General features: G+C 41.9%; 2 protein-coding genes across 4 annotated transcripts; both read left to right on the top strand.

Annotated features, from left to right (window-relative positions):
- The first annotated feature begins 296 nt into the window (after window positions 1–296).
- Window positions 297–41,795, top strand: ACSL3 (acyl-CoA synthetase long chain family member 3). 3 transcript variants are annotated; one of them, XM_031596386.2, is made up of 15 exons: window positions 298–456; window positions 16,684–17,105; window positions 22,604–22,781; window positions 27,325–27,434; window positions 29,129–29,267; window positions 30,896–31,046; window positions 31,592–31,715; window positions 31,950–32,021; window positions 32,843–32,982; window positions 33,118–33,290; window positions 34,322–34,396; window positions 35,338–35,529; window positions 36,813–36,927; window positions 39,458–39,615; window positions 41,448–41,795. In XM_031596386.2, the coding sequence occupies exons 2-15, from the start codon at window positions 16,755–16,757 to the stop codon at window positions 41,609–41,611; spliced, it is 2,142 nt and encodes a 713-aa protein (XP_031452246.1). In that variant the 5' UTR covers window positions 298–456; window positions 16,684–16,754; the 3' UTR covers window positions 41,612–41,795. The 3 variants fall into 3 exon arrangements, with proteins under 3 accessions (XP_090003348.1, XP_031452246.1, XP_031452247.1); XM_031596387.2 differs by lacking the exon at window positions 298–456 and adding an exon at window positions 482–577; XM_090147222.1 differs by lacking the exons at window positions 39,458–39,615; window positions 41,448–41,795 and adding an exon at window positions 39,063–39,311 and having other exon boundaries at window positions 297–456.
- A 20,999-nt stretch (window positions 41,796–62,794) lies between these two features.
- Window positions 62,795–66,063, top strand: KCNE4 (potassium voltage-gated channel subfamily E regulatory subunit 4). Its single transcript, XM_031596210.2, has 2 exons — window positions 62,795–63,153; window positions 63,548–66,063. The coding sequence occupies exon 2, from the start codon at window positions 63,574–63,576 to the stop codon at window positions 64,063–64,065; it is 492 nt and encodes a 163-aa protein (XP_031452070.2). The 5' UTR covers window positions 62,795–63,153; window positions 63,548–63,573; the 3' UTR covers window positions 64,066–66,063.
- Window positions 66,064–70,934: the final 4,871 nt, after the last annotated feature.

Here is a 70,934-nt window from a genome sequence, read left to right on the forward strand (position 1 = left end):
GTCCATACGGACAGCTCTTCAGTACCGGCCGGCAGGAGCCGAACCCTGAGCGGCGCTGCCAAAACCTGCTCTGTCAGCCACGGCTGCGGTGACAGCCGACGTCAGACCACCCGCGCCGGCCGCTAACACCGACAACCCGCGGCCCCGCAACCGCCCCGCGCCTCCCAGCCGCGGAGCCGCCGCGCAGGCGCAATGCGCAGCTCGACCCCTCCGGCTGCCCGGCCCCGCCTCCTGGCCCCGCCCAGCGCCGCGCCGCGCCTGACCTGTAGTAACCCCGCTCCGCCTCATCCCCCCCTCGCCGCCATTCCTGCGGAGCCCGGCCCCGCGCGCCACCGCCCGGCGGCCAATCGGGAGGCGCCCAGCCGCATACGGGATGAGCGCGCCCGGCGGCGGGCGGCCGAGCCGGGGCTGAGCCGAGGGGTACGCCGGGACCCTCCGCCTGCGGGCAGCGGACCGGTGAGTGCCCGGCGGCCGGGCGTCCTCGTGTGGCGCCGAGCGGAGCGGGCGGCGCGGGGCCTGTCGCAGCCCCCGGCGGCGTGGCCTCGCGGCGGCCATCCGGGCCGGAGTGGTGCTGAAGGTGCCGGGGCGGCGCGGCGGGTCGGGCCGGGCAGGGCTGGGCCGGGCAGCCCTCCTCCAGGGCGGCGTGCGCCGCGCTTTGTGCGGGGCGCCCGGAGCGGCGGCGGGGCCGGGTCGGGGCAGGTGCCGGGTCGGGGCCGGCTGCGCCAGCGTGGCGGGCGGCGGGCTCTGGCTCGGGTTCTGGCTCTGGCTGCGGCGGCCCCCGGCCCGGAGCTGCCCGCTGGGAGCGCATCGCGCGCGGGCTTCGTTGTGCGGTTCGGAGCGCGCCGCCTGCGGGAGCCCAGCGGCTGAGGGCGGTGCTGTGCGCGCTGCCGGCCCGTGCTGCCGTGCTGCCTTCGCGTTCCGAAGGGCCCCGTGCTGCTGCGGTGTGTGCCGCGGTCAGCCCGCTGGGCGCTGCCTTTGGCCGATGTGCGCGGACAGGAGCGCGTTCCGTGGCCGTGAGCGGCGCCGGGCTCCGGCCGTGTGAGCCGGGCACGGAGCTTCTACAGTCACGAGGCAGAAACCGCCGGGAAAATTAGAACCGTGGGCTGCATGAAGGCTGCTGGAAGGAAGCATTGCTGGGTTGTCTTCTGAGCTTCTTGAAGCCGTACCCTCTCCAAAAAAGCCCTTCCGCTATGTAACTTATGTATAATGGCGTGTAACAGCTAGGATGTAAAAAAAAAAAAACAAAAAACAAAACAAAACAAAAAAAACCAAAAAAAAACCCTGCAGTTTGTTTAAAAGTACTAGGTTCTCAATATATCTTCTGGCCTATAGATTGGATTTGCTAGCACCAAACACGAAGTTCTTGTGTATGGGTTGATGTGCTCTTTAACTTTCACGAAGTGTTGTTATCAATTCAGAATGCGTGCAAAAAGGACAAAAACAGTGGTGAATGTTTTTTAGATAGTTTCAAAAGTCACTGTGTCCTTTAGCACAGTTTAGGGGTGAAGAGTAGCAGTCAGAAATGGTGGGTGCCTAATCAGGTCTTGGTGTGTCCTAAAAGGAAGACAGTAACCTGGGTGAACCCATGAGACTTGATGTCCATTACTATCTGCACCACAGTGAGACCTGAACGTCGTATTTGCATGTCCTGTGTGCCCTGAGAAGTTGAAGAAAAGCATTGTTGCTCCTGGTGATTACTTCATCATGTGCATGTGTGCCTCAGAAGTGACTGAAGCTGAACGCTGCAACCCAAAGGTTTGCTTCGCTCTGTATGTTTGTGGTTGTGAGTCCCTAGAAACAAGAGGTAGGGCCAGATCTAGTGCTTTGTTTGATGTTGATGGTTGTCTGACAAACAGGAATAAATCTGGTGGCTCTGCTGTTCCCTGTGCTCAAGGTAGCTGAAAGCCATTGGGCACTGTGGTGCAGATCTGCTCCTGGTGGCTGCTCAGATTAGCTGGTTTCTTACTAGTGGAAACTGCCACTGAAAGAGAAGCAAACTTGCCACACTTGTAAAATAGCCTGTTTAATCCACAATAAGCTGTCACTCGTTTCTGAAAGTTATGCTGTCTCCAGGCATCCTATTCTGCTCAGAGTAATTGTGAAAAGGGTGAACCCTCAGCAAACAGTGACATCAGCAGATACAGGATATTTCACAGTTTTGCATCTTGCTGCTGTGATGTTTTCAGAGAGAGCTGGCTTTGGGCTGGGTCAGGATCTGTGCCTGGTGGCTGTGCACAGGCCTTGGGCTGTGGGGTGAGCTGCCAGGGCACAGGTGCTGGTTCCTCTTCTGAGAAGGGTGAGGAGTGCTTCTGTCTCCTTACTCGATCTTCCTTGCATGAAGGATCCTAATTATGTAAGGCTGCGTGAGCAGAGCATCTTGGGATGAGTGTGCTGGTACACATAAGTTCTCAATTTAGGGTGCTTTTATAAAACCATAATACTAATTTCTGTTTGAGGAACTTCTCAAATGAGGAGATCTGGCTCAACTGGAATCTTTAGAAACGCCAAAAGGGCTTTTACTGGAAAACTGATAGTCTTTGAAGAACTGTGATGTCTTTGTGTTCTCTTGTTTAAACCACAATCTCAGCCCGTGTTTACTGCTGGTCTGGGGCTTTTACTTTTCCTTTCAGCAGACCAGTGAATAGTTTGAGCTATAATCATATTAAAGACCGAATCTTTATCAAAGAATCATCGAGACATCAGGAGCAAAGCAGCGTGTGGCTTAGGACCAAATGTGAGAGAACTATGGGTGGAGCATCCATGTTCAAGGAGACCCAGGTATGGATCTCTGTGTTCCAGAGGAGAACATGAAGAATTGGGTCCTGAATTGTTTAGACATCTGCTTTTTGTTTAAAAGTACTTTATTTTTTATTTTTTTATTTTTTGCAGTGGAAGAGTAACAAAATCAAAACTTACCTTGACAAACTGCTGTTTCCTGCCACAGTGATGAGGCCAAAGGAGTAATGCAGCCTGATGTGCTGCTGGGCCTTACAGACTGGATTCAGGTGGCTGCAGTTGCACTGAATCCACTTTTCCCAGACCATGGAGAAATCCAGTTGTTTTTGGAGAGCAGTTCTGAGAATTTACGTAAGATGCTGAATGGGGAGCTGACTGAAAGCCAGCTAATAAGAAATAGGAGGCAGAAGGATTTATGTGGAATTTAGGCCATCTGAATATGGCCCTAAGATGCGACTTAGTAGTACTAAGTAAGGTGTATTAACACTAAGAAGACTTGGCTTTGATTTCTATCCATTTCGCGTGCTGCTGGTTACTAAGCAAACTCACCCTTCGCAGGGCTGTCCTGGTGGGGTGCAGCCCTTCAGCCGTGTCACTGGGTCTCGCCTGATGGCCCTGTGGCAGCAAATCGTCCCCTTCCTCTCAGGGCTCCTCCAGAGCGTTGCTGTCCCATCTCCTTCCTTGGAGTTTTTAAGATGTGATTGTGCAAAGCCTTCAGAAAGGAGGTCTCATCCCTGGGTCACCCTGCTTTGAGCTGAGGGTGGAACTGAAGATCCCTGCAGTCCCTTCCCCTCAGAGTCACCCTGTGTCTCCAGGTAGCTGCTGCCTGCATGGCAGAAGTCTCTGAGCCGGCTTATTGAGAGCTGCGTGCTGTCTGGCAGTGCAGGTTTATTTCTCGTACTTGGAGGAATTTTGCAAGCGTTTCAGGCAATCTTAAGAGGCTCTCAAATGGCAAGGCGTTGTTTGTTTAATTTTGCAGTTAGAGTTGAAAGAACTGCTCTCCATTCTGAGATCCTGATCTACATGGTGATTTGCAGTGTAGTAAGGCCTGAAGGGCCCTTGAAGATTTCAGTACTCTGCTTCAAGGTACAGTTTTGAAGATGTTGAAGGAAATGACCTGGACAGGCCGTATCCCAATCACACTTTCTGCATGACCGTTATTAAATCCAGGGCTACAGGTGAAACAAAAGTTGAAATCTCAGAAGAAAACTCAAATCTCATTCCGCATTAGCTTCTGGATCAACTAGGGAAATACTGTTTAAAACGCATTGTTTTGCAGCCTTCCCCATTGATTCTTGGGAAGGAATTGCCCTCACAATGTCTCCTTGTCCCATAAGTGAGTCCCCAGCTCATGGGCAGTCGTGCTGTTTGGTGTGTGTAATCCCACAGGAGGAGGTGGCAGTTTGTCAGCACACGTGTTTTGGGAAGTCGTGTGTCAGTGTTTGTGATGGTTGTCATTTAGCAAGCCATGCTAGCTCATTACAACATCTGATGTGAGTCAGACTGGCTTCTCAGTTTCATTAGTTTCCTGAAAAGCAGGGAAGATAATGCAAGGCTTATCAAAAGTTACTGAATTGCAGTTTTTCACAGTCAAAAGCAGTAATAACTAAGTGCAAGCCTTTCCCTATTTCACTTAAAAATTGGAAATGCGATACTCTGTTAGTGCTTTAGTACTGTGTAGGCATCATCCTTACTTGGAATGCTTATATCCACTACATGAGAGCAGTGTAAGACCAGGATGGGGAGAAGAGATGACTTTATGTTGATTAAGCAGTGAAATAGCAACAGTACTGCAAATCCCAGATCCTGACCCTCATCTGTTTGCTGCTTTACATTCCTGTCTCTGGAAAACACTTCATTCTCCTGTGATAAACCCAAAGGACACTGTAAATGGAAAGTAGAAATGCTAACTAGCAACAACTTGTCTGTATCTTCAGAGAGAAAAGTATTCTTCCTTTCTCCTTTTGCTCTCCAGAGCAGGATATAGAACTTGCTGTGTTTTGTGCAGGTTGACCATTAAGAGACATGTGGGAAACCTCTGTGTCCGTGGGGAGGTTTTACTTGGGTTCCTTGCTACTTGAGTAGGCACAGAACAGTTAGTGCAGTGAAGTGAATCTGTGTGTGATGACATAAGTTTATTGGACCAAGCCTGTGGTGTGATTTCTGAAAAGCAAAGTTAAGGCAGAGTATATTCTGTGAAACAGTGGAGCATGCTCAGCAGTTGTTAAATCAAACGTACTAAAAATCAAAATGCACAGACTAATTCTCTGAGAACTTAAAAAAAAAAAAAAAAAAAAAAAAAGTTAGAAAGTATGTATGGTGAGTTGTTAACAGTTTGGTATGTGTGTAATTTGTGTTTGATAAAGGGGCTGTCTGTTATCTGTGTTAAATATGTTAGTGTATGTGAAAGTTAGAAGGGAGCAGGGAAGGAACCAGAGGTTGAGAATGCTTTGTGGAAGGGTAAGAGTGGTGTACACAAAGATCTATAATGCTTCTGCTTTTTGTGTCTCTAGACTTCATAAGGATTTGTGGTGAGTATTGAGGATGGGGGGGATGGTAAGGCAGCAGGCATAGGAAGAAGGCAGTAGACTCTGCAGTGCTAGGGCAGGGAGCTTGCTTGCATGTGTGGAAAGATGTGAGTTGCATCTGCTCTGCTGTCATAAAGTTCACAGATGATTTTGGAAGTCCTGTCACCAGGGCTTGTCATGCATTTATAGCTGTGTGTTTAATGATTCTGTTGAACCATAGAGTCACTGAATGGCTTGGGCTGGAACAGACCTCAAGGATCATCAAGTTCCAACCTCTTGCCGCAGGCAGGGTTGCCAGCCTTGTACTAGATCAGATTGCTCAGGGCCCCATCCCTCCTGGCCTTAACTGCCTCCAAGGGAGGTGGGGCATCCACAGCTTCTCTGGGCATTGTGTTCCAGCACTGTACCATCCACCCAGTAAAGAACTTCCTCTTGACATCTAGTGTAAATCTCTCCTCCTTTAGTTTAAAACATTCCTCCTTGCCCTTTCACTATCTACCCTTGTAAAAAGTTGATTTCCCTCATGTTTATAAACTCCCTTTAAATCTTGGAAGGCCCCAATGAGATCTCTCCGTAGCCTTCTCTTTTCCAAACTGAACAAGCCCAGTTCCTTCAGCTTATCTCTATAGGAGAGATATTCCAGCACTCTGATTATCTTCATCATTCTCCTCTGGACGCTCTCCAAAAGCTCCACATCTTTCCTTTGTTGGGTACCACAAACTCAGGTACAGAAGTCCAGCTGGGCCCTCGCAAGGGCAGAGCAGAGGGGAACAGTCCCCTTCCTCGCCCTGCTGCTACTCCTCTTCTGATGCAGCCCAGGATATCTTTGGCCTTCTGGGCTGCAAGTGCATGCTACTGACTCATGTTAAGTTTCTCATCAACCAGGATGCTGAAGTCCTTCTCAGCTGGGCTGCTCTCAAGTTATTCTCCCAGAGTGTGTACATATCTGGGATTATATTGACCCAAGCACAAAACTTCGCACTTTACTTTGTTGAACCTCATAAGGTTCACAAGGGCCTCTCAAGTTTATTCAGGTCACTCTGGATGGCATCCCTTCCTTCTGCTGTATCAACTGCACCACTCAGCTTGGTGTCATCAGCAAACTTGCTGAGAGTTCACTCAATCCTATCATCTGTGTTGCTGATCAAGCTGTTAAAGAGTACCTGTCCCAAGAAAAACCCTTGGGGGATACTGCTCATTACCGGCCTTCACCTGTACACAGAGCCATTGATCACAACCCTCTGGCTGTGATCTTCCAACTAATTTCATATTCACTGAATAGTCCGCTCTTCAAATCCATATCTCTCCAATTTGGAGATAAGGATGTGGTAGGTAACCATATCAAAGGCTTTGCAGAAGTCCAGATTGATGACGTTAGTTGTTTTCCCTTTGTCCGCCAATACCATCACTCCATCACAGAAGGTCACCAGATTGGTTAGGCGCAGCCTTCCTTGGCGAAGCCGTGCTGGTTGTCTCAGATCGCCCGCTTGTCCCTCATGTGCCTTAACATGTATCCCAAGAGGATCTGTTTCACGATCTCAGGCACAGAGGTGAGGCTCCCTGGCTTGTAGTTCCCTGGGTCATCCTTCTTCCCTTTCTCCTAGATGGGAGTGATGTTTCCCTCTATCTAGTCCCTGGAGACTTTGCTTGACAGCCATGTCTTTTAAAATATAACACAGAGCAGCTCAGCATCCACATCAGCCATCTCCCTTAGGACACTGGGATGCATGTCATCTGGCCCCGTAGACTTGGACACATTCAGTCTCATGAGTGGATCTTGGACTTACTCTGCCTTTATGGTGGGGGGAAGTTTGCTTCATATTCCTGTTTTAAGGAAAGTATGAAGAGGGAAACTATTTTCCTAAGGGACAGCTCTGAGATGCTTAGAAATATATATTTTCTAGCTTTGCAGCTGTGATAACTGTAGATTTTATTTTTCTCGTATAGAAATATGCTTATGGAGATTTTTATCTGGTTTTCTTACAATCCGCGTAACTAGCTTAGCCTAATAATGTCCAGAATTTTCAAGAACAAGGTACAAATCCCAGCTGAGTGTAGCAGGGCTATGAACTGCCACGTGTGTGGCCTAGCATGGAGGTTTGGCCCAACCAAGGCTGCTGATGGGCAGTGGAACGTGGCCTTAGGGCCTTTCATCAGGAACTTAAGAGGACATTCACAGGGACACATGACAGCTTCTGTTCCTGAAAATCTGTAATTTACCAATAAAAGTTTTTTTATAAAGAAAAAAAAATCCTGTCTGCATCCTATGTTATGCGTTCACAATGTTGTAGCTGGTCTAGAGCATGATAGAGTGGAGAGAGCTTCCAGCCTGGTGTAGATGTGTCTGTATCTAAAGTACGAGTTTAAAAGTATAATGGTTGAAATTGTATTTCATGATGCTTTGGGGGATTTATTTCTTTATTGAAAGCTGTGGTTACTTTGATTTTAAATGTCTGTAGCTCATGAAATAGATAAAATTCTTGATTTCTGTTCTTAGATTCTGGAAATACTTAATCGCTTATTCTGGACTTCCAGTTGTCAACATGTATTAATCTAATTTGACCATCTGAATAACACAGGCAAAATAAATTTGGCTGAGAATATACACAAAATTCCTTCAAGTGCAGTTAGTACAGTGGCACTTCTCTTTCTTAAAAAGATCAACGTTCTTGTTTTTAAAAACTTGTGGTGCAGACTACCCAGAACAGGTACTTGAATGTTTCAATCTTGTTTATGTTCTGGGGGTCTGAGGGTGGTTTTTTTCCCTGAACAGAAAATTCCCTTCTGCCAGAGACTCTTTACCTATATGGTATTTGTGTACTGATTCTAAGGACTTGAATTTACCTCTGTGAATTGCTAATTACCTCCTCAGCTTTATCCCCTCTGGCCCCCAGCAGTGGGTACTGGATGTAGTCCTTGAACTTTCAACACTTGGGTTTGTAAATTTATTTTTAAAAGGTGATGAACAAGGAGCTGAAGCTGGGGATCATGCCCTTAGTGCTTATCAGTACTCTTAGAATAAATGACATCTAATTTAATGAGTCCTTGTTTTGCCTTTGTTTTGTATTCTGGGGTTGTTAGGCATGCTCATTGATGGTCCTGCCTGCCTTTGCTTACAAGAAAGGGAGGGGATTATAAAAAGAGAGAAAAGGGTGTTCACTCAGTTGCAGCTAAGGAAAAAGGTAGTCCTCATGTCCTCTTATGTCTAGGGTTAGAAAACAGGTTGATATTTCAAATGAGCATGTTAGGCATCCTCATACCTTACTTACATAAATCTAAAGTTCTCCCGCTTTCCCTGGAGAATCAGAGCATCCAAGGGCTGCAGCAAAGCAGCCTGTTTGTATTTTAAGCTTCCCTGCAGCAGCCCCATGTTACCTCTGCACACTTGAGTGCAAGGAGTGCTGTCTGCTATGCAGTTACCTGGACCCAGGGCATGGGGGGATGGAGGGCAGGGCAGAGCAGCTGAGGCAGCCTGCTGTGGAGCCCTGCCTGGGCTTCTGAAAGTCATTATCAGGGAGCTTTTTAGCCAGCTGAGATGTTGCAGAGAACAGGGTGGTGCATCTGTGACAAAGCCATGAGTTCCTAGCTGGAACTGGCTAGTGACTAGTGACCTAGTGTCATACATGACCTGGTGTCATGCTTCTGCGCATGGCACGCGTTCAGCCAGCGCTTGTGCAAATAACTGTGTTGTGCAGCATTCCAGGGTATTGTAAGTTACGGTTTAGCTTAGTTTGAGCCTACTTGAAAACTGAAGTTAAATAAGCCATGTGATAATTTAATATTAGGTTCTGAGGAAAAAAACAGTGTCGTTACAGTGCTGCGCAAGTGGAATATATGTTCAAATGTAACAGAGTATTTCTGTGAAAATGCAGCTTGGGAGTCAAGGGCAAGTTGTCTCTAAAGTTCTGTTTGGAGAAGGGATTTCACAGTTATTAATGTAAGCAGTCTAAAATGAACAGTCTTGGGGGAACTGGGATGTTCAGTCTCAGGGAGAGGAGGTTCAGAGGAGACCTCATAGTACTCTACAACAGCCTGGAAGGAGGCTGTGTGAGCTGGGGTTGGTGTCTGCTGCCAGGTTACAGCAATAGGATGAAAGGGAATGGCCTCAAGTTGTGCTGGGGATGTTCAGGTTGGGTATTAGGAAGAATTTCTTCTTAGGAAGAGTAGTGAATCATTGGCACAGGCTGCTCAAGGAGGTGGTGGGGTCACCATCCTTGGAGGTGGCCAAGGAAAGGGTAGATGTGCACTTGGGATGTGGCCTGGTGGTGGTAGGTGATTGGTTGGACTAGATGCTTTTAGAGATCTTTTCCAACTTTAATGATTCTGTGATTACGAAAAGTGTACTTGAATATTCCATATTCACAGAACTTAGGATATTGTCCTTTTTATTTGTGCTCAGGAAAATCTCCGCATGTTGTGCTCTGCATTTATATGGTTGCCGGAGTGAAGTACCGCTCCTTGTATGTCTTGCTTAACCCTTGTGAAAGGCTCACTTTGTGAGATACCAAGTACCCAGAGGCTTCTGTGCAAGTGTTGTTCTACAGCACTGCTTCCTGCATCGGTGACTTTCCAGTTTATGTGATAGCTCAGGAGTGTTGTGGTTGCTCTCTTGCTGAGTAGCTTGGGGGTATCCCTTCCTTACACCGAGTGACTGTTAAAAACGCAGCCTGAAACATGCAAGTGGGCTTTGGAGCGGAAATCCTTTGCTGAAATGTGATGGTTCCATCTGGGAACCTCACAGCAACTACTGCTGCAAGAGGAGGGAGCTTCCCCTGGTCTGGAGGTGCGGTCACTGCAGAACATGGGGGAAGAAGAGGTGATGTTCTTGGGGAGTTAATTTGTTACAATTTTTGGTGGGAAGTTCTTGTAGCTGGCTGGACACAATTATGTTGAAAAACAAAACAAAAAAAGAAATCAGAGCCTGAACATTTATTTATTCTTCAAAATAGAAAGTGTAGTTAAAATGTCAGCAGCTCAGCCCGTCCAGTTAAGTGGTGAAATGTGCCACTTCATCAGTCCGATGTCTCTGATTGTGCTGCAGATGTCCTTATCCCTTTAAAATGGATTCAGCTCCTCTTGAAAGCGTAGTTCATCTGGCTGGTACTTTTCTTGTGAAGAACGTCTTTAAAGATTTAGAATAAATCTTTACTTTTTCTTCAGGAGCCTATAACATCATTTTGGTCTCTAGGTATTACTTTGTTGATTGACTTAAGTGTATTTGTCTGCTGCTTGCTCTTTAAAGAGGTTCTGAATTAAAGTTATCCCTAGCAGAAGCCCACAAAGTCAAAACCAAATGTGAAGGAAGACAATGGCATAAAAATACAAGGTCTTACCTGACTTCAGAGCTGGCCATATGTGTTTTTTTTTTTTTTTTAAGGGAATATAGATTAATGAATAATGTTTACTGTCACATTATAGGAAAGCAGATCGTCTAAAAGTAAGTGAGAACATCTCTGTGCATGCTGGAAATTTCTGATATTACATTAGTTCTTATCTGACAATATGACTTATGCAGTGCACAGCCAGACTGAGCATGCAGAACACTGATTTCTATTTTGATTGTTTTTCCTTTGTTTTTCATCAAACTCCACCCTCCTCCCCCCCATCCCCCAAGCCTGTTTCAAAGCTTGACATTTCAGCTTTCCCAGAAATAAGAGAAGTGAACTCAGGCTGTGTTTTGCAGTAGAAAATGCATATCACACCACTCTGGTCCTTCCTTTCTATTCATATTGAAAGCAGAGTCTGCCTCCCAGTGGACGTACTTTGCAGGATTGTCTTAAACGATTGGACAATGGCAGTAAGTTGAAATTCGGGGAAGGATAAACTGGCAGCGATGACTGGGCCGTTACTCCCCCTCTCCTGTAGCTAGAGCTGGGGATAATGTTGAAGCTTCCATTTAATTCTTCTGTGGAGTTCTTACTGTATGTTGGTGTCCTTGTTCAACTGCTCTTTGATGTATAATTAGTAGCTGTGGTTTAAAAACCTAATAGTATACTTGGGAAATTGGTGTTTACTTCTTTTTGATGTTTACTGTGTAGATACCGAAGTTACTTGAGCTTCTTCAGTTGTAGTAAGGTACTTCGTCCATCAAATTTGCTACCTTGGACTTGATTTTAATTACTCTTATTAGTAGAAGATCGATTTGCCAATCCATTTCATTAGAATTAAATAAGTTAAAAGCTTAAGGAAAATACATTTTAAAATATTCTGAGTAGGAACATTGCCAAGATCAAAATTGCAGAGAAGGCTGTTTTTGCAACTGATGTTAGTATCTTCAAAGGATGTTTATGTGCCATAGGTGACAGTAGGTTCAGGAGTGCCTGTTTAGGTGTCTGTAGTATTGCTTTTCTGTTGACTTAGGTTCCTGCAATGATACCCTAGGCTCCAGAAAGCACCAGAGTTGATACAGAGGGAGGTCTACCCTTCTGGCCTGACAAGAAGATTTAAAGTGGATCAGTGAGCTAATCGGACTTGTTCCTAGCCACACAGGCACAAAGTAGTGGGACAATGGAAGGGAAGAGCTGGATTTTGCAAACAAACGTTCTGTTTTTATTAGCAGCCCAGCATTAAATGTGCTTGAGCCACGTGGGAACTGCTGCTGTGGCTGCCCGGCTCTGTCACACACCCGTCCCGCAGCCCTGCTGCTGCCTCTCCCCAGCAGCTGTGTGCTCAGATGTGCCCTGTGTGCAGGAAGGCCTGAGCTGCCAACAGGACTGGGATTTGGGAAGGTGTGCTGAGCACCAGCACCGCTCTCTGGATCTGTGTGTTGTCTGGGCCTGTGGAGTTCCCAGTCAGCCAGGCCCTGGGGCTCTGCGGGGTTCCTGTCAGCCGGGCTGTGGGGCTGTGCAGGGTTCCTGCCTGCTCTGTTTCTTTATAAGCAGTGTGTGAAGACTCTTGTGCGGTGGCTGTGAGGAACATCAGTTTTCAGATAAAGTTATAATAAACTTACCTTGCAGAACAGCTCTCCTACTTAGATTGGCATATATTTAGATTTCTGTTTCCAAAAGCGTTCATCGCCTCAGCCTGCAATTCACATAGTATTCAAGGGAATTTCCTCATGAAATAGAGGCTGCTAGCTATTTCTGTGTGCTTGGCTTTCTTTCCCAATTTTATGCAGATGAATACATGAACGCTTAAAAATAAGTAACAGCAACTGCTTCTAGAACTCTTCATTTTGTAAAAATAAGTAGCTCACTTGCTGAATATCAGCAAAGAAACAAAGTCCAGATGTAAACTAGCAGAGGCTAATTATGCAAAGTTTGCAAACAGTGCAAAGTTCTGTATAATGTGTTTACCTATGTTGTCTTAATTTTCTTAATCAAGATATCAGAATATTTACACATACTGTCTGATATTTTGTCCTATAAAGCCAAGCCTGTTAATAACCCTTGTTAGCTTTTCTGCGAATACTAACAAATGGATTAGTTTGCAGGATTCAGTGGTGTGAGAAATTTACGATTGAAGTCTCAGTTACACACACATCAGTGTTTTTGTGTGGGTGTTCTGAACTCCTTGGGTTTGAGTTTGGTCATGTTTAGTTGCTGTATGTGACAGAAGTTGGATGGAAGCACCTTGATTCTTAACCTCCAGCCACTGAAACGGTCTTGTGGAAGAGATAATCTGCCTGAGGAGCGAGTGGCTTTGTAAATTATAATGTTTGCAGTTGGGGAATAGGTAGGAAGTGTTACCTGTGCTGCATATTTTAAATGTGAGTTGTTGGTATGCATTTTAAGTGTGACTTGTTTCCCTAAAGTGTGATAAATAAAGCCTTTGTCTATAGTAGATTGAAGTTGATGTTTGTGATGATTACTGTTTTATGTAGTCTTTTTAATCCAGGAATGTTTATTACTCTTGCTGAAGTCTATTCCATGCATAGATAGATATACAATGCTGCATATATATTTTTTTTTCAACCCCACATGGTGGAACTGGTGGTACGAGCTGCTGAGTCTGACTGCTGCAGCACCTTGGTTGTGCTGTGCTTAGGCATGAACCAGGACCAGCCTGCTGCACATTGTAACAGGGTTTGTTTTAACTTAATATCGCGGGTCTGGACTCTCCAAGGTGGTACAGTGCAGTGGTAGGTGAGCAAAAGGATTTGTGTTTTGTAATATGCACAAATAAACAAGTGAAGGAGCAGGGAATATCTTTTGTAATTGATGTATGTAATTGGGATTTTCCACTTTTAGATCTTGCAGTTGCCTGTGACAGCTCCTGTTGAGTAAACTGAGACAGGAACATCTTGTATCAGCTGATGTACCTGTGCCTGCCATAATAAAAAGTTGCATAAGGTTTCTTTTTCTTATTAATTTATGCTTTTATTGTAGTGCAGTTGCTATAAGCAGATCAATTAGTAAACACATTCCTGCAAGGATTTTATTTCTCATTCAACAAAAGTTTGCTTCTAGACCGAAAGGGTGTGACAGCATTAGCATAAGAAGTGTATCAGGCCAAATCACTGCTTATGCACTAAGCAGATCAGTGCTGAGCACTGCCGGTGTGCTGCCCCAAACTCTGCAGTGGCTGTGCTGGTTGCCTCTTCTCGGGCTGGTTGATGAAACCCATGGTCTTAGTCTCTGCTGCTGGGTGCCTGTTTCATGAAATAGCTTTACATATAAATAGAACATATACATATAAATAGAACTGCCGTTAGGTTTGTGCAGAAATGTTTGCTTCTGCGCTTTTTCTGTATAAAAATGATTTTGCAGAAATTAAAAGCTTTCTCCTCCAGTGCTTAGTTTAATCTGCCAGCTTTCTTGCATATTTGGTCAGGGTTTGAACATCCCAACTGCATTAGAATGTGTGTGTGTTATCTGAGGGCCTGAATGCTTACAGCTAACCTGCTGTGTAGGCTGCTAACTTACAGATGTTTCACATACTTCATGTGTTTTTATTTGTCAGTGACTTACTTAAGAACAGTATGTGGGCATTGTAAGGCGGTGGGTGCTCTCTCAGGGTATTGGCTCTTACCATATTTACTAAACCTACTTAGGATCCCGTTCTTGTTTACTTTCCATTCCCTGCCCCTAAATGTTGAGTTTATTTAACCTCTTCCTGTGAGTAGTTGGATTAAGAGAGTGATGATCACGAATCATTTCAAGGACATCTTCAAACAAACCTTACAGGATTTCATTGAGAAGAAATGAGTCTCAACTGATCTGTAGGAAAGAAAATGTATTTGGAAAATCTTGTTTTTTTTTTTTTTTTAAATCTACAAAAAGTAGCATTTGAAGCAGAAAAGCTACATTTTTGTAAATGTTAATTTTTAAAAGAATCCGTTTGAAGTAGACCTTTTGTTGTAATGGAGCCTTAACACAATTAATGATTTGCAATTCAAAGAAATCAACTCCAAACGTTGGGTTTTGTGCAACGCTTTGAATAAGCCACAAAAAAAAAAAAAGAGCTTAAGATCAGACCTTGGTGCATTTATTTGTTTTTTTTTTTTTTCCCAAAGAAAGTGGAAAAGGTTCCTTTCTCATTCTGAGTTGGGAATAAAGCTGTTTGAATATCAGCAAAATCAAAGGGAAAGCTGCTGTTCTGGAAGTGCCTCTCTAAGCAAAGAGCCGTGCAACCTACAATGAATGTTTCTGGACAGCTTACTTGTTTTTCAGACAGGGACTTTCTTTGGAGAAGAATTTTCCAAAAGGTATTAAGTCAGTTGTCTTTATTTCTTGCTTGTCACAGAGTTTGGTTAAATTCCTTTTCTACTGCATAGCCGCAAATAACTTCTTCAGCTTTATAAGGAAAAAGTGTCTTCTCCCCTCTGCCCTGAGATGGGCCAGACACAATTCCCATAGCGTGTTACCTCCTGAAAAACTTCTGTCTGCTGAACTCAGAATTCAGCATGAAAACGTCACGTTCTGTGCTGCTATCAACAGCACCATAATTTTTCTGGACAACAGCAGCTTATTGTCTGGCACGTGGTTATTTCCATTTAAGTATCCTTCAGTGACAGCCTAAGAACATAAGTCTCTTCAAACGATTACTGAATTTGCCCTTTAGCCTACTTAAGATTTTTTTTTGATCATTGCTTGTTTTGCCTTTGATCTTAAAAATAATATATATACACTGTTCCATTTTAGGCTTTAAACTCCTTTTCCTTTCTGCTACTTGCTCCAGTAAGTATCTCCAAGAAAGGGCTCCTATGCTTGAGTTAATACTAGTCTCTGGGTGCTTTGCAGAAATACTTTTGCTGGGAGTTCTAAGAAAGTGAATGATTTGAAGAAAGATGGAATTAATCTCATCCCACACATTTAGGATTGTGGATCGATTACAAAAGGATGTACAAGTCTAATGCTTGTAATAGTGAAGTGTCTTTCCATTACTAGGTTTTATCTTTTATGACAAACTTTTTTTTCTACTAACGTTTCTTTTTATTAGGGTTTTTGAAGTTGGTGGGTGTTGTAAGACATCAGCAAAACTGGTATGGGATTGGCACTGTAGCCTGTGAATGGACACTTGGTTCATTTAGTAAGAACAGTCAAATCTATGCATCTTGTGCACACATCAGTATTAGTTTTCTGACTTGTTATTGCTCTTCATGTAGTTGTATCAATACAGCTGAAGAGTTAACTGAATGATGTGTAATTATAGTTGGACTGTTTTGCTTTTATGGGCAGAACTATTTTTGTAATGGGCAGCTCATTCACTTGCAGAAATTCGTCTTCAACCATTATGACAATTGTCTTTGATTTGCCACAATAATTTTAATTAATTTTGTTGATTGTGTGGATCTTTTGGATAGACAGACTAATTTATTTACTCTGCATTAGGGCACATTAGGACATTGCATCATTATATTCATTAGATATGATAAACTATGCTAAAAAAAAAAAAAAGTATATGAGTATACTGGTTTGTAAGGACATTGGAGGAAGCTGCACAATCTTCATAGTACTGCTGCTAGGATCTGGGCTGGTCAGTGGTTGGCTGACCTGCGATCAGGTTTCCCTCATACAGAATGGTTAGGTGACTTGTTTTCTTCTGTTCTGTATGGAGGTCGGACATTTACAGTCAAAGGATGTGCAGATTGCTATTCAGATATACATGCAAGTGTTCTAATGTGATCAGAGAGAATCTTTTGAAATTGTGAATGAGTTGTGTTTGTCTTGAAATGTTGTGTGCTGTATGTGTAATTTATGGAAAAGAAAAAAAAGAACTCCTGAATTCCTTAACAATTCTGTGTTTGTACTGTTTAACATCCAAAGGAATGCAAATACTAACAGCTCTGTAGCCTGTTAAATGCAGCAGGAGAGTGTTTCCTTAGTATGGGTGGCTTGTGGTGTTTGTGTTGGAGATTAAGGCTCCTGGCTGATTTCTGCATAGAGAGGCCTACTTCTGATACATATTGTAATGCATGTTTGAAAACATTCTCTCTCAAATACAGTTTCCTGTTAACTTCTTGTTTCTGTTTTTGCAGATCTTTTTGGATCCCTGTCTGATTGCTCCATGGTCTCAAACTCTCCCCTGTAACTGTCACAAGGAGCCGAGATGAAGTTGAAGCATAACATCAACCCCATTCTTCTGCAGTTTATAAACTTTATTATCTTAGTGTACACGGTTGTAACGTACATTCCTTGGTACATATTTTCAGGCTCAAGGCAGGCTATAGCAAAATCCAAGCAGGTTAAGGCTAGACCTGTGAATAACAGGCCTGGGGGTGCGTACAGGTCTGTTAACAGTCTGCACTGCTTAGCTTCAGTTCTGTATCCTGGCTGTGATACACTTGACAAAGTTTTTAAGTATGCTAAAACTAAATATAAGGACAAAAAGCTCTTAGGAACACGGGAAATCCTGAAGGAGGAAGATGAAATCCAGCCATCAGGAAAGGTTTTCAAAAAGGTAAGGGTTTTTGCAGTCTGCCTTTTGAGAACTTTTTATTCCATGTATTTACTTTCTCTTGTAACATTTCTAGCAGAGCAAGTTGGGAGGAGGGAAAGATAGGTGCTACCTTTTATTTACTTATTTACTCTAAGTATTTGGCTGGTGTAGGTGGCTTAATGTTCTTATTTTAGGCAAGCAAAAAATATTTCCCTTTGTTTTATTCTAAATTATAATTAAAGGGAGTAAAGAAAAGTAGTCGATACTTAGAAGTACCTTTTCAGTGAAGTTAACTGTAAATTAAGAGTTTACAGTTTTTACCCAGCATGCTCAGGTCTTTAATGGAATTTTTGCTTGGAAAGGGATTGCCCAGACTTTAATTGGAAAACTTTTATTCTCTCCGTCTCCTTTAAGGTGATCTTCTCTGCTAATCTGTAATCGTAGTGTGGAGAGGGAGGTTTAATTTCAGTACAAAACTGCTGTTTCAAGAGACTGATGTTTTTGTAGCCGTTAAAGTTCAGGGCTTCTGTTGTTAGTTGCTGATTTGTGTTTGATTAGAGGCATTTAAAAATGTAGTTTTGCCTAAAGAAGTGAACCAGAATACGCATATGTGCAAAGAAGGGTTTGAGTCCTTTGCTTCTATATTAGATGTTATTAATTGTGTGCACTTTTAGGACTATTTTTGGTTAAGGTTGGTTTTCCTGCAGAAGAAAAAGTTATCTCTGTGTAATAAAGGGGTCCTTAAACAGTGCTAATTTTAAATTCTGGTATAGGAATAAATCAGTTCATATCACAAGAGTTGGCAAAATCTAGTTGTGTTGAAACCTTTACAGATTTGTTAGTGAAACTTCCTCCCAGTCATTAATTTTTCACTGAGTTCAGAAACGTACTCTTTTTTTTTTTTTTTTGAGAAAATGGTATATAGAATCTTTTTTAATTCATGCTTTGATGCCCTCTAAAGAAACAGAAAGGAGTTGCTGTTGTGCAAAGTAAAGGCTTCTGGGCATAGATCAGAATTTTGTCTGCCTATGATCAGTGCTCTGTTCTTCAAATATGATTGGTAGCATAAGGCTTAAGATCTTATGAGTTTTAGCCTTTCCTATTATGCAAACAACATACTCTGAATACTGGAAGGTTGAAGAATGTTGATGTTGACCTACTTAAATTACTTATTTTTTCAGTCTTTAGACTTAGAATTACCTAGCTTAGGTAATTTTTTATCTAAGCTTGACACAACAGTTCATTGTAATGGTGATTGCCATGCTTGCCCTGAAGCTATTCTGTTCCAAGTTGTGGAATTAGCAAGTAGCTTTACTTTATTTTTTTTCTCCATTAGGAAGACAGTATTTCTTATTACCTCATAGCATGTTTTAGCAAGTGAGTAAATGTGAAAATTGCACAAGGTGTCTTTGACTCTTAATGTCAGGGTTCTTCTCCTTTGATTTTGCTCTTTCATTACCATGGATCTCTTTGCTGCCCAGATCCTCTTGGTGAAAGTTAAGGCTGAGGTTCATTTGGTACAGCTTTTTAAATAGGTTCATGGCACTTCTCAGTTCTTACGTGTTGTGCATGTAATTCATGTACCTTCTGGGAGCTGCAAAACTTGTTGATTATTTTTTTCCCTTTCAGAAATTGAATGGAGTGGTGGTGGGAATGGCTTATGTGCTTATCTGAGGGCATCTGTACGTCAGTGGCAACTCTGAATGTAGACCATGGATCTGTGTACCGAATTGCATTGCCTGTTAGAAGATGGCTTTCTGATTTGCAGATTGCATTGGGCTAAATTAGCCTAAGTAATTTATTGAGTAAAGAAATATCCCCTCAAATTAAAACAAAGCTTCTGTTTCTTAACAGAGCTAAGTGTATGTCCACTTCAAGCTAAAATTATTTAAAGCTAGATGTACATCTTTAATTTCGCGTACTTTCTCAATTTAGAAAACAGTGATATCCAAGATAATCTGTACTGTTTTTGGAACTTTATATTTTGTACTGTTGTTTGAAAGATCTATTCATGTGTAGTGGCCAAAGAAGCAGAAATTCATAGACTCAAGTAAAAACAAACAAACAAAACAAGCAGCAGAACAACGAAGATAGAAAATAGTGTGAGTTTAGATATTGGGTCATTGTGGTGGCAGGAGTTTAATGCAGAATCTGTGCTCTTCCTCACTTCATAAAAAAAAAAAAATGAGGCAAGAGAGATGAGCAGTGAGGTACAAGAAGAGCAGCAGGGGGGTGCTGCAGTGCTCAGGGTGTCTGGTGCAGAAACCTGCTGGGGGCTGCAGGAAGGTTCTGGCTGCGATGGGCAGAACAAGGGTAGCTTGTGATAATAAAAAATGTCATAGGTGCTCCTAGGTAATCAGTATTTTAGAGAGTGTCAGATTCTTCATGTTTATTGTTGTTTCCAAAAATGTTCAGCTTCAAATTGTAGTTGAGATTCTTTGAGGCTTCTGAGCTATTTGTCAGCAGACTGCAAATGGTCAGTGAGGTCGGGCAGTTCTATGACTGTGTGCTCACTGTGCTTCACGTTTAAATATACAGAATAGAGCTGCCCTACAATCCAGGTTAAAAAATGTTCACCAGGCAGCAAATACTTATTCTTTGGTAATTTGATAAATTTCCCAATATTAATTCAATAGTGGTATTAAATATTTTCCAGCATGAAAGGATAAGATTGAAGTATTTTTGCTAACTTGCAGGTGAAATCTGGTTAAAAGCTGATGCACTAGAGGGCAGTGTCTTTCTACTCACGCGCTATTCTAAGGAAACATTGAGAGGTGCTGTCTCTTCTGATTTTATGTTTGATTTTACAAGTCTGTTTAATCAGTTCTGAATAATCTTGGCTCCTTGGCCCTTCTCTTGCAAGCTCTCAGACAGTTACTTTCTTGGCATGTGTCAGTAGTGAGAGCAGGGAGAGGTTCTGAAAGCTGCAAAGTAAGTTGTGTGGGTGAATGTTCAAAAGATTGTGGCACTTACCATCGACCTTAACAGCTCTTTACAGTAGAAACTTTCCACAAAAAGGGCCAAGGAGGGAGATGTGTTTGAAGATAGGTACTCAAACATCGGGAAGGGTGTGTGAAACCATAAGCTGTGCTGCATCATGCAAAGGAAGCATGCAGGGAAGTGTAGAAGAAGGGAACGTATACAAAAGAGGTATGTTAATGGTGGAGGGAGAGGACAGGAAAGAGGCTTGGGGTGTAGGGAGGGAATGAAGATGGAATTTAAATACATAGAAGGCAGTAGCAAAAGTAAAACCTGACATAGCCTGGTTGAGAAAAGTCTCAGTGACTCACACTCACCAGTGCTCTCCAGAAATGCAGCTTCCAGTGTGTTACTCTCTTTCTGCTGGTTGTCTCCTGTTTCAGGAAGGCAAAGCACTTGTAGGGCCTTTTTTCACTGCTTTGTATCAAACTGGCTTAAACAGTGAGGATAAATTATTTAAGAAAATGAAAGGGAGAAAGAATCACAACTGTTACTCAGATCAGTTTTTTACTGTTCAGTGATTTGTTATTTCAACTTTGGCAAGTTACACCACAGATGATGAAAAAGACCAAAAGCTGTTGATTTACTAGTTGGCAAAGCTACCAGAAGTGGTAACAAGAACCTGCTGCTTTTTCCTGCTATTATTTAAGAGCAGAATTCTGATACCCTTCTGTAAGTGGAGAATGGTGGTAGAAAGGGTGTTGCTTTAAATTGCTTTGTACTGGTGAGTTTTGTTGAGACTTTCCAAGGTGTCTGGGAGGGAAAAAGACTTTCTCAAATTAAAAGTTGAAATAATTGAAGTTTTAATGGATAGGAGAACATGTGGGTTTTTTTGTTTGTTTTTGAAACATTAAAATGTTGCCATTCAAGAAGCACTTTAGTGTGTTAAAGTGGCTGGCATGCCAGGTCCCTGCCATTGACATGTTAGCAGCGAGTGGTGCCCAGGCACTGTGCCCATGGGGTTGCCACCAGCCACGCATGACCAGGCAGCATTCTGCAGTGGTTCTCTGCCAGGACAGCAGGGGAGTTGCTGGTGATCCTCCTTCAGTAAGGTTCTGGGGCAGCCTACTTGTCTGTGAGGCTGTTTCTGTAAATAAGACAGGGAATCTTGAGCAGATGTGTGAGATCTGTTTATTTTTCGGTGGTAGTGCTGTTGTTGGCAAGTATTGTTTTTTTGTTTTGATAAATGATATTTTCTAATGAAAACGCTTTTGAAGTTTCCAAGCATCTTTCTGTGTCTGTCCTGAGTTGAAGTGTTGTTTCCCTAAATGTAGGCATTAATGAGGAGTATGGATACAAGGCTGCAGTGAGTACAACTCAGTCAGCAGTAAATTTCAGCAGCTTGAAAAAGTGTGTTGATAAAAGAAATGTATTGGAATTTTGCTTTCTTTCTGTTAAAATTCAAGAGGGATTTTCAAATTCATTTTTCTAGGAAGTCTGGAAATACAGCCTTGTTAGAAATGTGGTTACATGTCCAAGTTAGGTGTTCCAATCTGTAACCTCAAAACTTAGATAAATCTGAAAAACAGAATGGGGCAATGGGGAGAAAGTTTGCTTGTCTGACTTTGTTTTGTAGTATTTGTGTGCACTTATTATTAATGCTCTCTAGCCAAAGGAAAGGTCTAAAATACTTGACCAATGAAAATGGTGGTGTTCAAAATTGGCAGGGTGCTTGTAGCTAGATAAGAAAGGTAAATAGTAGACTGAAAATGTGGTACAAAATGTCTTTGTATTGCATCTACATATGTAAATTTGTAGGATATCCTCTAAATAACCTGTTACTTGGTGAGAAAATGGCACTGCAAGGTACAAGCATACACACAGGAACCTGCTAGGTACTGAACTGTAAATTCAGATCCTTACTGTGCACCAACTTTCCATACAGAAGGAAAGTTTGATTGCTTAACTTTTTCCACATGGCTTTTCAGTGCTGAGATTTGCCAGCAGTTTCCCATCTTCTGTCCCACTTCTGTTTGGCAGTAAAACATGGCAATAAGATTGTTCCTCTTCCCCTGACGTTTGTTTCAGAACAAACAGGGAACGGAATTTCATATTGTCTGTCAGAACCCATGGATACAGTGCTTTCCAGTTTGTTAGTCTTCCATAAGATCAAATACCTATGTATCGTGCAGGAGAATCTTAGTCCAGATGTCTAAGAAAGCAAATGCACAGAAAGACTTGTATTAGCTAGAACTTGTCACACTCTATTTGAGAAAAAAGCTTTGTGAAACCAAAGGCATTTGGGTCAGATAATCACAGCCTTTCTTAGGGTTTCTGAACTGCAAAATACAGTGGGAATTGTGTGTTTTCCTATTGTGAAAACCAAAACAGAGGCGGTAATGTGCATGGAATTGTTGCAGTATTTGTGTTGGAGCTTCCACAGCTGCTGTAATTTTTGGCAAGAATATTTTCATTATTAATAAACCGGTGTTACAATTTAAACAGCTTTGGACATCTGCAGCTTATTCACATGGATAAGGTTGCAGAGGACATATGTTAAGGCTTTTTGTTTTTTAAATTGAATTTATTATTCTTGTTAGGTCATCCTTGGCAAGTACACCTGGCTTTCATATGAAGATGTATACATCAAAGCTGTTAATTTTGGAAATGGCTTAGCAGTGTTGGGTCAGCAACCGAAGACAAACATTGCTATCTTCTGTGAGACTAGAGCTGAGTGGATGATTGCAGCACAAGCCTGCTTTATGTGCAACTATCAGCGTAAGTATGAGTCTTTCCTAAAGATTTAATTTATTTTGATCTAAGAGGACAGTGTGAAAATAAACCTCTCTCTTCACTGTACACACTAAGAGAAGTTTATATAGGACACTAAGAATTTTTTTCCCCCTTTAAAAAATAATAATAATACTGTGTAAGATAGAGACTGTACTTTGTAGTTACTTTACTGAGTTGAGAAACCTGTAGCATTTGCAGCTGGGTTTTGGTTTCAGTAAATATATATTGCTCAATGAATTTCTGAGAGACGTTTATTTTCTTCTAATCTCAAATCAGTACATATTCCCAAGTTCCTGAAAACAAACAAACAAAAATCACACATGAATTCATTGACTCAATTTAAGGAGTTGACGTCAAACTTCAATCTGTGCAAGTTTTATTTTTACTGGATATTTTGTCAGTTCTTCAGTTGTGATTTTAGTTAGTTTATTGTATTATCTCTAAAAGTTGAAAATGAATGGGTGAGTCTTGAACTTATTTTGGAGAGCTCTTTCTAATTAAAAAGCTTCTTAATAACTCCTCTTCCAAGATATAAGCTACTCCTCAGTTCAAATATTAAGCTTAATAACAAGCTTAATATTTAGTATATTTTCTCATTTTGCTTTTTGTTCTCTCTCAACTTTCTCATAGTCTGTTTTGTCATTTAGTGCATTCTAATTTAACTGGAATGCTTATCTGAGACTTTGCTCAAGAACAGCCTTGTACCTTACTGTTACTGTTCTCCCATGTTTAGTTTTGGCAAACTATTTAAAGTCAGTCTCTCTCTCTCTCTCTCTCTCTCTCTCTCTCATTGATAGCATCTGCATTAATAACCCCTAGTTCCTGATCCGTTAATTCTCTGCTGTTTCATTGCTGAGACCACTAACATTGGGCAAAGCAGAGTCTGTTCAGGGAGGAAGAGGCAGAATAGGACAGACTGGCTGGAGCTGTCCTTGCACAGCTTCAACTTGCAGCACCATACAAAGTGGGATGCAAAGCCACTCTGCTCCCTTCTCCTTGCTTCAGTCACGTGAAAGGCTGCAGCAGTATCTGAGTTCCACCAGTGGCAGAAAGCTGCTGTATGCTGAAACTTGGTGTAAGCCTCAGTGCAGGGTTTTGCATGGAGCAACTAAGTTTCTTGTTAAGAAATCTATTGAGTGCTGAACTTGGTTTGGTATGGGGATTATTGGCCATTTCATCACCATGACTTAATGTGTCCTTCACCTAACAGTAAGTCTGTGCTCGGGACATCCTCAGGGGAACATTCCTTATTTTCACATAGTGCACTCTAAAAGCTGTAGTTCCTTGTGGGCCTAGGCCTCTTCTTGCCCATGCCATGTTTGTTCTTGCTTTATAAGAACCTGGTCATAAAAGCCAGATGTGCAGAAACTTCTGGTTTAGTACCTACGGTACTTATGGTAAAGGAGTGTATCACACATAGATTTCTCTCTGGTTTTGGAAGCAAACCTAACAAAATTGTATCTAAAATGATCCCTCTGTGCTATAAATATTAGTTTGTTTATTTGATTAAACCATAGAGTTATGAATACAGAGCAGTTCTCGCATGGTTCTGTGTGGTTACCTTCTGTGTTGAAATACCAAAATGAGTCCAGAGGAGGGCTGTCAAGATGATGGAGTGGTTGGAAGACGTGGCATAGGAGGAGAGGCTGATAGGAGAACATCTGTTCAGCATTTTATCCCATTTTACTGCTCAGTTCCTTTTATTACTTTTGGAATCTGCTAGATTCCTGGTGGTCATCCTGGGAATAAAACACAAAGGCTTGCATCAGTTATCTTCACATTGGAAGTGAAGTACGCTTACAAATACTAGGAGGATTTTGTTATTTGGAGAAAAGAAATCTGAGATAGTGAGTACATGGATGTCATGTGTAGAATGTTATGCATATGTTTTTGATTTGGTTGAATTAGTGTTTTAAATTCCTGTGTTGAGACATGCTTCAGCACACTGTCTGATGTGATGTTTAGCATCTGAGCTGTGTGTCATCTTACATGAACTTGGCTGACTTTTGTATTGGCAGATGATAACATCATGCAGTATTCACGTAATCTTTTGCTCAATTTGAATGAATTATAGAATTCAGTTTTTATTGAAGTTATAGTGTGGCAAGACATTACTAAATTACTTAAATTAACACTTCTTAGTTTTCAGATAACACATCAGCTAACTGCAACTGCTCTCTTCGCATGGCATTCTTTGAGTGTGAAATGTGTTAAATCTGATGGTAGGTGCTCAGCATTCACGCCAACAGACCAGGTTCACGTGCCTTGTATGTGGTTTTAGAGAGGAGCCTTTTATACTTCGGAATTAGAGAGATTCATTCTTATGAATTGCACATACAAGTGGCTTGATGATAAGAAATACTGTATGTTCTTGATTGTCATATTTACGTCTTTTTGAAACTATGTAAGTCTTGTATTTGCCAGAGTACAGGACTATGTAAGTCTTGTATTTCCCACTCTGGCAAACACAGTCTTGTATTTGCCAGAGTGGAATTGGTAGTTGAAAAATAAGGTGGGTGGGGAAATAAATGGTTTTCTACCATGTATCCTCTCTTCATCTGCAAGGAGTTGTTCAGTGGTGTGAGAAGATGCAACACCTGGGTGTGTATAATCAAATAAAGAAGTAAATAGGAAAGGTTATGGTTTTGTTTTTCAGTCATACTTTCCTGAAACTTGAGCAGAAGTGTTTTTGTCAGAATTGATTTGCTGAAGCCTGTAAAGGTATACTTTACCTTTTCTTTCTGAGGTATGATGGGTTCAGCAGGCTAGTTATGTTGAAATAAATGGCGAAAAAAATCCTATTGCTTTAGGACCAGGTTCTGTATAATGAACTGGCAAATGTAGTGTTATTGCTGTATTTTTTTTCCTTTTTCAGATTAGATCAGTTTCTGTAGCAGAAATTGTAAGATCCCCTTTGCATTTAATACTCAGTTTTATTATTGTATGTGTAAAGATGAACACAAAAGATAATCCCATCTTGGTCTGTCTTCAAGGGAAAAAAGGGAGGGATGGGAAGGGAATACTGGAACCACTTTCAGATGTGCCTGAAAATGTTTTAGGTGCCAGTGTGGAGAAGTGACTCAGTCACCACTTGGTTTGTTTCTCCTCATGACATCAGTACTCCATCTTATAAGTGGTGTATCTCCATTTTTTTTCCCGTGATGCATTTATTTTGTGGATGAGTAATTATGTAAATGGTTATTCCAGAGATTATACTTTTCCTTCCAAGCGGCACGGCATCTCAGTTGTGCTTGTTGGCCTGGGGAGGCTGAATTTCTGTGAGATGTTTATATAACAGGGGTCACTGAAGTAAGGAGGGAGAGCTCGTGGGAACTAGTGGAGGCACTCTTCTGGACTTTGCTCCCACCAAATTAAAGAAAACACAGTGCGTGTGCGTTTGCCCTGCAACAGTTCTGAACTATGATAGACTGTTTGAACAAGGAAAAAATAAATAGAGGTCAACTATTTACTTCTCAGTATAAGAAATGCCTGATTTTGAGTTCTTCCTTGCTGTGCTGTACTGAGTGAGTAACTCCATACAAAAGAAATACAAAAGAAAGTCAGATACTTCATGTTATAAAATGTAGAGCACTGATGTTGCTGTTATTAATAATCGTGATATCTGATCCTATAACATTTTTGAAATGTGAGCTATACTAAATTGTTATACCTCTGTTTAGTGTTATGCTTGGGGAAAAAAGACATTACCTTGTTTGTTTGTTTTCTTGAGAGCAATTCCTCTCTTCCTTTCAGAGCTGCCTTTCCTCCCAGATCTCTTCCTTCCTTGTCTCGTGCAGTTCCCATAAAAGTAGCAGGAAATGAAATTGGGTTTTTTAAGTCAGTGTGAAATAACTGTAGATTAATGCTCTATTACTGATCAGCTGCCCTTACATACAGGAAACAGTTTTTCCAATAGTCAATTTCCAAAGTATTTAATTTTCTTGCTATTCTGTGTTGTCATGATGTCAGTTCAGTGTCTAGTGATTGTGGTGGTTATTAAATTATTATTTATTTATATTTATTAAATTGATGGGGGAATCTGATAATCTCAGACATAATACTGAATGTAGGTATTAATCTGCTGATAATTTCTTATTAGCAGTCGGTCTGGGCTAGTGACAACACTTCTGAAAAGAGGAGTCAAGTAAATATTTGTTGTTTCTTTCCTGTGTGCAACACAACTGTTTAAACAATGGATTTATTGAGTACAGATGCATGATTAAAAACCATGAAGATGCAATAGTAGATCTAGAATAGGATAATATGGTTTTAATACGTGTAACTAGAGCGTAAGTAGTAAAATCACATATGCATTACTTATTCCTTATTCCCACTCTAACTGAAAATTATGCTGTATTTAAATCATGTAATATGTATTTTTAAAGCACAAAACTATACCATCTTTGTAATAGCTGACAAATATTTTGACTGTTTGCCTAACTGGGAGCAGGTTAATCTCAGCCCTTTTTTGTAAACTGTACTTGAAAGTGTAAAGTAAGATTCACCAGTTTCTTTTTTTTTGTTTCAGTTGTTACTCTGTACGCTACCCTAGGAGGTGCAGCAATAGTACATGGGCTGAATGAAACAGAGGTGACCACCATCATTACTAGTAAAGAGCTGATGCAAACAAAATTGAAGGTCAGAAAGTATTATTTGTATCTTTTTCCAGTTTATCTGTTCGTTATTGTTAAAAGGTTTGGTGGCTGTATGAAATGGTGAATTGCTGTTCTGTAGTGCAAAGACTTCTTATAGAATGAGGTCTTTGTATCTGTTTTCATAAGCATAAAAAATGATAGCTGTTGGATTTAGGCTCCAGGATGATTTCTGAGAGCAGGATGAACCATTTTGTGCTATTGAAGAGCTGCAGTCCTGTCAGAAACAGCACCTCCACAAGAACTGCTGTGGTTTCTGGGTGAATTTAGAGCCTATAAATTTAACTGTTGAAGGAAGTGCGAGGAACAGAAAAATGTATAAACTGTATATGAATAACAGTGATATATGAATAATGTGATTATACTCCTGGTTTATTCTTGGATGTTTTCCCAGCAGAGAATTAATGACTTACATCTCTAGATCAGTGTTTGAAGAGTCAGAGCTGTTTTCTAGTGCAAAGAAAGCTTATGAAACATTAGTATAGCTTTAAAAAAAAAAAAAAAAAAAAAAAAAATCCCTCAAAATGTATTTGTATTTAACTTTGATTTCATTTAAGCCAGTAAATCCTTGCAATCCATTAAGAATAGTTCAGAGTTTTAATGTCATGCCTTAACCAGCAGGGGTTCTAGGTGCCTTGTTTCAAACTCCAATGTGCTGGAACTGATCTATTTTCATAAGGAGGACTTCTAAGATTTGATTGCTCCTTTCTCTGTAAGCTTTGATTTTGAGGGTACAACTGGGTTGGTGTCAGCTACTTCTGTGGCACATCAGTTGGCCAACTGCTGTGGAATCTACAGGCTGGCAGGACTCACAGCTTAGGTAACTTATCCCTGTGTTGTGACTGCCAGGCCAAGAGGTATATGAAACAAATGTCACACGGTAACTTGTGATGGCTTATTTGGCAAAGCCCTGAGTTCAGGATACCTGCTGTTTTCTGAGACCTTGCTGATGCAGGTAGAGCAGGTGGAGCTATGATTTTGTCTGAGTTAAGCTACAGTGTATGTGAGGAAGTAGATCATTCACATAGGGGAGTTGTTTAATTAAAAAATTGTGCATTATTGCTGCATTTTGAAAGAGATTTTTCCAAACTTCATATTTCTTTCTCTTAAATTACTGGAACGATACTGTATATAGTGCAAGCTGGCATAAATAATTATTGTGAGAAAATGAATTTCTTCTGCTAGAGAATTCTGTCTTCTTTCTTTAGAACTTTGGTAGCATTTTAGAACTCATAGTTTGCTTGAATTACTTAATCAGTACTTAAACATTTTCTATATTTTTTGCTTGGTGTTGGTTAGATAGCATGGTAATCAAGTGGTGACCTAAGTATTATTGTGAGCTCCATGATGCCCAGGACCTCTTCTTCTTGGTGTTCTGTGAGAGTGGATAGTCAATCTCTGCTAATCTTCATAGTCTTAAGTGTGTGCTTCTCTTGAAATAAGACCCTGATTAATAAATAGTTGGAGAAATGTTTAGACTTACAAATGGAAAGTTCAATTAGTCCTACAAATCTAAATGTGGAAAGCTTCAAGCTTTGCAGTCACGTAAGCTAGACAGGTGTATGCTTTGTATCTTAAATCCTCAGATATTTTATGCCTCTTTTTTTTTTTAATGTATGCAGTAGATAACTTTTTCTCTTGTTTGCTCAAACCTCACAATTGACGTTTGAATTTCTACAGGAAATTGTTTCTCAAATTCCACGGCTGCGACATATTATTACAGTGGATGGCAAACCAACAACATGGTCAGAATTTCCCAAGGGTGTCATTGTTCACACTATGGCTTCTGTGCAAGCTATGGGAGCCAAGGCAGACAGTGGTAAGTTACCTTTTCTTTCTGTTTGGTAGGATCTGTCCTAATTTGATCCTACTTGATTTACTGTTATGTAAACCTGGAGAAATTGCAGGTCTCAGAAAACTATGCAGTTAATAAAATGCATTTAATAAAAATGGTCTTTTCCACAAGCAAGCACCACACGTGCTGAAGAAATACGTTCAGGAGAAGCATTTAGGCCAGGGCAGAAACTTAAAACACATTCGTATGATCAGCTGTATTTGAGAACAGGTTATTTGAACCACACAGAGAAAATTATTCTGCATTTTATACCAGAAGGCATTAGTAAATCACTACCATGAAACTGTTAGATTGAGAAATATAATAAAGTGACCAAGTTCTATCAGATTTAGGTAACTATTGTACATTTTCTTATTTGTCAATCTATGATCTTGATTTCTTGAGATCTATTTCTAACCTTTGCAACATTTTTAAAATTAGAAGATGGAACTTTAGGTGTTTTAACTAACTTGTCATAGCAAAATTTTTATTCAGCTCTGAAGAGTAGTAGTATCTTAAGGTGTATCTCAAGATTTCATTGTATTCAATACTTTTTGTTCTTGTTTGCTGTGTTTTCAGAGTATTTTAACCACTGAAAGCACGTGAATGTTGGGATTAATTGTGTTTTAGGAGCATTATGGGCAGTTAGTCCATCTGCTGCTGAAGTTTAGGGGAATGTCAGGTTTGTTGCTGACATGGTGGCCTCTCGATTTTTGTAAAAAGGTGTCTAATCCTTCTTTCTCCAGTCTTTCAAACATTGTATGCTGTAAATTATAATAAAAGGACATTGTCTTTGTTGAGTTAGCCGCTCATAAATTACGGAATACTACAAGTAATTATTTATGCTCAAGAATGTTCTACTCGCATATTAAGTAAATGAGCTTATTATTATGTTGTTTCCTCTGTGTTGGTCACTGTGCAGGATGGACAGGGTTCAGTGAGTGTACACTTTAAAAAAAAAAATTTCACTGTTCTCATAGAGTGTACATGTTGTGCTGCATGTACTGCACATTATGCAGTGTTTCCTTTGAGTACACAGTTGTTTTCATATTTTCTTGTTTTCAGTGCAAGTTTTTGAAAACACTTTAATCCTATTAAAGCTGTTGAATTTAAATGTTTATGGAAATTGGAGCTCATGTTGGCCCAGCAGAACCATGTCCTGACTGCGACAGATAAAGCAGTGTGTTGTTCCTCTTCTGGGAACTGCATTGCAAAGTAGATTTGTAAATGGGGATTTACCTTGTACCAGTTTGGAACCAGTGAAGCATACTTTTTTATAAGCATATGAAGCTGGGAGGCATTTTGGAGAAGTGAAGATCTGCCCATTTCTCTGTCCTCAACAGGAATACAGGAAATGGAAGATAAAACATTGTTTCAGTAGGCTAGAGCAATCACTGGAAGTATTACTCAGCTCATACGAAGTTGTTCCTTCTCTTTATGAAGGCCTTTAACCATGACCACAGTCTTTTGAGATGAAAACAAAATGTAGTAGCAATAGTAACAAATATTATATTAGAGCAATTGCTATAGTATGTTAGCTTGTAAGATTCTCCCAGTCTGGTAGGCCTTCCATGCATTATATGTTTGTTTTTTTTTTTTAATGAAAATTGCAGGAAACAAACAGCAAGCCAGGCCTGTACCCTCTGATATTGCAGTGATCATGTACACAAGTGGATCCACAGGAATTCCCAAAGGAGTTATGATCTCCCACTGCAACATAATTGCTGGTATAACTGGAATGGCTGAAAGGATTCCAAATCTGGGGTATGTGCCAACTCTTACCCAAGGATTCATGTGGGTAGCTGCATATAATGATTGTGTAAATTATGAAGTGTTACATTGCTCTGTCTTTGACCCGTCAGATTATGCACTGATGTCTGAGCATCTACCAGTACTGTGCTAAATGCTATGAGTGTTGTGTGTGCTATCTTTCTCATCTGTACACTGGCAAGATGGGACGCAGAGCCTGTGAAGCTACCTTGCAATAGAGTAGTTGAAATCTGCCTTCAGCAGTACTAATTTAGCTAGTGCCACATCATGTGGTTTGTTTCTGCTTGGTGCAGATTTTAATATCATCTGCAGAGTTGCCTGTGCAGCTTTAGCAGTTTAATGGTCTTGGGATGTGTAAACATCACACTTCATTCATGCTGTAAACCTACAGTACTTCTTAGGCAATTTTTGAGACAAAGCCCATCATATTTGAAGTATGTTCCTAAGCTCATAGGCATTCTTCCACTTACAGTTCTTCTGAACTGTTCTGAGTATTGTAATGGTATGGTATAAACCTCTCTCTTAAAAATTCTTTTCAGGGAAAAAGACATTTATATTGGCTATTTGCCTCTTGCCCATGTTCTGGAGCTGAGTGCTGAACTTGTGTGCCTGTCTCATGGATGCCGCATTGGTTACTCTTCACCTCAGACATTGGCTGACCAGGTATGTTCTTGATGTAAACCCATACGGAGAGGGGGGGAAAAAAAATTAGTCGTGTCAGTTCTTGGTTATAGATCCCAAGAAACAGGATATTGGCAGTTATGACTGATATACTGAGGTAGTTTAATTGTTGACAAGAAAATTAAAACGATCATTTGGAAGATGTGCTATGTCATTTTGTTTCTTAAGTTAAAAGTCTTGAAATGTGTCTGCTGATGAATTTGTTCTTCGTTTTAGTCCTCTAAAATCAAGAAAGGAAGCAAAGGTGATGTTACTACACTTAAACCAACTCTAATGGCAGCTGTGCCGGTAAGTTGCTGAAGGATATAACAATGTTAAAAATGTAATTCATAATTTAAACTTTATCATCAAAATAAATGCATAGATTGTTAAAAAATAAAAAGTAGAATCTTGGGTGTGAAGGTAACATAAAATAATGTTATTGGTATTTATTTATATATGCTGATGTTTATTCTCAATGTAAGTGTCATAAGCGTGGAAAAAGTTTAAATAGCTTTGGGGATTACACTGCCATTTTAGTTCTCTGTTCATCACAATATGCTTGCATGTATGCACATACTATGTATTTACATGTCTGTATACTTTCTTCACAAAGGCTATTTATAAATCATACATATATGATATCTAAAAACAGAGAACTGCACATATAATACATGCATGATTTGGAAACAGCCACCATGTGAAGAAAATAGCCCTTGACAGTGACTTCCTTTTGTGTCATTAAACCTTTTCTGGGAAGAGAGATTGTTTCCATTTTGTGACCTGTTAAGGAAAGTATTTTCTTCTTTAGCAATGTGCTAGATTTCCCACTAGTTTGTGATGTGAGTGCAAGATGGTAGTGAAGAGAGAAATGGACTCTGTCTTGTGTAATACTTAATAGAAGGTGGGTAGTTGACAGCAGACAGACTAGGATTGAACAGTGATCCTGTTCAGATTTTTGCTCTCCTCATTTAATTTTACTGTTTTGTTATGTTTTACTAATGGAAGAAGAAGTGGGAAGTGGAAGCTGGGAGTGGTTGGCTGTCTGAACTGTATTATAACGTCTAGATCATTTTCTTTTTATTGTATTGGTTGCGTGATTTCTTTTGAGTTGGTGTTTCTTTAACTAGGAAATTATGGATCGAATCTACAAAAATGTCATGAATAAGGTAAATGAAATGACGAGTTTCCAGCGAAATCTATTTATATTGGCCTACAATTACAAAATGGAACAGATTTCCAAAGGTTACACGACCCCGCTCTGCGATAGGTAATTTTAAATTTATTTTTAATGGCATCAAAAAGTATGTCTCAAGTCTTACCATGTGAAATAATCTCAAATACAAAATTAGATATTCTGTTGTTTTGTTTTTAAGCAATAAATATTCTTATCTTTGTATTTTAGCCTTATTTTCCGGAAAGTACGAATGCTGCTAGGTGGAAAAATTCGCATCCTGCTTTGTGGAGGAGCTCCGCTCTCTGCAGCGACTCAGCGATTTATGAACATTTGTTTCTGTTGCCCTGTAGGGCAGGGCTATGGGCTCACTGAATCAGCTGGAGCTGGAACAATCACAGAAGGTTGGTGTTGGTGGGTCCCGCGGGGTGCTGTGATCCATGCTGCATGCTTTGCACTGATAATCTTTGACAGTGCATTCATTTGGTTTATGCCTTAAAATATAATTGGGAAATCCTGGGAATTTCTCTTCATCAAAAAATTAATGAAACATTTTAATTTTGACGCATTGTGATGGCCTACGTACAGAATCAGTGTTCTTACTTGTGATAGCGTGAATGGGATCTTGGCAGCATTGTGTTTACTGGCTGAAGTGAATGAATTTTGATTATGGTGAGTGTGTAGAAACATTAGGAGGATAATAGTAATAAAAAAAAGAGTGCAAAAAACCTGTGCCAGACTTCAACTTCATGTAACTTCATGATTCCATTTGCCCCTTAGTCCTAAAACTTTACTCGTTCTGTGGTGGCAAAACCACTCAGAGCTCCTGGTTTTTTTTTTGGCAGTGGTGTAATGTATCTAGGAGTCAGATAAGGATATCTGATGCTCATTGCTAGATTATGCTGGATTGTAGAACATGTATTATGTTCCTTGATGACCACAGATTACTGGTATGTGGTTTTTGGTAATAGTTTCTTCAGAAGTTTAGGGAAAGTAATACCTTCTCCATTACCTTCACCATCTCCATTCCTGTCTGTGAAGGTGCTCAGGTGCAGAAGCGTTGGGGACTGAAAGCAGGAAAGTGGATCAAAACATAGAATCTTCAAGTTTTAATGAAATGTTATTTGTTGTCATTTTGAAGTCATCCAAGTACTATTAAAAGTTGTGATAGTTTCTGCAGTGTGATCCATGTGGGCAGCTTATCAGAGCTTTGTTGTTGTGGCTGGAGCTACCTCTAAATAAAGACATCTGGATAAGAGTTTTATGCATATTATTTTGATATATCCTTTGCTTGTTTGTTGTGTTCTATTGTATACATTAAACTTCAGGAATAAAATATGTGAATAAAGTAAACAAAGTACATGACAACATACATTTTTTTTCTACTCTTTTTTTTTTAATCTGCAAATTCCATTTTTTTTTTTAAATATTGTAGTTTGGGACTACACTACAGGGAGAGTGGGAGCACCTTTGGTTTGCTGTGAAATCAAGTTAATGAACTGGGAAGAAGGTGAGAAGTTTTATATGTGATTAAGTGATTGTGTGTTTGCAAGAACTTTAAGCTAGTTTCTGTTGGGCTTTGCTTGGTAGTACTTACTAGAAGACTATTTTTCTTCTTATCCTACTTTTGCCAATACAGACATGATCAGGGAGAGCAGTTTCTATGTTTGAAACCATTTTTTATATTTAAAAAAACATTAGACAGAAGCTATCAATACAAGAATAGTGTTACATTTTGGCTTTTATTCCAGTCACTGTAATGCAATTTGGAGTAGCCATCTGTACAGGAGAGGGTGCAAGTCTTGTGTTGTGTCATGGAGTAGTTGGATTCAGTAGGCTTTAACTAAAGCACATGCATAATATCTTCTGTTGCCATTAATAAGTTTTAAAATAGTCTTCCTAATATTATTAATAAAGACAAAACAGTGATGTATAGAAAGGAAGTTTAGTGGAAGCTGTATAAAGTACATTTAATGAAATTTGAATTATGTTTAGACCATTTCCTGTGAGGTAAGCTCTTATGTATTACAATACATAAGAGTACCCCTGCATAATACTTAGAGGAATTTAGGGAAAATGTGAAACCTCAGATTTTGGTGGATTTTGTTTCTAAAATATAAACTGAAAATTTTCCTTTCTTTGATGTGAGCCTGTAGGAGGCTGACAGTGTGTGTCAATCCTGGCAAAAAATAAAAAAAATTGTGCAGACATGGCTTTTTTCCTCCACATATATTTGAGTTTCACTGTTTGTAAGCGTGCCTGTTAAATAGCTGTTTATATGCTGGAAGGAATTGAAACAAAGTGTTGTCTTACTGAACTACTTCGACTGAGTTTTCAAGTGCTAACTTTGGCTAAGGGCTTACTAAATTTGTTGGTATTTGAATACAAAAGTAATAGGGATTCTTGCTTTGGTATGTATTTTTAATTCTTGGTAACTGGAACAATTCTCAGGTGGATATTACAACACTGATAAACCATATCCTAGAGGTGAGATCCTTATTGGAGGGCAAAATGTGACTGTAGGCTACTATAAAAATGAAGGACGAACCAGAAAAGATTTCACTATTGATGAGAATGGGCAGAGGTGGCTCCATACTGGAGATATTGGAGAGTTTCATCAAGACGGATGTCTAAAAATTATTGGTGAGTTCTTAAATTCAGATAAACATATATATATGTATATGCACATCTATTTTTCAGGGCTGCTTGTTGCTACAGTTAACAAAAAATCTGTATCTCCTGCCATACAGGTTAAAATCTTACGATACATCCAAGAAAATTCTGATACTGTAACAAACTCAATTGTGTGCTTTAAAGATCATTTTTAAGATAATTGTTTCCTATTAAAATCTTAACAGTGATTTCACTCTGTTAGTTTGACTGAGTAGTAAGTAGCTAAATATAAGCTTATTTGACTCAAATAAGCCTTCTTAGATCTTATGATTTTTTTTTAAGTGTGGAGTCTGATTCAGTGAAAAGATTTCTCTGGTGATATGTTCTCAGGAATTAAATAAGTGTGTGTGTGTTTGTTTGTTTGTTTTTAAGATTTACCATTCTTTAGAATAAGAATATTCCTTTAGAATAAAGGAACTAGTGGAAGAATATACGAAGATAAAGGTGATACACATAAGCCTGTGATAGGCTTCTAATTTTTTAATGTCTACGGGTGTCAAAATAGTGCTCTATAAACTACCAGTTGTCTCTCTTGAAGTCAGAGAGTGATTCAGGCTGCTCTTTAGTCCTGGAAACTAAGCTTATGTGTTTTATCATATGAGTGAAAGCTTAGGTCCCATTGCAGCTGCCCTTCATTGGCCAAACAGGTAAAAGCTACAGAACTTTGCCTGGCTATACAAAAAAGCATACAGATGCAACAAATAAGAGGTAGTCTTGGCTGCCATCATAGCCAGGTGGGTCTGGCCCTCCACCTTTGGCCTTCTTTGGGCTGCATACAATAAGCTCAAGTAATTTGGGCTTAATTTTCAGTTTCACTTGTTGTCGTGTTTCAAATAACAGGTAGTCGCTATTTAAATATGGATTTAGTCTAAGAATAAATAGCCAAATGTCACCAAATGCTGCATCCCTCCTGCCTTAGACATCTGGTTGAGAGAGCACAGTGTGTGTTTCTAAGCCAGACACTGGCTTTTCTGTAATTCTAATTGTCTTCCATTCGTGTACCCGTGCTGTGATATAGGAGGTGTGATTTATAGGCAGAAAATCTGTACAGATGAAATGTGGTTCATGTTTTAGTGAGGGATAGGTTAATAAAATTGAAGTCTGTAAATGTGATGCTAAATGCTTCCAGAACTTACTCCAAACATGAGTCAGCTTGCTTTCTGACGTGTATACGTACATCTCAGAGAAGTATAAAATCAATGTCAAAATTCTGTGTTGCATAACTAACATTAGATTTTGTTCTTCGTCAATAGATCGTAAAAAAGACCTTGTAAAACTCCAAGCAGGAGAATATGTTTCTCTTGGCAAAGTAGAAGCAGCTCTGAAGAATCTTCCGCTGGTAGATAACATTTGTGCATACGCAAGCAGGTGAGAGGCAGCTGGTGTTTTGATATTGCTGTATTCTTTTTCTGTCTTCCTGAAGCTCTAAGCAAAATGTTTTGCCCCTCAAAGTGTGGATATTTTCAACTCTTATTTAAAATACAGTGGGATTGTGTTCTTTGTGAAAACTAAAACATCTGAATGATATCTTTTTATTTTTCTTTTCCCATCGTTTGTTGGAAAATGCCAAAAATGAGTCTTTAATTTCCCTCTTTCCTAGTCTGGAAAGCAACTGAACTCTAACTGCTTTCATAACAGATGTTAATCAAGCGCTTTAGAGTTAGTACTTATACAAGCCCTAGCACATCTTATTCTTTGCTGTATTTAGCTGTGATCTGTTCTTCAGAGGAAGAGGGGAGTGAAAATAAAACCAATAGCCCACAAGCTGACTTACACCCATGCAGATCACCTGAAGCTTGAAAGCACTGTAAATACTATGCACACTCACAACTAACAAATAGTGATAAATGTGCATTAAATTTACTTTCTAACTGTACTACTAAATTAGACATATAAGGGCTCAAACATATCTTAATTTTGTATTTCTAGAATTTCCTGTCTATACATAGTATAGGCTTAAATGTTTAAACATACTTCAGATGGTCTTGCTTTCCTGTTGTCATTTTGGCGCTTCTCAGTGATCCAAAATATTCTGTTCAGTATGGCCTCTATAATTCCACCTAACTTAGAAGGAAACTGGAGCAGACAGCAGGGAATTGCTCAGTAGTGGTGGATAAAAAATAAACTTCTGGTTTGTTCACCTGGTTCTGTGTTATTTTGTAACTAACAGTCATCGTATGACATCATTGTTGACAGTTTTGGAAAAATAGGCATTGGAGACAACACTGCTGAGAAACTTTCATGATATTAAGTTTTCATCATGGTTTTCACCCAATGAGCACATCTCAGATTTGACTGCATGAAGTTACATGCGTGCTCTGAGTGCTCTCTGTAATTGATGGACATAGTCTTCTACAGGTGGTGATTTGTGCAATGCTAGGATTGGAGTTCATTATTAGAAGTGCACTGTCAATGTTTTTGCTGATTTTCTAAGGTAAAGATGACGTCTGCAGTGTACTAGAATACTTCTGAAAGGCCTTTAAATTTCAGTAATTCTACTGCAATTGACACATCTACTATGTATTAACTTCACATGCATTCACAGATGTTTTGTGAAGTAATAGTAACTAAATTTTGAAATAGCCAAATATAAGAATATCTAGAACAGATTTGTCTAGACAGTCTGAAGCATTCTATAAGTAGAAGAGCCATCTGTTCTACCGCTCAATCTAGCGAAGCATATTTATTCATTTTGTTGATAATTTCTTCTTCACTGACCTACTTTTTATTATGTTGTAAGATCACTATAGTCAGAGTACTGTTATCTTTTTTTGTATGCATGTAAAGAAACACCAGCTGGTAGTATTTCAGTAGGAATTTATATTGATCACCAAATGTCATGCTGTTGCACCCAGGTAAATACATGGCACAGTGAAATGTGTAACCAACCAGATGCACAGTGATCTTTTTGCTTTACTAAGTGTTAAACAATTTCAGTTCTGGACAAAACGCTTCAGAAAAGGTGGACCACCTAAAAAGAGTCCAGAAGAAAACTGGGATCTACAGCTGATTGGAGCTCAGTGAGGCATAACCAATGAGGAAGGGACGTTGCTTAAACTTCTAAAGAAGTTTAAGAGGGGAAAAGGGACAAGAAAGTTGAGAAGTAAAAACAGAACAAAACTACCAACCAAAAACAGTTGCAGTTTGTGATAAATGACTTTTGTGGAGAGGAGAGAAATGAGTTACATAGCAATTCTATACGTAAGGTTCTGTTCACGTTTTCCTTAAGCTTTACACCATCTGAAAAATCTCAATTACTTGTTTCAGGGACAGTTGTTTCATTGTTTTCCAAGGACTTTGAGATAATGGCTTTGAATGTTCTAGAAGCATCAGAAGTAGACAAAGATTGCCAGCAGTAGAGAGCGTGTGGAGAACCACTTGAAAGAGAAAGAGAAGTTACTTCCCATACAGAAGCAGGCGTTCTTTGAGATGTGTTGTGCATATGCTTATTCCACAATCTGCTCTCCAACCCCTCTTCACTGCAGTCCTCTGCTCCTCTACAGTAACTGGATTTCTGCAGTTGAGAGGAAACTGAGGTAGGGAAGCTGCACACCTGTCTTCATACCAAGATGCAAAACATGAGGAGAGGCAGGGCGCATTGACATCGTATGGGTACTGCTTCCCCAAAGCTTTGAGCATGAGGCACAGTGGAATATGCATATGGACAGCACACCTTGAAGCAATCCAGTTGCTGTAAGGTAAGTAGCTTCTCTTTCTACTTACTTTTAAGTAGGCAGAGGTGATCTGCATACTACTTCAGAAAGATAATCAGGTGAACAGAAGTCAGTTGTTAAGAGCCATATCCTTGTATAAACTGCAATATCCTCAACCTGTAATGTTGTTTTTGATGAGTCATTAACTTCACAAAATTCATACTAAAATACATTATACTCCTCAGTTTCCATTCTTACGTCATTGGATTTGTTGTGCCAAATCAAAAGGAGCTTGTAGAACTAGCTCGAAAGAAAGGATTTAAAGGAACCTGGGAAGAAATCTGTAACAGTCCAGAGATGGAAAAAGAGGTACTGAAGGTGTTAGCTGAGGCTGCCATGGCAGGTGAGTAGCTGGATAATTGTTAGTAGCCTTGTGAACAGTAAGTGTCTGTGAAAAGGATAAGCACATGCCCTAAAAAAACTTCCTTGTGCATATGGATTTCATTATATATTCATAGGACGTGCATAGAGTGAAATTTCCATACAAAAGTAAACAACAAAGTGTGAGTGGGTCAGAGATTAGTTCTGGTTCATGTTGTCTTCTAACTTTTTTATTTCTAATGTAGCCAGTACCCACGTAAAATACATACCAACAGAGCAAATGCAGCAAGCAGTTTGGTTCCTTATGTCTTTGTGTCTAATGCTGTTTAGGATTTTCTATAGTATCATCTTGGCCTTCTGCTGCTAGTCCAGAAGAAAGTGGGTCTTCTATAGACCCCATAATACATCTGTGTTCAGTACTGGACAGTCTCATGTACTACCTGCCTACACGTAGGAGTCTGAGAAAAGCCCACAGTGACGTGGGCTCTCCTGTCTTATACTTCAGAGATTTCCTAAATGTAAAGCAGTGCCCTGTGGCTTTCAGAAGCCTTTTGATTAACGCTTCAATCATATTTTAAAGTTATATAAATATCAGTCTCCATACTGTCTTTGGCAGAGTTGCTCAGTTCAGCGATGTTAAAGGCAAAGAAATGCCTCCTGTGTATTTTATCCCTGCCATCTGCTAGGGTCATTTGATTCTCTGAGCTCTTGTCTTGGAAGAGGCAGTGAATGGTCTCAATGGCAGTTGGATTTTTTCAGCGCCTATTATACTTCCCTCTCAGCTGTGTCTTTATCATGCTAATTGCTTGTAATCTACTTAGCTGTTCTGGTTGTGGAATTATTCAGTGGCACAGTGATATTCTGTTTCTTCTTACATAACAATTTGGTTGTTTTTTTTTTTTGCTTTTGACCATTACTAAGAGCTAAACTTTTGTTGTATAACTGTGTTATTGCCACAGAATGTTTCTTAAATAGTCACTGTGGAGGTTCATTTTTTTCTTATGCATCCTCTTCTACATCTTTCTTTAGTGCTTTCCACTGTTGTGTTTTGCAGTCATTCAATATCGTGATGACTTTCTGTAGCTCTTTGCATCTTGCCTTCATCTTTTCTCCCCTATATAATTCTATGCTTCCAACAATCTGTCCTGTTAACCTTCACCTCTCCTTCATACTCTTATATTGTGAATACCTTAAGCTATGTGAGTAGTGTATTTGCACATTTGTGATGCTGAAACATAATCTTATGAGGAATACAGACTCAGTAGAGCAATAGACTTTTATTTTCTTGTCCACATCTCTAGTAGATCTTTCTTCAAGGCACAGAGCATACAGGGAAGTTCTTCTAAGGAGCTGCTGGGATGTACAACATTGCCTTTTTTTTTTTTTTTTGAGTAGCACTAACTATTCAAAGAAGATTCTATTGTTGCAACTATTTCGTAAAAATGGATGAAACAGAATATTTGATTTAATCCTGAGGCACTTTTTACATACACTTTTGTGTTATTTTATGTGGTTTTCTTTTTCCCTTTGGTATCATAAGCTTTAAAGTAAGCACTGAGGCTTTTCTGAAACTAGGGAACAGCACAGGCAGCCAAACATCTGAGGCTTATTCCAGTATTTCTGTGGGAACTGGGAAATAAGCGCTGGTAGATCCTACAGCTCTGTGTATGAGCACTCTGGGGTTTTTAGAGCCTGACCATAGGGAATTTGTGGAGCACTTCAGTAATATCATATGCTTCTCTGTGTGAGAATCCTCATTTTTTTAATTAATTGTATAAAAATTGTATAAAAATGCTTATGTTTTGTATTTAAAAACGGTTGTGTGATTTTTATTATTATTATTTTTTTCTGTAGCTAATCTGGAGAAGTTTGAAATACCAGTAAAAATCCGTTTGAGCCCTGATCCGTGGACCCCTGAGACTGGCCTAGTGACAGATGCGTTCAAACTGAAACGCAAGGAGCTCACGGCGTACTACCAGATGGACATTGATCGAATGTACGGAACAAATGTCAAATAAGTATTTTTCTGCACCACTTTGCTACAGTGAGCTTGGATCAAATAGGAAATACTTGAATTGCCTGTCTCAGCACTTGAGATCAAACACCAAACCACCGTTCCTCATTTGAAGCCTAAACTGTTGTTTCTGATAACATCACCCTGATGACCGGCGAGTTTAGTAAAATCTTACGGCAGCAAACTTGTGTCTGTCTCCTTTTTTTCCCAGTTTTCTCTGCTACCTTGTCAGTTCTTGGATTTTCCTGACTGTTTTTGGGAAATCATGATTCTGAAGCCTCAAGTTTTTAAACATTTATAAATCCTGTATAATGTTTTATTTGTATCTTTAACATTTGGATGTATATAGGGAGAACTTGGTTATGTAAGAAATGGTAATACTGGGGGCCTTTTTTTTACCTAACTATTTAAAGATAAGGTACTGATGTTGTGACATTATGTAAATTAAAAATGCTTATAATGACGTCACTGTTGAACAGAGGACCAGATTATTTGCTGCTGTGGTACTTTTTTGTGTGAATCTGAGGGAGAAAATGTTTGACATTACAGCTTGTTTAAAACACCTTTAATATGTGCCTAATGGTTACTTTTATTTTTGTCTGAAAGTGAAAAGGTGGTCACGGCACAGCTCTGCATAAAGGTGGGTAACTGTGCAGGTGTTAGTGAGCATCTTTTGTATTAAATAACACTTAACACAGCAGAAATGAAATGGAAGAATAATCTCTCAAATACAGAAGCCCCTTCTTGAAGTAGCTCATGATCATTTCATACAGTAGTTGAACTGCATGGAGCTAATAAGAACTCTCAGAATTAATTTCAGTTAATGCTTTATAAGTTTAACAGTGTCTAGCAGAGGGACTGCAACAAATGCTGTTCTGTTTTTTTGTTAGATTTGGACAACACAATGGGTTTGCTGTTTAGTTTGTACAAGTATGGTAACAGCCCTGTTCTGTGCTAGCTGCATCCCAGATCTTACTGGGGAGAGGGGAGGCTAAAGTCCTAATAGCAATTATGTTCTCAGTTCACACAGTGCCTAGCTGCCCTTTGTGCCATTACAAATCTCCCTTTTAATGTTGTGTTCTTCTATTCAGAGGTTTGGTTTTTTCCCTTTTAAAGACAGATATTTGAGGTATTTGTCAGCCGGAGTTGTATTTATGTTACTTGTCTAATCATTACACCCAAATTCTTACTTTGGGAAGGAGTCTCGGTTTCTGTTTTGCTGTAGATATGTTTGAATATTGTTTGAAGAGTTACCAGCAATCTTTTCAGTGACAACATTTAGATTTGTTTCAGATTTGAGTTTTATTCTCGAAATATTTCTAGAAAGAAAATAATCAGGGTTATGTCAATGTGGAAAAAACATACATCCCTCAGCTTTGTGATGGAGCAAATACAAAAATGGTGTTAATTTGGAGACAATTCTTGTGTGTATCATACTGGCAGTGCTAAAAAGTCTTGTTGCTCACTTAATAGTATGTTATGGTAGCATGTGGCAGTTCTGAACAGCAGAAGGTTTGTTTGGGGAAGGGAATTCCTGCTGCTAGCACTCAGTTTTGATGTAGCAGTTGTGGAAGTTGCTCGATGTGTAAATTCTCTTTAAAAAGTATTCTGAAATGTTATTTCAATTGACACTTTCCACTGGTTACAGAAAGTAGTTTCAGAGCAGTTGAATGTTCGGATACCTAGATAATAAATGATTTGTTCTGACAAATAGGTAAAGATTCATGTTGGAAATGAACTGTCAGGATGTGGAAGTTGCCAGCACTGCAGGGAAGCGTTGAGCTGTGTCTGTCCTCCATCAACAGGTTCTTAAGATGTTTGCACTGAGCACAGGACATGCATTGCTCAAGTGGTTTTGGTGATTTTGGTGAAAATTAATAAATCACTCAAGTGTTGTTGTTATGTATAACACTTTGTGCATCGTGCAGCAGATTTGATTTATTTGGTAAATTCAGAAGGAATTGGAAATTGTTATTCCAGAGTTTACATGCAGTTTTGGGTAAATTGTGTAAATGAAACTGAAATAATTTGGTATTAGTTGTTCTCTTTTTTTTTTCTTCTCTGATTGAGTTGCAGTCTATTTGATTTTTTTTTTTTTCAGTTCAGGTTTTTTTATGTTTAACATTGATATCAGTATACACAGCTCCTCCTCCTTCAGGAATCAGATTCACTGCAGAACTTATGTGGGATGTGAAGTTGAAGTGGTTCATCAATTTGAGCTTCATTGTTGAAGTTTTGAAAGACTTTTAAAATATTTGGATGGGCTTAAAAAACCTGTGGTGAGTGTGGCAATGTAATGCTGCTCAGCTCTGCGTTCTTCCAGCTCCCATTGAGGCCAGTGCTGTGAGTGGTAGGGATTTGGGGCTGCCACCACATTTGCACCACGTGCACTACTACACTGTTGAGCAGAAAGACAACTGGAGGGGGGGAGTTGGAAATGCGAGTGGTACTGGTGTAGATGCAGGATGCATTACTCACCAGCCAGCAATTTGCCTGCTTTCTTCCCTTTTTTCAGTCTTCCTATTCCCAGTGTAAAAAAGAAACAGCAGAACCACCTGAGGGGACGTATTGCACGTGTCCCAAATGCTGTAGGCAGCTGTAGAGTGAGCTATGAGAAGTGCTTGGTTAGCAGTAGCAGTCTTCATCCGGTGCGGAACTTTGCAATGAGAAGAGCTGTAACTTCTGAACAATCTGAGTTCAAATTAAGAACAAAGGGTGTATATACCTCACCTGAGGGCCCCAAAAGGAGGGTGGCATTTTTAACAGAGCTTTTGTAAATACAAGTCTTGCAGAATTTTGGACCATTGGAAATGGTAACTACTTTCTCTGTTGTGAGAATTTATGTAGCATAACAATGTATTTCATTTATAAAAAATCTTGGCTGTCCAAGAAATTCCAAGGATGCTGTGAATGTCCTGTAAGTCCCATAACTACTTAAAACATCAGGACTTCAGACTAAATTCAATCCAGTCATGATAAATGTTCTTTGTGGAGAATATTGATCCGTGGAACAGATCAGGAAATTAAAAAATAGTGTCAGCAAAGACCTTTTGAGTTTACTGATGCTGCTGTTACTGCAGTTTGCACATGGAAGAACCATACCTCAGTGGGAAGCTGTAGCTTAGCAGTAAAATATTTGGCTGAAATGAAAGCAAAGAACAACGTGGAACTGAAGGTAAGAACATAATGCATATCTTCGTGCTGCAGTTTGATGGCTGGGACGTGGAAGAAGTTGTGCGGTTGAAACCATGCACAAAAACATCCCATAAAGCTTGTAAATCTGTATGCAGAAATTGCTGTGGAATGAATCTGTATCTTGCTAGAATGTACAAGCTTTCATTCCGTGCTGAAGCTACATGTCGGCCACGCGGTGCAGCCGTTTTCCTCATGTGGTGCAGTAACTGCTTTGGAGTTGGTATTAATTTGTGTACGTCTCTTTCTGGTCAGAGGAACTATTTTCAACTTGTGTACACCTCGGACTGGGCTGAGAAGTCAGTTGAACAACCAGTTGTATATTTCTGTAATTGGTTAATTAATTTAAACTCCTTTTCAATGTGATCTTGGTTGTTACTAGGACCTGCCTGAACATTGTATATCCTAATTGAGTTATACTGTATGAATTATTTATTTGTAATTGGATATCATGTTTCAAAAATAAAATTAATTTCACAAATCAGGCGCCATATGTCCAGTTTTTAAAGTATTTATCAGTCTGATCCTAGAGAATGTCTAGTTGTAAATCAGTGAATTGACTAACAAATGAGAATGTGTCAGTTGAAGGATGGGAATTAATTAGTTGAAAGCACATTCAAAATGTTGCTTTACAGGGGAAGTCTTGGCTGGGATGTGTGCTCTCCCTGTGTTGCTCCTGTGTGATATCTGGATGATTTTCTGTGTTAATAGCCATGCCCTCGTGTTGGCAGACAGGGAAGATTTTAGTTGACCACTCAGCTAGTAGTGATATGCATGTGTTGGTGATTTATTTTTCTGCATGTTAATTGCTGCTGGCTTCTGTCTCTGGACAAGGTAACGCTTGCTGTGATGCGCAGGACTTGCCAGCTCAGTTGTAAAGCAATGACTTGCCATTTCACTTTGCACTTTTGAAGGGCCCCAGCTATGCTAAAACCTTACTTACAGCTGGAAGATGCTGACGGTTCTTACTCTCCAGGTGTGTTAGCACCTCCATTTGTGTTCAGGCTTTGAGTTTGTGGGTTTGAGGATCAAATTGTGAAGTGATGCTAGATGTTTGCAAGTGGACTTCTGAAGATCTTGAGCAGATAGATTACAGATTGTGATTTTGATTTCCCAGACTGTTGCCTGTAATTCAACCTGGAGGCAACTCAATAAATACATATTTTTTCCTCATTCCTCAGATGCATAGGGTTGTAGTGCTGGCTGAATGTTGAGCCCAGCAGCCTGCTGGGCTGCTGATCTTTGCCTCCTTATCCAGCCATGGAAGGCTCCAGCTTCCTCCTGGGTTTCAGTTCTCCTCAAAGTAATTGGCATCTTTCCTTCAAATGACTTTTTATTTTTAAATTTCAAATTAATTTAGGTTAATATGTTGATTTTTTTTTTTTTTCCCTTAAGCACTCACAGCTGCTAAAAAGCCTTTAGGAGGATCTTTTTAAGTAACATAAACCATCCTAGACTGTTGTAGTGGGTAATTTATGATAGCAAATGATTTCAGAAAGGATAAGTATGTAACCATTTAAGGAGTTCTGCTTGTCAGGGGGGAAAATCAGTTAAGGAAAGGAATAAGATTCAAAATAATTATTACAATAACGTTATAGCTGAAAATATCCTGAAGTTCTGAATTGTTACTGTTTTCTACAGGGGGGAAAATCTAGGGGACAAAAGGGGGAAGTACCCAAATGGCTGAAAGGCAGTGAGTCAGCTGTCCTGATCTGTGAAAGAAATAGAACTCTCAAGACTTAGGAGTAATGTGTTTTTTAGTATTTCTGCATGTCGCAGAATCATTGGGGCAGCAAGGGATCTCTGGGGATCGAGTCCAACCCCTGCAAAGCAGGTTCCTTGTGTGTGTATATATGCTTTCTCTTTTGGCCATAGAAGTTAAACAAAGCCCAACAGCTGTGCTTTATGCATACAGCTGTACCTGTGCTTGTGTACCACTTTGTGTAGCAGCTGGGGCGCTGCCTTCTGTTCAGTGTGCAGCAGGCTGCAGCTGGGTGGATGGCACATGTGGCCAGAGGAGGGGGGGGAGGTCTTCCTGCTGCCCAATCCAAAAGCTCTCTGGGTGGCAATAGCTGGGGAAAAGGCAAATGATGTGGAAAATTGCCACTGTTTTCCCCGGAATTGTGCATGAGAAATGGCTGTTAGAAAAGAAAGCATTTCCTGTTGTGTGTATGGGCAGTGCTTTCTGTGACTGTGCATATCTTCAAGGGTGTGCTATTCCCTGCGAGTAACAGGAACAGCTTTATTTAGGCTTTGGGGTCATGCAGTGCTGCTGAGTTCAAGAGCAGGAAAATAGCCAAATGCCTTGTTTTCACCTCTAGCCCGTTAACGTAGTCTGCAAATACAAAATCTTTGAATTGAGTGGATTCAGATAGCTCTCACCTATTTAAAACAAACAAACACAAAACAGTGGAAGAACAAAATGGCCCAAGGTGTATGGATAACCATTTGGGCTGCAAAAAGGCACCATGGGCAGGAAGGAAGAGTGATTAAGAAAGCTTTCTTTTTTTCTTTTGAAAAGTTCATGGTGCACCTTTTCTCACTTTATTAGAACAAATTTGGTTTTTCTCTAAATCTGTAATACTTTGTGATGGTAGGGGTTGTTAATTATTTGCAGGTAATTGAGAAACAACTTGATAAATGAAAATGGTTTTAATGGAAAAGTTTATGTGGCTTTCAGGTGCAGCCCCAGTGACTGTTTTGCACCAGCCTGGTAAATGGTATCTTTAATCCCTCTGAAATGGAAAGTTATTGGTACAGATTGAATGCTTGCTTCTTGAGGCACGTAGAGAGGGAGAGCAGGAAAATGGCATCATTTTGAGGTATGAAAACATGAATAGCAAAAGAGAGTGGCTATTGTATCAAGCAGCCATGAAATTCACTGTATGTCAATCTAGGAAAAAAGGCCTCATAGGTCACTAATTAATGGAGGCTTTGTTTTCAAGGTTTACCTTCATGTCACTGATTAAATACAGTTCAGTCTTCTCTAAATAAGATTTACATCAGAATTTTTTGCTGTGAAGACACTATTTTGATACCGTTCCTGGTATGCTGTGTATCTGTTGGCTTAAAAGCTTAAATGTGTAACGCATTTGACTCGAGAATTACTCGAAAAGCATCATCCAGTGAATTTTCCACTACTTGATGCAGTTGGAAGTTATGTTGTAGATGCTTAGCAAGCTGTAAGGAAGCTAGTTGTTAAAAGGCACTAAGAATTTTATGTCTAAACAGTTCACTTCTCTGGAATCTCACCCACGTTTACTGAGCCAATGTTCTTGGAAATGAAACGTGTTTGCTTGATTCTGTTGCGAGTCATGGCTGAGCCTGTTCCCTCTTAGGCAGTGTAACAAAGGAAGGCTGGGAGCACCAGTGAGAATGTCAGTGAGCAATCTGACCTATTCAGCAATCGCATCTTTTCTTTTCCCCAACAGCCAAGGTTGCATAAGAGGCATACAACAATAGAGAAAAAGGTTGATTTTTCCTGAATGCTTTTTGCATTAAAAGAGACTGAAAAATCTGTGATTTATTGTGACTCCACTAAGATACATCCATATGCATGCGCACACCTGGAGATATCCCAGCTAATGCTGTGTAGGTGGCCTGCAGCAGGCTGGAAGACTTTGGTTTGTCTCTATCTGATGCAGGCCAGCATGGAGCTTCTGGGGGGACAGGATCTGGAGTGCTGACAGGGACCTACCTGCCTGTTCTGCCCCTGCTCCCTGTCTTGCCAAGGATGCCATCAGCAAAACATACTATGCCTCTTACAGAAGTGTTTTACTTGTTTGATGCCCTAACAAATGGGTTCCTGTGAAGACCTCACATGCTGGTAGGGTATGGCCCCACTCTGTTCCCTGTTGGCTGCCAGGGGCCTCTGGCCTGCCTTTCTCTGTTGCTCACTTTGCTGAAGGTGGGCTTCCTACCTTCCTAGCACCCTCCTCGCTCCTGCTGCTGCCAGACATCTGTTGCAGCCTGCCCCATGCACGGCTGCTTTTCTCAGCGAGTCCCTTAAACTGAGCTTCCCCAGAGCTGCTTGCTTTTGCTGTAGAAAATAATTGCATCAGAAAATACGGTGTTGCAGGGAGCGATCCCCAGCGGAACCTCCGCCCTGCGTGTTGCTGTGAAATATGCAAGTAGGGATACAGCAAGTAGAGGGCAGTCTAACTTTATCACTTTGCACACAGTGTGCAATTAGCAGCGCTATTGAACAGCAGAGCGGTGCCTCCAGTCCTGCGGTTCCTGGACATCCTCCGACACGCGGAGCGGCTGGATTTAAGTCTTAAGTCTCCTCCTCCCCGTGCACACCTGTGCTGCTACAACTGCCACGGCAGCCCAAAGCCTTCTGCAGTGCGGTGCAGGGAAATCCTGTGTGCTGTGCCCTGCAGGTCCCCTCCCTTTGGCTCTGATGCTGCGATGGTTGGTGCAGAGCACAGGTGAGTCAGAGCCGTGCTGCTGCCACTGTCAGTGCACACAAGGGGTGGAGGAGCTGCTGATATCCCACAGATGAGTTTACAGATCTGTTGGTTTACCATGAAACTGAAAAACCACCCCAACCCCATTCTGATGCCCATCAAGTGACAACAGCTGTAGCCAGCTGCCCTTGCCTGCCAGGCCGGCATCCCACCCCCTGTGCCCAGGGGTCACCTGTCACCTCTCAGCAGCTGTGGCTTTGGGGAGATGCCACACAGAGATTGCTGCTTAGCAACAAGGAGGAGTCAATGAAAAAGGTATGGGCTTCTATTCTTACTATTATTAGCCCATAAAAAAAAAAAAATACTTTCACCCTTTGGCACAGGTGGGGGTGGGATAACTCTGTGGTCCTTTGCAGGGCCAGGCCAAAGGGAACTTTGGGAGCTCCTGTGGCAGCTGGTGTGGCACCTGGCGCTGCTCTGTGGTCCCCTCAGGCTGTGCTGGGCTGTGTGCTGCTGCCTGGCCCCATATGATGTGCTGGAGGCAGGCTGGTGTGCAGGGCAGACTGTGCTACAGAGGCTCTGGGGACTCACGCCTGCTTGGACCAGCAGTGATTTTCCTCTCCTTTTGTGGTTTTAGATGCATGAAGCATTTTTTTAAGGCCTAAACCAATCTGGGATAATCGAAATCTACTCCTAGGACTGCAGGCATTCATATTCTAATGACTTCCATCTGCCTTGCTTTGTTTATTTACTTTTTCTGAAAAGCTGTAGTAGTGCCGTGGGCAGCTCTGTCGTGTTGGAAGCTTCCAGCCCTTCATACCCAGCACCACGAAGGCACAGCCAGCCCCCAGCGCATGGCCACCCTACTGGGCATTTCCCCTTCCCAGCTCAGCTGATGCTGCAGTGTGCTTCTGGGCTTCTTGGGACCGTTAAAGCTCCAAGCATTCAGTTGCCTCTCCTGTTTGCTCATATTTTTAAATGTGCCTGCCTCTCCAGGTTTCACGTGGTGTTCCCCGTGTGCTTTGGGGCTGAGCTGAGCTGCTGCTGATCACCGCTGGGACTCTGGTGCTGAGTGATCTCCCCAGAGCCTTTCTCCTTCAGAAGCCTGGCCGCGTATCCCAGCTTCTCTGTCACTATGAGAGCAGCCGCAGGCGGTGTTGCAGATCTCCAGGCTGGGAGCACGGGGCTGCCGCGTGCTTTCCCATAGCAGTGCCACGGTGCTCGTCACCACGTGCAGCCAGCTGCTGAGCAAGGGCTTGAGCCAGAGCCCATTAAGGCAAAGGGGAATTTTCCTCCTGACACCAGGAGACTGTGGATGGAGCTCTGTAAGGGCTCATTATCCGTAAACAGTGACTTCATACAGCTAAGGAGGCTGTCGGTTAAGCTTTAGAGGAGGCTTCAAAACAGCTTCCACCATTAAGTATTCCAGTTTTGATTTTCATCCCAGTCCCACTTGAGAAACTCATTTGTATCTTGTTTGCTGTACTTTTTTTTTCCTGTGTTTTTTTTTTTTTTTTTTGCTTTTGTTACCAAGACCCCAAACTCTACAGACTGATAGTCTGCTCAAATGCTTGCATCCTGTCTACATCTGATGAATTACTCAGAATTAGGAAGCACCTGTGGACTCCAGTGAAGCTGACCCGCATTGACTGAGCACCCAGGACTCTTCTCCATGCTCTGTTCACGTGTGCAACAAGTGCCAGGCTGCAGAACTGCCCAGCAATAGCGTGATATCACAGGTTTTTCTCTCATCCCAGACCTACCTGAGGTAACTCTGACTTCTGCTCTCAGCTCTGCAGGTGCCCCCACCTGCCCTGCCCCATGCAGTGCTGTGGTACTGCTGTCCCCTCACCCTTGGCCAGCAGAGAGCTTGGCCCAGCAGCCTGGGATTCCTCTTCTGGTGGCTTCCTCTTCCAAGCATACATCAGGTATAGTCAAACAATGCTAGGCTTTTTGTTATTTAGTAAGTACAGATACGTAATTATTTTTGCATTCATGTGAAAGAAGCATAATTATGCCACGTTCCTCAGGTGGCTGAGGACATGGGCACCGCTGTAGGTGAGGTTCCTGTTATGTGTGTGCAGCTCTGGAGGTGAGCAAACGTCTCGTGGGGCTGTGCTGCTGCTGAGGGAGGGCAGTGCTGCAGCAAAGGGAGTTGGTAACACAGCCCAGCTCAGGCTGGGGTAATTAACTTGATTTCCTATGCCAGTAAACTGAAGCACTGGTATTTTCAAAGCATGCTATCTCTACTGATTTCCTCTGCTCATCTGTGTGACAATCTCAAGTGGGAGTTGTGTGAATATCCTAGGGCACATCTGAGCATGTTTATACCCTGAAACCAAAGATTAAGAAAACACGGATGTTAAGTATGAAGGATGGCAACGACAAATATTCGTGCTATTTAAACATCGCCTAAGCTGTGTTTGCCCTCAGCCACGCTGTTGTGCTGCTTTCCTCAGGCCGTGTCCCCCCAGCCTTGGTGATGCGAGCAGAGCAGTGTGCAGTGGCTGTGGCCCCATGGTATCCCTGTGCTGGGACTCACCCTTCTGGTTGGCCCATTCTGTTTTTTTTTGCATGTAAGGACAGGGCCTGGCTCACGTTGGCCCCACAGACACCCATTTGCAGAGCAGCAGTGCTGTTTCTGGTTAAATGGTCTATTGTAACAGCTTCTGGTGTTCCCATCAGTGCATGCTGCAGTCTGGCAGGTTTGTCCTTAGCTCCTCTTGGCCGCCAGCGAGGCTGGGCTGCTGCCAGGTGCAGGGAGCCGGGCGCAGGGTGGGCTTTTGAGCCCTCCTGTGAGCACAGAGCTTCCTGCTCTCCTTGTTGACCCACGCAAAGAGCGTTTGCTTTTCTTCTCAGGAGGTCCTGTTCGCCGGTGTCACTTAGAGGAAGGATTTTTGCAAATTGTTCGTTTATCAATCCATATCCACACGCTGCATAAATACACACACGCATCCTAAACAACTCACTCTGTGCCTCAAGGCTGAGGAGGGCTGATGCACGTGTATGTAAGTGGTTTGTGTGTCCAGCTTTGGTGCACGTTTCTGCAGCTGCACGTTGCCCACACAGTGGAGCCTTCAGGCCTCAGCCAGCATCTGTGTGGGGCTGTGCTGTGGGGCTGGCAGGGCTGTGTGAGGAGGGGTGGGGCTGGGGGTTTTCCACCTGCTTTTGCCAGTGAGGGCTGCAAGGGTGGAACAGCCCACAGCGTCTGGGCAGCACGAGAGGCTCTCGGGGTGCCAGGTGCCATCAGGATGGCTGCTCTGCACGCAGCCTGCTCCGGGGTGTGTGTCTGAGTGCTGTGTGCCCCAAATGCGGGGTCCCCTGGGATGCGGGCGGCTGCTTGCTCACTGCTGGTGCTGTAACTGCCTCCTGGGAAGCTGCTGCCCTTCTCCCTCGGGAAGGCAGTGCTATGTACTTAATAGGGATGCAAGAAATCTTCATTTGCTTTTTGCCTATAATTAGCGCGTACAATTTGTTTCCAATTTATTATTATAAAAATGCAAATCTACTGTACTTTGTGCTCTCTTTTGTTAACAAGGTCCTTCGTTTTGCCATTCAACGCTACATGAAAACTCACCTATTTAACCAAAACACTCCCAAAGCAGCACACACGTGAGGGACTGTGGCACATTCCCTCCTTCATTAAGCTGCTGCCCAGCACTCGGAGCACGCTCCCTGCCCTGTGCAGCATCTCGCTCGCTGCGATGCCATGGCAATCTCATCTCCTGAGCAGTGCTGGCTGTCCAGCCTGCCTTGTAGCCACAGCAACGTGTGGGATGGTGGCACCGGGCTGGGACACGGCAGCTCTGCCACAGCTGTGGCTGCTCAGCACGGCGCGTGCTGCACGTGGCTTTGTCCATGTGCCAATGGCCTGACCTGCTGGAAAGCTGACCTGCTCTGAAGTGAGAGGCTGAGAAAGATAACAGAAATGAAAGCCCGAATAAATTAGAGGGTGAAGCCTCGGTTCGCTTTACTCACAAGACTTCTAAAATCTTTAATTTACTAAATTGACTGCTTTCCTGAGCAAGATTACAGAGAGGACAATTTATTCGAAGTATATGAGAACGGGGCACCTGAGTCAGTGCCTGCTTTTTTATTATTATTTTTTTTAATATTTTTTTTTATATATATATTTTTTGAGATTCATCAGACCCTGAAAACATTCAATAGAAAAAAGATACCTCCAACCATCGAGGATGACTTGTCACATTGACAGTGTCCCAGGCTTTCCCTCGTTATCTGTGTGGGCAGAGCACAGGGTCTGTGGGCTGTGCAGGAGGTGCAGGGCAGCAATCAGCAAGCTTTGCACCTGAGATCTGGAGGTGCTGGAACGATGTCTGTAGTAGGGGCAGATCTGCAGTGTTCCTTTGGAGCACTGCATCATAACATTAACGGGATGTGATGTTACGAGGCTGGCAACTTGCAGAGCTGAATTAGTGAGGATTTCATCTGTGTTGGAGTTTAGGTATTAAGCCCAAGGGGCACAATATGGTTCACCTTATAGAAAAACAAACAAACCCCGAGTTTAGTGGAAACAGCCTCTGGGAGGGTTTGCTGTATCCCACTGAAATGAGAAGTACTCAGGCTGAGCCTGTGCTTCCTGGCTGGCTGTATCACGGCACATATCCTCTGTCCTCAGAAGTGGAGTGCAGTAGCAGTGGGAGAGGGGCTCTCCCAGCCCCGTGGGCCCAGCACCCCAAAAAGCACACCAGCCCTGTCTGCCCAGCACCATGAGGATGGGGCTCCTGGCTCCGAATGGTTCTGCAGCTGCCTTTTAGCCTTTTCATAACCAAAAGGTATGGCTTTTTTTTTGTTCTGAGCTGGTTCTCTGCCATGCCCTGCAGAAGGTATGAGTGAGGTCACTCTGTCCTGCAGCCTGCATCCCAGCACAGCTCATCTGTGCTGCTGCCCCATGGTGCTCCTCTGTGTGCTCCTCTGTGTGGCCCTCATGGAGCCAGCCAGATGGGCTTCATGATAGACCAAAACATTGATGGGAATTTGTATAGCTGTGTCTTGTTGGTTCCTAGCCTTAGAAAAACTAACAGAGGGCTGGTTTTATTCCAGATGTGTCAGTTGGTTCAGCAGCAATTTGTTAAACACGTTAGTCATCAACTCTCCTTAATCCAGAAAGGTGTTTTCATCACTTACGCTGGTAGCTAATCCTAATGCCAAGATATACCCACTGCAACTGCATCTGCACCCAGTTTTTTTATTTGAAGCTGTTGTTGACAAACAGGATGAACCTTCTCTATGTCTGGACTCCAGTCCCAGTGAGGGGGAATAGGTAGCAGGGGATGAGAACCAGGACAGATGCCCCTGTCTTTGCTCCAGAATGAGCAACCATCTGAGGAAACCTCTTGGAGACAAAGTAGCCCAGTGATCTGATGTGGCATGGTAAGTACATCTATACGTGGGAATGCCAAAGAAGAACTGTAAGGTGCATGGACAAGTAATGTGAATGGGTGCTGCTGAGCACCATGTGCATGTGGCTGGGTGCTTCTTGTCTTGTGGTGTTATTTAGATTGTCTTTAAATCCTTCCCAACTCCCTTCTCCCTTACAGCTAAAGGCAAGCTGCTGTTTTTTTGAGGGCTTTGATGAAGCAGCTTTGACAACCTGGTTTGTGAAGGATTTGATTCTGAAAATGGGAAAACATGGGAGAAACCAACGGAGAGCAACCAGAGGCATGGGTGGAAGAGGTGGTGAGAAGTGGGAGGGCCTTTAATCTCGGAGGAGATGAGGCTTGGTGGGTATGTATGGGCTGCATGGGGCCATTCATTTGAAAATTGATATCAGCATGACAGAAGTCCTCGTTGTTTGGGATCCTTGCTGCAGGAAGCAGCAAACAGATTCCTTGTCTGCAGTGCAAAGGGAACAAAGTCCCGCTGTGCTGAACCCTTTCATCTGTGAGCTCTGTGTTTCCTCCCCATGAGGGAGATTTATGGGAGCAAGCACAGCACACCATGAGCTGTGTTTACAAATAATGCACTTATGTCACCTTCACAAACTCTTTAATGTTTCATTTGAAAAATTGATTGTTAGTCCCCTGACACTTAAAATTTGTATGTTTGCGAAAGTCAAGGAATTTTCTGAATACAGCTGCATCAAAATTCTTTAGTTTTATAGCCTGAAGAAGCATTAATTAATTCTGTGTGTCTAGAGATGTTTTAATGCATTTTCCATCAGGAATGGCAGTGTTATTTTCCCAACCAAACAGCTTTTCTAGAGCTTGCAAGGAAAATGCAGATCTCTGGTGCCTGTGTTGAATTCTCCACTTCCTGTCGCTTCTCAGATTCAAGTGAAATACCAGCTTAATACTGAGAGCAAAAAGACCACACAAGACCACATGTTGTTTACTTTGGGCTGATTATTCACATGTTAGGAGCAGCCAAAAGAGGAGACTGTTTTCCCTTCATTCCAAAAGCATAATTCCATCCAACTAATGGCAGGTTTCGCTTTAACAAACACTGTCAGGAAGGGAAGAGATCTCCCCAATGAGATGCCCTTCTTTTTCTCCTTTACCATGCAGAAATCTTCCCATCTGAGCAGATGTGCGCGTTACTGTTGCCTCCTTTGTAGCTTTCTTTCCTCTTTGCTGTACACCTGAATTTCATCCAGCTGGTGCCACTTACACCCTGGCCTGCTGTTTGGAGCCTTTGGTTGTGCTTTCCAAAGCAGACTTTTGGAATAAGAATACAAATAGCTGTTTTGAGTATGTTATGCTCTAAAAGTAGAAGTGCAGTCAACAGATGCCAGGCTGCAGTAAATCAAACCAAAGCCTTGTTGCTTCAGCCTGAAAGGGGCTGCTGCAGGAAAAAGCAGCACTGAGTGCATTTGCTGTCCCATGAAGATTCAGGTCAGCAGGGCAGAGACTGAAAATGAATGGGCTGTGGCATTTGCTGCAATAGCTACAGCACATGTGGAGGTTTCACAACAAATCCTTGAAGGCAGCATTACAAACGCAGGTGATGGTCAGTGCCTGATGGTATGAAGCCTGAGGGCCCTGAGCATGAGAGGCAGAGCGCTTGACATCTGATATCCATGTGAAAGTGGAAGATGCCGTGCGTGCTGAAGGTCATAGTGACCTGGGACACTGTGCTGATGTGGCTGCGAAGCAGCATGGGCTGCCTTGTGCTTTGTGAACAGATTTTCTAGGGCTAGAAAAAATAGCACTAAAGAGGAGTGATGTGGCTTGATCCTCTCGGGCCTTGCAAGCCTTCAGCTGGGCCACGTGAGTGCTCCTGAGAGGGCACTGTGTGTTCCCTTCATTTCTGCTGTGCATGCAGTGCTGTGGGAGCAGTGATCTCATCTCTGCGTGCCCAATTTTCCTCAGGAGAGATGGATGATTGCTGAGACACCTGTGCTGCACTCCTTATTGTGTGCAGCTCTGAGCTTCTAAAGGAGCAAAATTGCTTTTGAGGTGCATGCGTGCTATCCCTCCCTTTTTGAGCATGCTGCATTCAAACCTGCCCTCAAGAGCAGTGCTAATGGAGATTGATATGTAATCTCTCTTATATTACTGGCAGGAACTTTAATCTCCAGCTTGAAATCAAGACAGAGCCCATGTGAGAGGCTGGCCTGCTGCCTTGCTCCGTGGTAGAAGTTGTTCACACTTAGCAAGTCCAGCTGCATTCAGTGGGAGTTCAAGGCATGTATCGAGGCAGGGCTTATTTGTCTCCACGTTGGGCTTCTTACCATTCTTGATATCTGAAAATTGAAATGAAATGTTATGTTTTAGTAAGAGCATCTCATTCTCGTGTCGTCTCAGTTTCTGTGCATGACTTTGGGAAAAGCCCAATCCAAAGTGAGGGGGAATGGCAGGGGGCAGTGGGAGCTGCTGAGTGCAAATCCCAGCTGAAGTGAATGCTCCTTAAAGAATGTCTTCTGGCATGAAAGAATGCATGTCTTCCTACGTGAGCTTCAGCTGGATGGTCAGTGTCTCTGAAAGTTTTCCCTCTATATTGTGCAAGCATCTCAGCTCTTCCCAAGTTCCTTTAATTTCTGGTCTGTTTGTAGTCAGGTGACAGCTCAAGCCAAGCACTTGAATGCTTTCAGTGCTTCTTTCCCCTTTATTTCCTATGTTTCTCAACTAATGGCACATGCTGAATTTCTCATGGAGAATCTTGAAATGAGCAAGAGAAATTTTGGAATTGAGGAAAGATCTTCATGCTACCTGAAAAGAACTTTAAAAAAAAAAAAATCAACAACAAAACAACAACCTGTAGATATTTGTTCATCTACAATTTGATTTTTTTCAAAGGCTTCAGTGTAAACAAAGGTGCTAATTTTGAGCCGGCCAGAGTCAGGGGCAGTTCAGAGAGAGGGTGAATGTATTCGTATTGTCAGTGAATTTCTTCAAACAACTGTTTATCAAATGTAGAGGAGTTTGAGTTATTTTTAATGGTGTCCAAAATTTGGTAGGCTGCTAACTTTTTTAAATCCCAAACACATCTAATCACATACAGTGCAATTGAATCTGGCATTTGAGACTCTGGTCAAAGAAAGCTTCTGTTCTTCATGGTGGTTAGAAATATATTTTGAAGTCATACATACCTACTTCTTTTGTGCTGCATCAAAGGAAAAATGTAAGATAGCAGGTGGTGTGTATTTCTTTCACTGTTTAGAAATATATACTGATAAAATAACTTTGCAAAATGTGTAAGCTACAAAAAAGAGAACTGAGAATGTGATGACTTTAGACTCCGATTCTTGTATCAGCCACTGAAAATTCTGTTTCTTCCTATATAATTTCTTATTATTGCTATCATGAAGAGTTATCCATTTTCACTCTGTTTCTGGTCACTCATAGCTGAGTTAAGTCAGTGGGTTGAAAAATGTCTGTCTCCAAACTGTGCAGCTCCTACAACTGATGCCTTATAGTAAATGCTAACCTTACTGTAAGCTGTTATTTCAGACAGTATTGAGGTTTTTCTGCTGCTTGTGATCTTTCAGGATCAGAAGCCAATTTGCCTTAGAGGTCACTGTTGTGTGCTTGGAGGGCAATTGCGAAACTTCAAATGTGATGTTTGGGTTATCCCTTGCCATGCAAGGGTTGCTAGTACTAGGGCAAGCTGCCACATTGACTGAGAGGTTCTTCTTAGAAGCTGTATTTGCTGTTATTGATTAAAAATGAAAGTTGCTGCTGCTCTGGGTGCAGGAAATACCTGCAAAACTTGACATTTCATGATATGGGAGTCTGCTGTGAATTAAAACTTGAATTAAGCAAACTAAACACTGAAGTTGGTGAGAAGGCTGAATTGTGCATCTGGACTTATGCTCGCATGTTACTATCAGTGAAGATTGTAAGGTACCAAGGCAGAACTGCAGCATTTTATTAAATTTTCTGCAGTTAATATCTATGCAAAATTGTTTCACGCTATCACAGAATTGCAGGGGTTGGAAGGGACCTCCAGAAATTGAATCCAGCCCACCTGTTCCAGCAAGTGCCCTACAGCAGGTCACAAAGGTAGGTATCCAGATGGTCTTGAATATCTCCAGAGGAGTAGACTCCACCACCCTGTGGGCAGCCTGTTCCAGTCTCTGTCACTCTTACCATAAAGGAATTCTTCTGCATGTTAATGGAACTTTCTGTGTACAAGTTTTAGGCTGTTACTCCTTGTCCTATTGCTGCACACCATGGAGAAAAGCGTGTTCATTTTGCTTCCCATTTGCTTCCTATCTCCCTTCAGATATTATAAACATTAATCAGATGCTCTCTCAATCATCTTTTCCCCAGGCTGAACAGTCCCAGGTTATTCAGCCTTAAGTTTCCATTTGGAATCCCGCTGGTAACTCAGTGTATTGCTGATTACACTAAGAAATTGCCACCTTCCCCTATAAACTACTTGCATGAAGTATATCAAAGTGTCATCTATTTCTGTAACATGAGAAACGAGGAAGAGTGATGGAGAATGACACTGAACCTAGCGCCGTGTAAGAACTGCTGAGCTGCCAGGCCAGCCGTGTGGTAATGCTGTTATGCTTACACACAACAGTTATTACTTTCTCAGGTAGTGGTTGGCAAATGCATTACAATGCTGTACCCTCACAATACATATAATTTGTATGTATTATTGAATCCGTTTTGCAAGTGGGTGAACTGAGGCGTGGAAGCTTGTTACTGAGGACACACGTGGCTTGTGTCAGGCTGCTATGTCCTTCTCTCAGAAAAGGAACACGACTAGCTGTTCTTCTTTTATTCCACAACACTCATAAGCTTCACAGAAAATTGAGTCTGAGTAGCATGGAACTTGAAAGAAGCAGATGCCATGCCATTATTCCAATAAAAGTTCACATGCGGGAAGATGATGATGGATACAGTCCATCTGTCCTTCTTCTTTTCCCTTCCCTATTTTCTTTCCGTGCTGTTGAACTCCAGATGATTATTTCCAAGATTGCACATGCTCAAAAACTCTTTAGTCATACCGTTGACTTACCAAATGGGCTCTGCTTCCCGTAGGAACTAGCTCTCTAATGGTTGTATCTTGTATCTTTAGTCTTATTAACTCAGTAAGTGGAAAAAGCAAGATAAATGCAGCATCAGACCATGGATTATGACCGTAATGAAGGGTTAGGCTTCTATTTTCCATGGTAGCCTGCAGAGAGTCATCTGAGTCTCTAAGGACATTTCAAGTTGTCTTGATAATGGGTTCTGTCTTTGTTCCACTTTCTGTCCATCCTCAAATTTTATTTGGAGAAAAGATTCACATTATGCTGTCCCTTAAGCCATGTTGTGAAGAATTCCTCCCCCATGGGATGCCTTGAGCTTCAACTTCTGCGTCCTTTGGTGACGGAGTTTGCTACCACAGAAGACTCTCTAGGAGCCAGAGACCTTGAGAAAAATAATCTGGCATCGGCAGCAACGTTGTGACCTTTTCATTACTGGAGTGCCCAACTGTTTCTCTGCTTTACTAGTCCAAATGGTTTCCAAAGGGTAAATCTGGAAGGTGGGAGCAAAGGCCACAAGGCTTATTCTTGAATGTTATAGCTTGGGTGGGGAGTGATGCAAAAATGGTGAAGAGGAATGCATGAGAAGCAACTGCTGAAAGCATAAGAGATCTGAAAGAGAAATTTTAGGGGAAATTCTGTGAGCTTTGGAAAAAGTAAATTTGATCTAAAAGGAGGAAGGAAAACCTCCAGCAAGACATAGATAGTAAACTCAAAAAAAAAAAAAAAAATTTACTTCAAATTAAGCAAGTTTAATTTCCCATGATCAATAGTTTTACATTGTGCAATGTGTAATGTAATTTGCAACAAAAGTCATTCAGAAGTGCAGAGTTAAAAGGCCTCCATTTTCAACTTTAGGTCTTTTTTTTTTTCCTTTTACTTTTTAAAGATAAAGAAATGTATTTTCTGAAAAATACAGATTGAGAAAGCTGACAGAGCATTAGTATACAAGTGACATATGTTTTTCAGATGATTATTCCCCAGTGTCTTCCTATCCTTCCTCTCTGTCTATATAGGAAGGCTGGTGGATTCCTTCTAGGTCTTTCTAGAACTGAAATGCTTTTCAGTATCTTGGGCTAACAGATGGAGAACAGTTGTTGTTATCAGCTAGCCAAAGTAAATATAGTTGCAAAGAGTTCTCAGTAATAACTATGCATAATTAAGCAATTAAATATTTCTGCTGTACTTCAGGAGACTGCATAGATGTACAGATGTACCTGGCAAGTACTTTCTTCTTGTGTAGAGCTTCACCTGCATGAAGAATCTGTGGCCTTGGAGCAAACATGGGACATACAGAAGAGCGGGTTGGCCTGGGAGCTCTGGGGTGTTGGTGCCTTGGCAGGTCATACTGCTGCTCACATTCAGGTGAGTGATGGCTGGTATGTAACACCAGCATTGAAACAAGCTGTAGGCCCTCTTGTTCTCAGTGTGAAGTAGCTTCAGAGGTGGCCTGCAGGGGTGTTATAGGCACAGAAAAGGTGTTTCTCCTAGTACTGAAAGAAATTTCATTGTCCCACCTGTCCTGGGTGTCTTCTCACTGTTATTTGAATGTCTTGTGTAATAGGCTGTTGGTAAAATGTGATGCGTTGTCTTTAATTCTTCAAATTCCAAATTTCTGGAGCTGAACTAGGGAGTAAATGGCCAACGTGTTGTTTGGGAAAGTATTTGTCTCATGGAGCTGAGAAAGATGTGAAATAAAAATTCCCCAAGTTAGCCAGAAAGTCCAGAGAATTGCTTTGGGTTGAGCCTCAGACTACCAGTTTGGATGTTCTTGCTGCCTGTTCAGTAATTTGTTGGAAACAGGGGGGAAGAATCCAGACTTGGCAAGCTGGTGCTGCAGACAGACTTTGTCAGATGAAATCCCAGCAGACGTTAGTCCAACATCAACAGCTCCTGAGCTATCACATGGGAATGTGCAGGGAGATAAAGCCAACGTCGTAAAGGGTGGATCCTGTATTTTAAGGGGCAGAGAAGGGAATCTGGCTAATGTAATTTTTTTTTTTCATTTCTTTGTGAAGTACAGAGAAACAATGGAAAATGCTGGTTTCAACAGAGTTCTGCCTTCTCTTGAACTCTTAACTTCATTTAAATGTTGCTTAACTGCTCTCTCTTGCCTTTTCCTGCATGGGAAGAGAGCTTAATCCTATCTGCCTTTACCTCAGAGGGGCTGTGAGGACAGTTTTAAAAAAAAAAGTTGCCATCTATGCAAAGAATCCATGAGTGACTGCACGGTAAAGAAAAAAAAAACAACCAGAACAGCCCAACAAACCAGACCTAGCATTGGGAAAGTCCAGCGCCAGTCAACTGTTTTCTGGAAGTGGAGTGTCCTGTTACATAAACATCCTTGAAGCTTTGCAGAAGGGGTGACATTCACATCACATATGTGGGGCCTGACTAATTGGGTTTTGTGTGTGAAGAATGGGGATGGCAAGGGATAAGGAAGTGAAATCCCCAAGGTGCAAGCAGGGCCTCCTTCTTCCCATGGCCTGTACTGTTGCTTACGTGTTGCAGGGGGTCTCAGAGCCTCCTGTGCCACTGAGCCCATGACTGGGAACTCAGCACATCCTCATGCTCTGGGGAGCACAGGGCGTCCCTCTCGGCCCAGCACCGGCTGCTGCAGCACCCGCAGTGCGTGTGTGTGACTCAGAGCCCTCTGCCCAGAGGGGTGAGCCTCCATCGCACTGCAGTCTGTGTTAACTCAGTGGTGCTGGTCAGTACAAGCACAAATAGCATGCAGGATGTACAGCTTTGCATGCAGGGACAAGGGAAGTGCCAACCTCCAAGTTGCCCTCTGGGGGGGGCTGCATCTTTCCATCGATCTTGGCAGGCACTGAAGTCCCATCGTTGCTGCTTTGATGCCTGAAGTGCGACAGCAGTGGCAACCCTCCATCCAAAATTCATCCCTGACCCAGAGCCCCGTTCTCCACAGCCCTGCATCTTGTGCAATCAGGAGCTCAGTCTCCACTTTGATCTGTACACACTTTGTGAGGCTTTGTCACCAGTCAAAGAAAAATAGCATTTCCTCCCCCATCCCTTCAGAGAATACTGTTTGCGTAGCAGCACGTAATTAACAGAACCCACTATAAAACCCAAATGCATATTTTCCATAATAGATGACAAGCCCAGGATAATGGCTTGCTGCTTTGTCACGCTGCAGAGCAGCTCCCAGGGTAGCAGTTCAAACGTAGCCATTGGGGTGGCAGTGAAAGGAGGTGAAGGAGCCACTGCTGAGCTGGGGAGGAAAGAGTAAAATCTGAGTTCCCAAATCTTTTTCTTTTCACAGCTGTTAAGAGTTCAGTGGGTTGAACTGCAATCCTTCAAGTTCATCTGTTGACTCCAACACAAAACTATTATAAACTGTGCCTCTAAAACACGTGATGAAACATTTCTTGAGGGCTATTTATTCCAACTGCAGCAGAGGAAAGTTTTCAGAGCACCCAGCGTTTGGGAGAGGAAAGGTCTCTTGAGCTTTGCACAGGGAAGAATTATTTGCATACCGACGTAAGTTGCTTTTTGATTTTTTTCCTTAGAAGCTTTTCCCCTTTTTGGAAATGTGGTCAAATAGCACAAATCTAAGTTTAAGTGTCTAGCAGCATATTTCTGTGTAGTTTTCTTTCTTTATTTATGTGGCTTGGGGGTTCTGTACTTCAGAATATTACTCACCGTGATTTAATATTAAGTATCTTTTCCTCTAATGTTCTCTGTGCTGGGTAACAGTACATTCAGCTACAATATTATTGCAAGGGCATGGCAGACAGCAAGCTTCAATCAGATGTGTCCTGTGAGCTCCCAATTACAAGTAATAAAGAATAGCTTGGGGATATATCCCTTTAGATGTTTCTTTAAATCTTTGATCTGAGGTTTGATCTTTGTCTCCACACCAATTCTCTCCCAGGCTTTAGCTGTGGTCGTACTGTTTCCATGCTGAAGATGGACCATGCAAACATCACCCAAGCCATGCTGAACACTGAGTCCCGCAGCACGGAGAAGAATAACAGCAATGAGTATTTTTACATCCTGATCGTCATGTCTTTCTATGGGATCTTCCTGATAGGGATCATGCTTGGCTACATGAAATCAAAAAGGAAAGAGAAGACATCCAATTTGCTTCTGCTCTACAAAGATGAGGAGAGAGAATGGGGGGAAGCTGTGAAGCCTCTACCAACCATATCAGGGCTGAAGTCTGTCCAGATCCCCATGATGCTGAACATGCTGCAGGAGAGCATGGTGCCGTCCCTATCCTGTGCCATCTGCTCGATGGAAGGCAGCAGTGTCAGCTCAGAATCCTCCTCCCCAGATGTGCACTTCACCATCCAGGAGGAGGTGCTGGACGCTGAGCTGGGGGAAGTGTCAGAAAAACTCCTCAATGAGAGCAGCGAGGGCTCTGTGGAGAACATCCACAAGAACTCCTAGCACCTGCCGGGCTCCCCTGGGTGCAGCCAGAGCACGAGCAGAGCTCCCACTGATGACCTGTGGTTCTACCTTCCTGCTCGCCTGTGAACTTTCCACCAGCATCTGTGCCCTGGGGCCCATGATATTCCTGAGAACTGGCAGCACAAGGAAGCGGTGGTACCAATCTCCAACACCTAACTTGCACATAATTGGGATGCTTCATTTTATTTTTACCATTATTATTTCTCACCATAAGAGCTAAGAACAAGGAGAATATATATATATATTTTCTAATGAGGTAACTATTACTGGCATGTCTCTGCATGTTGCAGGATCCTGCAGATAGCACAAGAACCTGGCTGTTAAAGCTGATGGGTGATGCTCATTCACACAAAGCTGTGATAGACTATAGAACTACTTCCACTGTGTTTTTCTTATAACAAACTACAGCCAGATTTGCTCAGTGAGACCTCAAAGGCCAAACCTTTGTGGATAATGGTGTTGGAGGGAGATTGCAGCATGGCTGGAGACTGACTTTAGGCACAGAGAGAACGAAAGATGGAAACAAAAAGCAAGGGGAGGCTCTATATTTCCAGAAGGTTTGTATAGATGGGTTCAGATCCACGTTGCTACATTTGTCTTTGCTGAAGTTGTACCTGTGCTGGCTGAGTCAGGTGTGCCAACTGCTGCTGCAATCCAGCCTTTGGCTGAACTAACAGTAGGAAAAGTGGTCTTGGGTTTTGCTTTTGTATTCTTCAATGACGTGTATATTTGATCACTAAAAACAGAGATCCATAAGTTAAAAAAGCACCTGAAAAATCTTTGTTACAAGGTGCAAGATCTAGGAAGGCTTGAACAAATGCTGCTCTGTTACGCCCCTTGAAAATGGGTGGAACTTAGAATGAATTTCACCTAGCAAAGGTGAGATCCTGGCCTCACTGAAGTCACCAGTGGAGCCCTACTGACTTCAGGTAACAGGCACAAGAAGTTGTGCTTCTCTGCTGGAGTCATATTCTCCATTTGAGGCCAGTAAAACTGTATCCATTTACATCACTACATAATCCAGCCTTTCTGTTCTATTTAAACCAGTGTAGATAAACGTTGCATTACGTCTTTATTTTTTTCCAGCTCGCATGTAACACATGCATTAGGCATTAGTAACTAGTTTTTAAAGCCACCATGAACAGCCTCCCTCTAATTTAATAGTACCGTGGTTTTTCAAATGCTCATGAACTTGGTTACTAAATCATTGCACTGTTAAAAGGAGTAATGTTGATGTAGTGGCAATGTATGATTATTTCAATCATACCTTATATTTTATAGTAACTTATTACAATGGCTAGAATAGTTCTGAAGCATGAGGGCTAGAGAGCCTGAGACTTCAGCGTTGCACAGCAAAATGCTTGCAAAACATCTCCACATATTTCCCGTGTTAAAATAGCTCTGCGATATATCCACTGGCATTAGAGTTTGAGGGAGAGCTTGAAAAATAGGAGTGCAGAACAACGGGAAGGAGCCGGGTTGGGGAGGCTGCTGCTGTCTGGAGCAGAGCAGCGTGCAGGGCTGGAGCGGAGGTGCTGCAGCCCAGAGGTGTCCCAGGCAGCAGAACAACGGCTGCGTTGTGCTCCAAGGGGTCCTGCTCCAGTTCAGTCTGAAGGCAGCGGGAGTTTTTCCATTGACTTCAGTGAACTTTGGATCAGACCATATAAAGCTTTTTGGTAGATTTACTCCAAAAGGGGTTGTTTTAAGTTTGAAAGAAGCCAAATTCACTTTGGCACTTTGCCTGGAATCACTTGAATCCTGAAACTTTCCAAACGAGACTGACATGCGTGAGTTGTCACATTTTCCATTGCTTCCTCCTTCGTCCTTCTACTTCATTATAAATGTATTTGTATCTGTAAAAACCTGATGTATATAATTCCTGACGTTGAGTTGTATATAATTGTCTCACATATTTAAAGTTTATTGTTTCTACTGGCACTCATTTTTATTTAAATAAAGAAACACATTTCCTGGAAATGTTTCCGTGTTTGTTCACTATCTCAAATAGATTTCAAGGAACGGGGCCGAGCAAAGTGTCCACAGGAGCTTTTCCTCAGCTCTTTTGGGGTGACCCATGTGTCCAGCAGAGCTGCAGCACCGCAGGCCATTTGTCTATACCTGGGCTGTGTGCTGAGCCCACACCGTGCTCCTGCTGCTGCCAAGTCCTCCTCCAGGGACAAGTTGCTGCGAGAGATTTTTTTTCTTTGCCACCAATCTGTGTTGTGGGATTTAGTTTTAAGTGTGTGCTGCAGCAAATTGCGTGGGCTAGGGTTGAGGTTAGTGCAAGTATCTGACACAGGTTCCCACTGGATTTCCAGCGCTTGGCCATGGTACGTAGCTGGCTTTGTTACAGGCTGTGTGTGACCCCGGGTCTCATTGCTGCGCTGTCATTTCCAGCAGCAGGGACAGGAGGCTGCAGGGTTCTGGCTCCCAGCGAAGGGAGGAAGTGTTCAGAGGCAACTTTGCACTTCCGCAGCTCCTTCAAGCTGTGACGGTATGTATGGGGTCACGGGCACTGGCTGAGACCTACTTGCACGTGGGTTATTCTAGACTGCTTCAAAAATCAGGTTGTGTAAGGTTATGTCTGTTTGCTTTCCCACAAAACCTGTTCCCTTGTGCTCTGTTCTCTTCACTCCCTCTGGCTTAAATTACTCCGGGGCCTGTTCTGTGGACCCAGAGCTGCCCAGCAGCTATGTAAGCAGTGTAATCTCCTGGGACACCCGCAGTGTCCTGGAAGAGCGGGTCAGTAATGCTGTGTCTTCCACACGCATCCGTGGTGCTGCCTCAGTGTTTCCATTGCCACCATAATGAATCAAGAGACTCCTGACAACGCTGGCGATAAGAAGGAGAAACAGAACAAGATGTAAGTTACAGCTCTGCTTTGCGGATCAAAAAGCTATCTTTTTCCAGCAGTCTCTGGTGTTAAACTGAGCTGCTATAAAGGGAAATGCTGTGCTTTGGGCTCTACAGTGAGCTGATAAGCATGAAATTGTGACCACCTTCTTGTGGGCAGCTGCGGAGCTCTCTTGGCCTCTGGGGCTCAGAGGGTATGCATGATAGTCTGGCACACATCCATTTACTAGGGCAGTTCTCCTTGTCCAAATTAGTATTTCAATAGTATTAGGGGTGAAAAAAGAGCAGCTAAAACATATTTTGGCTTTAAAAGCTAGTTGTGGGCACAACTGTAAGCAGTGATCATAGATTGGCTTGGGTTGGAAAGGACCTTCAAGATTATCTGGTTCCAACCCCCTGTTGTGAACAGGATTGCCACCCACCAGATCAGGCTGCCACAATGCCTTGAATACAGGCTGCTGTCCCAGGAATAGAAGCAGTAGTTTTTCCAAACCAGAAGAGATGTTGCTAGCCTTGAAAAGCTATGGATGGAGGGAGGAAAACTGCTTCCATTACTCGTGGTTCATAATCCTTTTGACTGTTATGGAGGAGAAGGTAGAAATAATCTCCCAGAATGGTAGAGGTTTCCAGTGTGCTTCAGTAAGTTAAATCAGATTCACAGCTAACAGATCTAGTTTTGAAGACAGTGATAATTGATTGTAATTGAACTGAATGGAGATTTATTTTTACAAATGCTCTGCCTTGAAAAAACACAGCAATTAGGCTGCCACCTCCCAGCAATGTTATACCTCATGCATTTGTTGGAATTACTAATGCATCTCTCCTTTGATAGAATAGGAAATGTTGGCCACGTGTGGCATGCATAGCTCCAGGACTGCTGGAAATATAAACACCAGCTATCAGGATTGTCAGTCTGGGGTCTGTGGTAGCATCTGGCTGATTCACAGTCTCAAAACTCTTCCAGTAGATTGCATACAGGTGAGTTACTCATTCAACAGCTTGAACCTGCTGAATAATTGAAGTGGAAATGAAGAAGTCTCCCAGGACTGCACACTCTGGTCCAGGAAAAGAACTAGCCAGGAAGGGAAGGCTAACAAAGATGAAGGACTTCACTTTCCCAGATAGTGGTAAGTAAAGCCAGGAGCCCATGTGCTTCAAGTCAACACAAAACCTCTCTCCCCAGCTCGGCCCTCTCACAGTGGGTTCCCCTGGATCCGTCTCATTTTTTCATACGTATCCCCACACCCACCCAAATAATCAAATTGATTCTCTAAGGGTTACAAAGGAAGGAAACAGGTAAGCCATTACTGCCATTTCTAAGTCCTCAGTGACTGGTGTTGGACAAGGAGAGGTGCATAACTCAAGGACAGGGAGCAGACAAGTCCCCAAACATGAGTGTCTATCTCTTTTAATACATTCATCTCATTCAAGAGAAGATGAAATCACCCACCTTAAATTTTCATCTCAGGATTTCAAAACCTTGCAAAGAAAGGATGAAGGACCCCCGCCACATGATAGATAAGCATTGTCAGAAGTGGTCAGTGGGGTGAAGAACACTGTGCTTGATCACAGCAGATATGATTGTGCCAAAGCTCTCCTGTGGCTGTGGACCTACTGTGCTCGGGTTAGAATCTTATTGTTTTAGTGAGAAAATTATATTTCTCTGAGTTCATAGCTGTATTTCAGATTTAGAATACAGTTTTTCGATCTGAGAGACATAGAAAATTAATAAAATTGTTTAAGCTATTGCTATTTTATGCACTGATCATATTTGCCTCTGTGCATTTGGTGTTTTGCTTTAGTATTTTTTCAATTTTCACACATCTCTACAGTTCCTTCTGCATGCAGCCAAAAATAGCTGCAAGATGAGCCTTTTTCTTATTACATTAACACTTCAGTATCCATTTCAACAAGGGAAAAAGTGGAAAATTATACAAAATCAATGAGGACCAGAGGTTTTTTTGGTTTAGGCTGGCCTTAGGCAGAGTTTGAGTTTATATGATGCCAGGGTAGACTGAGGCTTTTTGTTGTCGCAATAAGTGACAAAGGATAATAAGAACTGTTGAATGGTGTGCAACAATCTGTGTTCCCATCTCTCTTCCTGGGTGATCTGTTTAATTGTCTCCACTGGTTTATCAGATGATGCTGCTTACACTCCTGGCTATGAGAATATGATGTGTCCTTGACAGACATGAAATGCTTGCGATTCTCAGGTGGAAGATACAGCATAAAGAAAGAAATCTACCCACCTAGGAATAATGAAGTTTTTTACCCTCCTTGATGCTATTAGATGCCAAAGTAACCACGGGCAACAAATGACACTTGCTAACATCTGTGGCTGTCTGGAAGAGCACAGCTCATCTCTCCAGATCTCTCGGCTCAGCAGCAGCCCCAAGGCTGCCTCAGTCCCTCCCCTGCTCCAGGTTCACTCTGATACTCTGGAAAATTACTTGTTTTGGCTGAGATTCTCCTTTATAAACTTGTAAGAATAGCCCATCTCCCCTGCCTATGGTGGATGTGGGAATAACTGTGTTGCACCTCAGGGTGCTGAGCTCTGACAGAATGCTACTCTTTGTGCTTGGGGAAGGAACTCCAGAACACAAAGTGCTTCCTCTGGTGTGAGCTCTGGAACCCAGCAGGGCCAGCAGCCAGTGCCTCCATCCTGCTGCTTACCTCCTGGTGCAGAGCTGGTCCCCAGCTCAGCCCTCCCTTGGACAGCTGTGTCTCATCCCAGCAGTGATAATGTGAGAGCAGGCAGGAGGATGTGAGATGTGCAGTGTTTGCAAGGAGTTGTGAATTCTGTCCTAGAGAATAACAAAAGACCAACCTTTCCTTCTCTGCAGGAAGAAATGTAAATTGTGTGACTCCCAGGATGGATACCCCCTTCCCTCTCTCCAGAATGTGGTGATGTGGTGAAACCACGCTTCCTGTAAAAGGGAAGGGAGGAGCAGAGAGGAACAGACCGCTGCCACTATTTTTAATGAGATGTGGAGCTTTGGAGCAGCAGATACATTACCTTTCAGTTGTAGCCAATCCCCACTGGTTTCTCTGTCAAGGCCTTAGAGGAGCATCTCCTCACCCTTTTCCTTCCTGCTACAAAGTGCCTCACTGCTGTTTCCAAGCAAATAGCAGGAGCAGGGCATCACCAGTTGCTTTCCAGCCTACTGATAGAGTGCTCCAGCGGAACAGGGGACACTCCTGACATTCCGACAGCAGGGAGCAGATCTGTGGCTGCTGAAAGCCCAAGCACCACTGCAACACTTCTTCAGAAGTGGTTTTCCACATGCGGCACTGCAGAAGAGCAGTGTGGGGTCTGGGACTCTGCACATATCCTCTGTGTGTGTGTTAATTTTTGTCAGCTGCACTTCGAACCAAAGGATAATGACCTTTATGCTACTGTTGACTTTGGTTAAATGGGTGAGTTATCTAAGAGATGACTCATGGGTGATGCAGTGATGGCACCTACCCATACTTACTGAGGAACTGCTCATCGTGCCTGCACTAAAGGCTCTGTCATGTTTCCTCTCATGGGGTCTAGCTGATGAGTGTTAAACAGAATTAACTTCAGTCACATCTAATTAGCTGCTCCCTGGCCAAGATGTGTACCTCAGAGAGATTCTCACTGTAAATTTTTTGTATTTTCACTAAGCTGCTAAAAAATGAATGAAAGTGGATGAAAAGGGCTGTGCAACTTTACTGCTGGTGGGATTCATCACTGGTGAGATGGAAATGGCTGCCGACAGAGCTCAGTGTCAGCAGTGGTCATTATGCTGCAGTAGAACGTGAAAACATTGCCTTCATTCTAGCTGCTCAAGGTTTGCTGCTTCAGGTGAGCTGCAGGGGCTACATTCAGTGTTTGGTTGATATTTGTGTACTTCGTTATGCATTACTATTCTATTAAAACTCAAGAAGGACTTTCAAAACATCACAGGATTTCGTTTGGTAATGAAAATAATTTTTTCCAAAGCTCTCCCATGACATGTGGTTTGTCTTGT

The sequence above is a fragment of the Phasianus colchicus genome, chromosome 10, assembly GCF_987193195.1.
Source record: "Phasianus colchicus chromosome 10, bPhaCol1.hap1.1, whole genome shotgun sequence".
Lineage (NCBI taxonomy): Eukaryota > Metazoa > Chordata > Aves > Galliformes > Phasianidae > Phasianus > Phasianus colchicus.

Bases quoted from the DNA above. Each gene is read 5' to 3' on its own strand.
- ACSL3 (XM_031596386.2), top strand. From the start codon at position 16,755: ATGAAGTTGAAGCATAACATCAACCCCATTCTTCTGCAGTTTATAAAC. The intron at 29,268-30,895 runs GTAAGTTACCTT...TGAAAATTGCAG, and splicing joins GGGAGCCAAGGCAGACAGTG to GAAACAAACAGCAAGCCAGG. The intron at 32,022-32,842 runs GTAAGTTGCTGA...TTCTTTAACTAG, and splicing joins CTCTAATGGCAGCTGTGCCG to GAAATTATGGATCGAATCTA.
- KCNE4 (XM_031596210.2), top strand. From the start codon at position 63,574: ATGCTGAAGATGGACCATGCAAACATCACCCAAGCCATGCTGAACACT.